Source organism: Sorex araneus, chromosome 5 (assembly GCF_027595985.1).
Source record: "Sorex araneus isolate mSorAra2 chromosome 5, mSorAra2.pri, whole genome shotgun sequence".
Classification (NCBI taxonomy): Eukaryota; Metazoa; Chordata; class Mammalia; order Eulipotyphla; family Soricidae; genus Sorex; species Sorex araneus.
In genome coordinates this window covers 114,980,198-115,050,349 of record NC_073306.1, presented here as the reverse complement: position 1 = coordinate 115,050,349, position 70,152 = coordinate 114,980,198, and the positions used below count along the sequence as shown (strand labels likewise).

Here is a 70,152-nt window from a genome sequence, read left to right as displayed (position 1 = left end):
CCCATGGGACAGGCCGGTGAACAGCATTCCCGGAGGGCCGTTTCTCGCCGCCGGTGTCCCTGGAAGTAGAGGCTACCTGCTTAGGTCAAAGGGTGCACGTCCGTTATTCCTGAGGCCTTGTTGGCAACTGCAAACTGTGGGGCGGTAGCCAAGAGCCTCTTTCGAGATTGTGCGCGTGATCTTTCCAGATCCTGCCCGCCACAGGCAGGGCCTGGAGAACTCTGGTCGGCCCTAACAGATCTGAATAAAACCCTGCCGGGGGTGGGGGGGATGTAGGAGGAGGAAGAATAGTTCTCGGGGCTTGCAGAGGACCAGTTTATCCTTAAAGGACTCACAGGAACGGTGGGGCTGGGAGGTTTGGGATGCCTCAGTGTAACTTTAAAAAAAATTGAGGGGGGGGCAGGCAGACTCAGCTGTGCGTTCAGGGGACACCCCCCAGCAGTGCTCCAGGGACCCTGTGGTACCTGGGCTCCAGCCCTCGGAGCACCTCCTGATCCTCAACATAGGTCTTTGGAAATAGTTTGGATTTACCAAACACACACACACACACACACACACACACACACACACACACACACACACACACACACACACAAATGTCACAGGCCAGAGCGATAGGACAGTAGGTAGCGTGCTCGAACGCAGCCAACCCGGGTTTGATCCTCGGCATCCCATATGGCTCCCCTAAGCACCGCCAGAATTGATTCCTGAGTGCCCAACCAGGTATAACCCCTACGTATCTCCTGGTGTGCCCCCCCACCCCAAAAAGGAAAAGTTACAAAAGGGCTACGGAGGGGCCTGAGAGAGAGTATGGCAAGTAGAGTGCTTGCCTTGCTATGATAGCTGACCTGGGTTCGATCCCTGGAACCCTGTAGGGTCCCCAGGGTGCCGCCAGGACTAAGCCCTGAGCACCCAGATCTGGCCCAGAAACTAAAAGGGTGCGTGCGATGGGGGCAGTGTGGTGTGGGAAACGGAGACAGAACAGCAGGGAGGGACCTGGCTGGCATGGGGAGGGGGCTCAGTTTGATCCCTTGTACCACACGACCCCAAGAACCCCCAGATACAGCCCTGCAGGTCCCGACACTACAGGGTTTGAGCATCTCTGACCCCTTTGGCCCAGCGGCCAGTGCCCGGCTCAGACGGCCAAGAATCACCAGGGGGAGCCCTGGGCCCCTGAACAGCACTTGGAGGCCTTCCCCAAACTTAGAAAACGAGGGTTACTTGAAATAAAATTCCTAAACTTCCAGAACTCCCCAGGCGGACAGTCCCTTGGCTATCCCCCACCCCCAATCCCCCCTGGCTCCCCTTAACTCTCGCTCTGGGAACCATTCTGCCTTCTGCTTGTCCCCTTCTCCATCACCGCAGCACCCACCTGTGCATTTGTGGACTCCGCCACCACCCCTTCCAACAAAGCAATGCAGGAGCGACTGGGAGTTCAGATTCTCGAGCTGCTTGGGCTTGAACCAAGCTCTGCCCAAACCCGTGGGGTGGCACTGGCCACGACATAGGCCTGCTATACCTCGTTTCCTCATCTGTACACAGAGGACAGTCCTGGTGTCCTGCAGCCAAGATGCAAAGACGCGCATGAGCAGGCCTCGTCTCACGCCCAGGCCCGTCCAAAGCCAGCATCCATGACTGGTATCACTGGTGTGAAGTGCCAGGCTTGGGGACAGGCATTCTTTGCTGATTCATCCAAACAAGACAGGCACAGCGGGTAGGGCCTTTGCCTTGCATGCAGCCGACCCGGGTTCGAGTCCCAGCATTCCATATGGTCCCCTGAGCACTGCCAGGGATAATTCCTGAGTGCATGAGCCAGGAGTAAGCCCTGTGCATTGCAGGATGTGACACAAAAAGCAAAAAAAAAAAAAAAATTAAAAAGACAGGGACCACTAACGCTCGTAAAGGGTGAGAGCCCAAAAGGTAGGGGTGAGGGCAATGCATCTGGCTGGGGTTGCATCATAGAGCCACACGTTTCCAGAGCATCACTGGGTGTTGCCCAGGAGGCCCTTAGCACCACTAGGGTGCCCTGGGGGTCCCTGGCACTGAGCCACCCACCCAGTTGGCTGAGTATTGTTGGGAACAAGCCCTGATTCCCCTGAGCACTTCGTGGGAGGGTCCCTCCTCCCCCCCCCCGAAGGAAAAAGAAAGAGGGGCTGGAGTGATAGCACACTGGGTAGGGCATTTGCCTTACACGCGACCAACCTGGGTTCGATTCCCAGCATCCCATATGGTTCCCTGAGCACCTCCAGGAGTAATTCCTGAGTGCAGAGCCAGGAGTAACCCTGTGCAACAAGGGGTGTGACCCAAAAAGAGAAAAAAAAAGAAAGAGAAAGGATAAAGGGCTGGAGCCATAGTATAGCGGGGAGGGCACTTGCCTTCCATGCAGCCAACCCAGGTTTGACTCCCAGTATATCCCATAGGGTCCCCTGAGCATTGCCAGGAGTGATTCCTGAGTGCAGAGTCAGAAGTAATCTCTGAGCATTGCGGGTGTGGCCCACAAATGAAACAAGACAAAAGAAAATTAAATAAAAACGGAGAAAGGGATGAAACGCTTCCCTCGAGGTCTCACCTGCACCTCCTGTGCTATCTCCACTTGAGAGATGCGTTGGCCAGGCCAGTCTCCTCCCTTTTCCCAAATGGGAAATGGGGGTTGCTCTGCAGAGGTTAGGGGGGTGGCACTTGGAGGGACCCCCTGCACCCTGCCCCATCACCAGAGGGGTTCACAGGGCACGCATCAACTCCCGTCTCTCCTGGAGCGCTCACAGAGCGTCCCTGTCACTCCGGACCTCCCCGCTGGCTCCTCTCCAGCCCCACCCCCTCCCCACACCCTGATCTGATGCTCCGGGCCCAGCTCACTTCCTCCTTCCCCCACTGGGAAACTGGATCCTTAGCGGCTGCCACCTTGGCGCCCTTGCCGAGGCCTGGGGCACAGAATGCAGTCTGACCTGCTCCTGGCGCTGTGCCGCCACCGCAGTCACCACCTCCGTCCACCTCCCTGACTTACCAGCCCGGGATGTGCCAGGGGACCGCAGGGAGGGGCCCCTCCCTGGCCGTAGCCGTCTCGGTGCTGAGCTGGCCTCGCCTGTGCCGGGTGGCCAGCCAGGAGGCCGACCCTCTGCCCCCGCGTGCGCCCCGCCTTCCTGCAGGGCCCCATCTCTGACAGCTCAGCTCCTCTCCGCATCCTCCTTGGAGTCCCCTCCTTGGAGTCCCCGTCAACATTTTCTTGGCGCAGAGACACTTCTCGGGGAGACAGAGGCCCATCCAGGGCCCAGGGCTGCTTTATTTATTTTTTTAAAAAAGTTTTTAAAATTTTTTTGGCTTTGGGGTTCATGCCGGCTTTGCTCAGGGGTTATTCCTGGCTCTGCACTCAGGAATCACTCCTGGCGGTATGCAGGGGACCCAGTAGGATGCTTGGAATTGGGCCCAGGTCGGTCGTGTGCAAGGCAAGCGCCCTCCCTTCTGTACTAACGCCCCAGCCCCCGCCCCCCTGCACCTCCCAGGGCCGCTTTAAACGCGGCATTTGGTGGGAAGGGGTTGGGTGACCCTGGTAGTGCTCAAAAGTCACTCCTAGTGGTGCTTGTGGGTACGGGGGTCCTATCGGGTGTGAGCAACTGGACTGGGGTTGGCAGGATGCAAGGCCAGGGCACTCAGAACCTTCGGAAACTGGCATCCTGAGGCTGTTCTGAGTCTTTTAAGACTGACCTGGCTCAGGATTTGCAACTTGCCGACACTGGTGCCAGCCAGCCGCAGTGGTTCTGGGTTGCAGCTCACTGAGGTCCACACCCCAGGAGGGAGCGGGCGGAATGCGGGACCCAAACCGCTCACAGGCCTGACCGTGGGGGCCCCGTGTGTCCTGCAACGGCCTTTGAGTCGGTCTCCGCCAGGTCCTGCTGGGCCTGAGGAGTGAGTGAGAGGCCGGCTGAGCTCGCCCTTACTCCTGAGGGGACATGCAGACTGCCCGGGGGGCCCCACGCTGGCAGTGCCGCTCTCAGCCAGGGCCCGGGCCTTGGCTCCACCTCCCTAACTGCTCTTTCTTACGGCAGCTTCTGGAGTCAGGGTTCAAAACCTCTTTGCTCAGAATTTACCTCTAAGCAAACAACTTTTTTTTTTAGTATCTTAATTAATTAATTAATTATTTTAATGGACTCACTGTGAGATGCACAGTTACAAAGTTGTTCATGATGGGGTTTCAGTCATACCATGTTCCAGCACTCACCCCTTTCCCAGTGCACATTTCCCACCACTAATGCCCCCTGCTACCCTCCTAACCCTGTCCATCCCCCTGCCTGCCTCTATGGTCGGCACTTTAATTTCTCTCTCTCTCTCTCTCTCTCTCTCCCTCTCTGTCTCCCCACCCTCCCCTTTTTTCTGAGCAAACAGCTTGATGTTTATCTGCTTTCCCTCCTAAAAATGGGGAAGAGGGGCACCCAGCCCCACCATCAGAGCTGTTGTGGTTTTTAGGGTCACACCCGGCGATGCACAGGGGTCACTCCTGGCTCATGCACTCAGGAATTACTCCTGATGGTGCTCTTGGGATCATATGGGATGCTGGGAATCAAACCCGGGTCGGCCACGTGCAAGGCAAACGCGCTACCCGCTGTGCTATCGCTCCAGCCCCATCAGGGCTGTTGTGACCATAACCTTGCAGACCAGAACCATAGAATGGCACCTGGCACACAGCAAGGGCTCAGCAAACATGGGCTCTGATGGTCACTATATCCTCAAGAATTTCCAGTGCATTCAGAAATGATGCCAGTGCCCGGACGAGCTAACACCTCGAAAATCATTCCTGGTGATTTTCGAATCACCAGATGACAAAGAAAAACTTTGTCATCACTTCCTCCTCGATCAGCCAGGATTAACTAGGCTGTGAGGGTTTTATTTGTTTGTTTGTTTGTTTGTTTGTTTTGGGGCCACAGCCAGAAACACTCAGGGGTTACTCCTGGCTCTGCACTTAGGAATCACTCCCGGCGGTGCTCAGGGGGGCAGATGGGATTAACTCAGGCTGGCCGTCTGCCAGGCAAGTGCCCGCCCCTCTCGCTGTCCTATGGCTCTGGCCCTGGTGAGGGATGCCACTGGACAGGAGCAGCCACAGGGGATGGCCCCAGAGAAGCATGAGGAAGAGAGCTGGCAGCCAGAGCAGGTGGAACCACTGGCCGTAGAAGAGGCAGAACTGGGCAGAACTGGGCGGAGAGGGGCAGCAAGGGGGGCTGGGATGGGGAAGGCAGGATTCCTGCTCTCTCACAGCCAGCGTGGGAAACCCAAGGCTGCAGAGCATGGCAGCCTCCCCGGAGCACGGGTGGAGCAGAGAAGAGAGGACCTTTGTCAAAGGCCGGGGACAGGACCTTGTCCAGACAAACTTCTCGACTTACCACGGTACAACTAGGCTACCCACCCTCACTGGCTCGCCCAGCAGGCAGCTAAATTCCATTTTGAAAAGTTTCCCTGGGCTGGGGGAGAGTAGAGACTCTCACCTTCTCTTCTGTTAACTCTGGTTCAAATCCCGAGCACCCTCTCTGGTCCCCTGAGCACCGCCAGGGATCACTCCGCCCACCCAGGACAGCAACCCTGTATCTACCTGGCTGAGTTCTGTCTGTTCCTGGGGAAGCAGTATAGAAGGGGCTAGAAGGCAGAGCATTGCACGATTTTACCATGAATTAGCCATACTTCCTTTCATCCTTACTTGTTACAGAGACCTGATCTTTGGGGGGGTGGGGGGGGTGGGAGTGGGAGGGGACCGGGGCCACTTCTCCTGGTGTTCAGATTTTATGCCTGGCTGTGCACTTAGGGACTACTCTTGGTGGCTTGTGGGGGGTGCATATGGGGTAATCTGGGGATAAAACCCAGATTGGCCGCAGGCAGGGCAAGGGTCCTACCTGTTCACTATTTCTCTGAGTTCTGCCTCTACTCCTCCCCGAGACCAGACTTTTGCTGGTAGTAGTAGTTGAGACACTCTTTAAGGAGACACCAAAAGTTTAGGAGTAAACTTGAGGATAGAGATCTTTCAGAGAAATTCAGAAAGGAAGGAAAGAAGCAAGGAGGGCAGGAAGGAAACCAGGGGAGGAACAATGAACTAGCAATACGGAGTTTGAGGTCAAAAATAGAAGCTGAGGCCCGGGTCTGTTTCATATTGATAAAGACTATCATTCAGCAATTGTGGATAACTGTTCTGAATAACATTCCCCTTCGGACTCAGGTTGGCCGGGAGAAATGGGTAGAGCACAGTAAGATGTGGGGAATTAACTCGATGCTCGAGGCCTTGACAAAGGAAAGTGACACAAAATAAATAAGTATTGGAGGAGATCAACGCTGTGTCTAATAGGGAGGAACGAGTAAACAGGGCGGAGGCCATTACCGGGTTATGATGCCTCTATCACCAGAGGGGCTGTTAGACTAATGAGCTCTCGTAAGACAGTTACTCATTGACTACGAGGCGGTTCTCCTCCATAAACCAGCTTGAAAATAAAACTTGCTATGGGGCAGTCACTGGGAAAAGCAAATTAAACTGGAACTTTTCCTTATCTCGGATCTGTTCCCCATTCCAAATAAAGTTCCGTTAGGTAAAATATTTTAAAACGAAAATAACTCAAACAAGGGTCCAGAAGAGAGTTCAAAGGGCTCGAGCACAGTTTGCACAATGAATGGAGCCGGGGACGGGATTCCTAGCACTGTTGGGTCTGAACACCCAGCGCCACGAGGAGTCACCCCCCAGCGACCAGAGTAACCCCAACCAGCATTGGGGGTGGCCCTAAATCCAAAAGAAAAATCAAATAAGATTAAAGCAAAAAAGAATAAGATGTTTCCAAAGAAGACAGATACAGAGGGAAGAGCTTATGCAAATGTCCTAGGGCAGAAATGAGCCTGGGCCTGCATTGCTGGGGAGATGGGGACAGACGGGGCAGAAAAATCTAAGGGTCACTACAGTGCAATGAGTCCCAGGAGTTAAAAGCCCAACTGCCCCAGCCCCATCATACCGGCTTCTGATTTGGCTTTTTGAGTCTGTACCTTTTGTTATGAAAAAGACTTGATCTTTGTTTTTGTTTGGGGGTCACATCCGTGGTGCTCAGGGGTTTCTCCTGGCTCTGCACTCCTCGGATCTCTCCTGGTGATGCTCAGAGGACTATAGGGCGTGCTCAGGGGACCCTCTGGGGGGCTCAGGGGTTTCTCCAGGCTCTGCACTCAGGAATCACTCCTGGTGCTGCTCAGGGGACCATACTGGATGCTGGGGATCGAACCCGAGCTGGCCGCATGTAAGGCAAGTGCCCTGTGCTATGGCCCCCGCCCCCACATGACCTGACCTTTTCTGGGTCCCTGCTCTGGCCCACCCCGGCCAGTCCCTGAGGGTGCCATGTGCCCCTGACTCGGATGAGGACACGAGGCGGGTGTTCCGGCACAGCCTAGATGCTTCCCACATTCCTCGGTTTGCTGCCTTTGGTTTGGGGTTAGCTACTCCAGGCTCCGTGCTCGGGGCTTGTTCCTGCCGCCTGCAGAGCAAGCATGCCCTCCGCCTGGCGAGCTATCGCTCGCGCCCTGAATGTGCTATTTTTGCTGCGGTGATCTTCCTGTTCCTGCTCATTTATCAAACTAATATTTATCAGGCACTTGTTGTGCATTGAACAATGAGGGCTGCTGTTTGAAAAGTGTGGGAACCAGTCCCTAAGCGATGTGGAAAATGAGAAAGAAAGAGAGTCAGAGAGAATGAGAGTGTGCTGTGCTCAGGGCTGCAGGGAAGCGGAGCTGGTAGAAGCAGGCGCTCAGGGGGCTGCTTCATCCTCCAGGGCATCATATCAGAGGGCGCCTGAAGCATGTGTGGGAACGAGCTTTGTCTGGGGAAAAAAGGGGTCCAGGAGACCAGCAAGTGCAAAGGCCCTGGGGTGGGGCCTCAGCCGTCAAGTGTTGGCCAAATGCAGGGACCATGCATTGGAAGAACACCAGGAGGCCGTGGGGCTGTGGTAGGAAAGAAAGGTTGCTTAGGGTCCCGCTCAGTTTGGTAACAGCTTGCTCTGAGCCCTGATCCCCACTTCTGGGCAGGGCAGGGACTGACTTTGCTTATTTATTTATTTATTTATTTTTGCTTTTTGGGTCACACCCGGCGATGCACAGGGTTTACTCCTGGCTCTGCACTCAGGAATTACCCCTGGTGGTGCTCAGAGGACCATATGGGATGCTGGGATTCGAACCCGGGTTGCCGCGTGCAAGGCAAATGCCCTACCCACTGTGCTATCACTCCAGCCCCTGACTTTGCTTATTTTTAACCAAATCCTGCCGGCTATTGCAGGAACAACACGGGAAGCTGGAGAAAACCCACTAGGGTTCAATGACCCAAAAGACAGTGCTAACGGCAATAGCTGCTGCTGATTGGCCGATTGGCTGTTCACCTTGTCAGGCCCTGTGCTAAGCTCATGATCTCTCAGATCCTCTCAGCATCCCTGAGGTATATTGAGAGGCTAAGAGAGGGAAAGTAATTTGCTGGATGCCACACAGCAGGTCCAGCAGGTCATGTGGTAGCTGGACCCCCCAGGCATGTTCTATTCTCTCTCTCTCTCTCTCTCTCTCTCTCTCTCTCTCTCTCTCTCTCTCTCTCTCTCTCTCCCTCCCTCCCTCCCTCTCTCTCCCCCTCTCTCCCTCTCACTCTTTCTCTCTCCCCTCTCTCACTCACTCTCTCTCACCCCCCCTCCTCCCCTAATTTTTAAATTTTTGTCTGTTTCTAGGACATACCCAGCAGTTCTGGGAGGTCACTCCTGGACATGCTTGTGTGTGTGTGTGTGTGTGTGTGTGTGTGTGTGTGTGTGTGTGGAATGTTTGGTTCCAGGATTGAACCTGGGGCCTCCCATATACAGAGTTTGTGCTCAGGCCCTGGACCCAGCCCTCACCTCTGGGAGAAGCTGGGGATACAGGTAGTGGGGGGACACAGGGGCCTTAAGAAGCGGCTGCGCTGAGTTGGTTTCCATGGATCTCTCCCCCTTCCTGCCTGCCTCTCTAGGACTTGGGATGGGAGGGAGAGAAATGAGGTAAGGCCCAGGAGAACCTGAGTGAGGGTCCAAGACAGGGACCCGTTTCCTGGGGGGCCCCTTCTTAGACTGGGGGACACAGGGAACCTAAGACTTTGTAGTTTTTGTTTTGTCTTGAGCCATGCCTGGATGTGCTCAGGGGTCACTCCTGGCTCTGGGGTCAGGGATCACTCCTGGTGGGGTCGGGGGATCATGTGGGATGCCAGAGATTGAACCTGGCTGGGTCGGCCACTTGCCAGGCATGTGCCCTGGCTGCGGTACGACCGCTTAAGCCCCGGGGACCTAGGGCTTTGTGGAAGACGCTTGAAAATGGGAGCAGGGAGCCTGGCGGTTGGGAGAGGGGTGCCCGCTGGGCATGAGGGGTTTGTCGCTCTGATCACCAGGGGCCTCTAGCCTCAGCCCTGCTCGAGCTCTTCCCGATCAAATGCCGCGTCCCAGGCCCCAGAGAAGGGGTGCTGGATGGTGGCCGGCAGGGAGGCCCCGTGTCTGACCTTGGTTTGCAGAGCCTGGCATTAGTCCGGCTTGACTCCGCCCCCCATCCCTTGGTACCGCCCTTTCTCACTTGGGCCCCATCTCCCTGGGGGTGGGCCCACCCCCTCGCCTGCACTGACCTCAGCTGTTCAGGTTGAGTGGCCAGGTGGCCCCCGGGGTAGAGCAGCTGGCAGCCTGGCCGGGGCCACACCCCAGTCCTGGATCCGAGCGCACCGTGTCCCAGCTTCCAGCCCCTGGAGACCTTGACCCAGAGTCCGGGAGGGGGGTGGCCTGCAGGCCTGGTGGCTGGGGAGACCTGGGGGGTTGGAACCAGAGGGACAGAGGTGCCAGAGAGACGGGGAGAGAGAAGGACGGACGCCCGGAAAGAAAGAAGCGAGACCCAGGCACAGACACTGGCGAGAAGGGAGACGGAGGGGCAGGGGCAGGGCCCGAGGGGCAGCGGCGGGCAACGGAGGAGGCAGCCTGGAGGGGTTGGAGGTCAGGACTGTGGGGGCGCCAGAAGCTGGCCAGGCCCGGCCCTGCCACCTCCCGTCATCCATGGACGTTGCGAGCCTCCACCTCGGGCTTCCCAAGGGCCTCATCCCAACTCCGCCATCCCCCGGCGGGGACCCCAGCCCCGTGTCCTCACACTAGTCATCTCAGGCCCGTGCTCACTGGCTGTGCATCCTTGGGTCAGCTGCTCACCTTCTCTGAGCCTCAGTTTCTCCTTGTGGGCTTAGGTGCTGGCAGGGAGCAAGGAGATAACAGAGCCCAGGGGTGTTGCAGGGAGGGAGCGTTGAGTTCTCTTGCTCCTCCCTCCTCTTCTCTCCCAGGGCTGCCACAGGGCCGCTGGGCAGCGGGCATCCTGTGCCCAGGTCTTGGCCGAGCCTCTCCCCACGCCCTGCCTGCCACCCCCCACCCCCAACGGGGAAAGGCTTTCTCTCAGAGGGGAAGAGAGAGACAGCGGGCGAGCTCGGGGCCCATCCTGGGCCTGGAGAAGGGCCTGGAGTGCACCCAATTGGCCCAGGGTGACCCAACTCCAGCAGAGGAGAAAGGGAGGAGGAGGAGGAGGTGAAGGAGGAGGAGGAGGAGGGGGGAGGCCTTTCTCTCCTCCCTGCACACCCCCTGCCCATCCTTCCTCTTGGAACTATAGCCCAAAGTAGGCCCCAAGTCGGCGGCTGTCCCCAGGAAGAGCCTCTCCCCGCGCCCTTCTCCCCACCCAGCCCCTGCTCCCAGCTCGCCGCTGCCCTGCTCGGTTCTGCAGCCGCGCCTCCCGCCCTCCCAGGCAGGAGACAAGCGCTTACCTGCTGGTCCAGTTCCCGGGGAAGCTCTGCAGGGAGGGCCGGGCGGCCGCTCTGAGGGCGAGAACGTCCCGCCCCTGGGAGGGGGAGTGAGGGCTGGGAGGGCGGGCGGGGCCGCGCGCCTCGCTGAGGGCCCACTGTGCGCCCCGTCCCACTGTGCGCCCGGATGGGGAGCCACCAGCGCGAGGCACAGCACCCGCCGGGCAGGGTCCTCCGCCGGGAGGCCCGCCGGGGACCCTGGGGCGGCACCGTGGGGCCACCGCGATTGGTTTTGTTGGTTTGATGTTGGAGCCTGGACCCCGGGGGTGCTCAAGGGAGCTTCTCCCTGCGCGGGACCAAGAGGGGGCCCGTGGGACCCAAAGTCCGAGTCAACGCCCCAGTCCCACCTCATCATCCTTCTCACTCAGAAACGGGGTCCCTCGGGGCAGAAGCTTTGGACTCGGGACACAGAAAGGCAGGGATAATAAAAGGCCCTTCCTCAGCGCGTGGGACTCAACACCCGCAGGGTGCTGATTGCTGGGTACCGAGTTGGGATCTCCCCGACACTCTGAGTCTTCCCAGCAGCCTTTGCGGGAGCTCCTGCGCCCACTTCGCTGACAGATAGTGATGTTTGATGAAGTCTCTGGGGGGACGAGCAGTGCTCAGGAGACCCACAGCCATGCTCCGAGTGACACTTGGTCAGTGGGGCCCAGTGGTCCAAGGCCGGGGACCGGCAGGGCTTCACCGCCAGGGAGGATGTCCTGCTGGCTGAAGAGGTCTAGGGGGTTTCCTTAGATCCAGACTCCAAAGGTCACTAGGGGTGGGGTGAGACGTCCAGGCAAGAGCCAAGTCAGGGTGTATGGGAGAGGACTCTGATCAGCAGGGGCCCCTAGCCTCAGCCCCCTCCTAGGGCTGCCTGATCAAATGCTGAGCCCCAGGCCCCAGAGAGCGCAGAGGGCTGTCTGCCTGGCCATTTGCGGGCATTTTTAGCTGTCCTAGCACCCCACAGGGCACCGTTTGGGCTGGTTAGCACGCTATTGTTCTTCCTTACCCTGGGAACAGGGGGAGAGCTTGGCGGGGGAGTGGCAGGGAGTCTGATGGAGGAGACTGCATGCTGCAGAAAGTACAGGGTATTTGGGGGCTGGTACAACGGATTGACCCCAGCACAAATCAGGCCACTTCTCTGAGGGGGTCAGACCTGGGTCCGGCACGTGCAAAGCTACTCTCTGCCCCTATCCCTGGGCAAGACCTTGGGGTCTAGATTCCATCTTCTAAAAACCCTTGTAGCGCATATGCTGCCTGAGCCCATGTGCTGCTTGTGCCATGTGGCCGAGCACATGTGTCGCCCGCATCTCCCCCCTTGAGATGTGTACTTTCATGCTTTCGTGTCCAGTGCTAGGATGTGTGTAGAGCTTCCTCCACCCTTGGAGAAGCCCGCGTTCTCCCTTGAGCGCGTTACTCCTACTGGTTTTTTCTTCTCCACTTATCCTTTCCCCCTTCCCTAAGACCTTCTAAATAAAATCTATTTACTAAAAAAATAAATAAATAAAAAAAAAATAAAAACCCTTGTAGAAGGTAGAATCTGGGGTTCCAAGAGGAGGCTAGAAGAATCACCCAAGATGTTGAAGCTGAAAGTGTGGGGTTAGATTCCAAAATCCAGCCTCAAATCAACACACACACACACACACACACACACACACACACACACACACACACACACACACCGAGTATAGGCTTCTGGCCACCTATGTGTTATTCTAGGAAACATTTGTTTGCTCTGCCAATAGTCCAATGCTGGCCGGAGGGGTGAGAGTGGGTGGGGTGGGGGAGCCCAGAACCCCAGGTGGAGGCTCAGAGAATGGTGGTGTCAAAGCTTCTGGGTTTCAGGGACTCAGGGATTTAATCCCTGGGGAAGCCCGAAAGGTGTGTCACCTCTCTCAACTGACTCAAGTACTGAGAGTGGACATGTAAACTGGTTCTCTTAGTTCTATGAATACATACAGTCATTTGGAGAGAACAGAGATTTTTAAAACAGCTCTTAATTCTTGTTCCATCCTGGATTAATACCCTATTTAGAGAATATTTCCTCTAAGCCAGAACACTCCACAACCCCTAGACTAATGCAGTGAAATATTAGTGAAAATAATGAACAGGACAGTAAGAAGGAAGTAAGTCAGAAAGGTGCTTCCTTATGCCATTGATAATTTCTTCTTGAACCCTGAGCATTTGTCACTTGTTTTTCTACCTCCCAGGTCTGGTCATTTCAAAGTAGCATTCCTTAGCCTAACTGATTTGATCTTTCAATTTCATGCCTGGGATTCATTAAAAACTAAGGTAGCTTGAGATTTCACCCTTCGTACAGACAGGGTCAGTGTCCCTGTATCAGCAGGATGCAGCTCCAGAAGATGGAACTTCAACCATTTTCCCTTTAAAGATTTAAGGTGGTGCATATGTTCATTGCAGCACTGTTTACAATAGCCAGAATCTGGAAAAAAACCCGAGTGTCCAAGAATAGATGACTGGTTAAAGAAACTTTTTCTACACAATGGAATACTATACAGCTGTTAGAAAAGAAGAAGTCATGAAATTTGCATATAGGTGGATCAACATGGAAAGTATCTTGTTAAGTGAAATGAGTCAGAAAGAGAGAGACAGACATAGAAATACTGCACTCATCTGTGGAATATAAAGTAACAGAATGGGAGTCTAACACCCAAGAATAGTAGAGATAAGTACCAGAAGGATCTCTCCACAGCTTAGAAGCCGGCCTCACATGCTGGGGGGAAAAGGCAACTCAGATAGAGAAGGGACCACCAAGTAAAGGGTGCTAGGAGGACCCACTCTGGATGGGAGATTCGGGCTGAAAGTAGATCATAGACAAAAGATGATGGCCACTTAATACCTCTATTGCAAATCACAACACCCAAAAAGAGAGAGAGAGCCAAAGCGAATGCCGTGCCACAGAGGCAGGGTGGAGGGGACAGAATGGGGAGAAGTGGGAAGGATGCTGGGACCATTGGTGGTGGAGAATGGGCACTGGTGGAGGGATGGGTACTCGAACATTGTATAACTAAAAAGCAAGCACAAAAGTTTGTAAGCCTATAAATGTACCTCACGGTGATTCACTAATAAAATAATAATAATAATAATAATAATAATAAAGGAAAAAAAGATTTAAGGTGGTGAAATCTCTAGGGGAATGTGATAGGTTAAGGAAATCTGCCCTCCCCAAAAATCCCTTCCAATTGTCCTTTTGTGAGTGTAAACCCCCTTTACAAAGGAACTCTGTTTCCTTTGAAATTATTTTGGGTCAATTGCCACTACTCCAACTTAGCCTCGAAAACGGAAGTGTAGGCCAGAATGTATGATCTCTCTCTTCTCCAGTCTTTACTGGCCCTGCAGGTACCAAGGCCCAGCTCCAAGCAGAACTTGGGGCCTACCACGAGAGTGAAGGGGAACCAGTATTCTCATTCGTATGCACTGGGAGATCCGGTCTGAATCAGGTCACATATGACTGCCACCCTTAGCCCTCGGTGGAGAGGTTCTTCCACTGTGATCCTGGCCACACCAACTGCTCTGAAGGAGGACGGAATCAAAAGCTGCCTCCCTATTGGAGACAGACACCGACCAGTGACGTGACCAGACAATGGGAGACGACCCCCTCCAGATAAAACTGAAGAAAGTAACTTCAGGGAACCATGGGAAGGGCACGGGTTACTCTCTGTTTCTTTATGCTCCTAGCGACAGCTGCAGAGCAAGATCCTTACATTGGCACTGGGTACTTTCTGAGATGGACACAGGTAGAATTAACTTTGGTCTGTGCTGGTTACAGCCCACGCTGGGACATGTGTTTGCTCAAGGACCAACCGAGCCTATTATAGCCAACTATAGGGTGGCCTCCCAGTGATTATACCACAGGTCAGCTACAAGAACTCCCTCTATGGGGCGCCCAACAATATTTGGCTTGCTTGTACATAACACCTTGCTCATCTTCTTCCTACTTTGCTGAGTCCAGTCCTCTTGAATTATGTTAAATGGTAAAAATTGTGCTACGGGTATATTGTTATGGAGGGGAGCTGGGAAAGTCAATTTGTCACCCTGATCCCATCCTACTTGGGACACCTGGTGCTCCTGCTTTTGGAAATCGAACCCAGGTTGGCCGTGTGCAAGGCAAACGCCCTACCTACTGTGCCCCTGGATCCTGAACGAGTTAGTGGTTTTGATTAAGGGCAGAACAAATACAGTACAGCTTGAGGTCTTAAAGCAGCAACACCCTGGACCGGCCAGAAACCCATAGTCCACAGAACAGTCAAGCATGCAAGAGTATAATTCCTCTTGGAGGCAAAAGAAAAAGGGGGGAATGTCAGGGCGAAACTGACGCCATGACAGGCGCCAGAAATGAGAAAAATCAGGTAGGCTTCAGGTTCAGTTCCTGGAACTGAAAGAGATTCAGCTTCCCAGCAATGGAACAATGAAACTAGCCAACCTGAACCCACCTGGGAAAGCTCCTGGGCTCAGCAAGGGGGCTTGATTAATCAATTCTCACAATGCCCCAGAAGTTGCCTTTTGTTAACCCTGAAAGAACGAGAAGTCTATGTAATCATAAAATTGGTACCGATATGGGGCTGGAGTGATAGCACAGTGGGTAGGGCATTTGCCTTGCACACGGCCAACCCGGGTTCGATTCCCAGCATCCCATATGGTCCCCCGAGCACCGCCAGGAGTAATTCCTGAGTGCATGAGCCAGGAGTGACCCCTGTGCATTGCCGGGTGTGACCCAAAAAGAAAAAAAAATTGGTGCTGATACTCGAAATTATAGTTTAATTGTTGCCTAACCACCTTTACCCTAAACACTTGCCAAAACACCTTAGTTTGGTAACTAAGAATCTTACTTAGTTACTTGGTAACTAAGTAAGATTCTTCTCTGGAACAATAAGGCATGTACTGCTTATGTAATCAAGAGCGATAGCACAGCGGGTAGGGTGTTTGCCTTGCATGTAGCTGACCTGGGTTTGATTCCTCAATCCCTCTCAGAGGGCTCGGCAAGCTACCGAGAATATTCCACCCGTATGGCCTGGCAAGCTTCCCGTGGCATATTTGATATGCCAAAAACAGTAACAAGTCTCACAATGGAGACATTACTGGTGCCCACTCGAGCAAATCGATGAACAACAGGACGACAATGCTACAGTGCTATATAGCTGCTTACTACCTGAAGTCGAGGTCGCTATCAAGAGACCACTCTGTGGGTGAGGTAGTTGACCCCAGTATACTGGAATAAAACTCCTACTGCTTTTGCATTATCGTGTTCGTATCTCTGTCCGTCTTGCCACTTGGGAACCTAGAATCCCAGGCTTAACACAGGGAGGCCGCCCCGACCCTGACCCCTCCCTCCCAGGGACACTGCCCTTCCCACGCCAGCCGGAAGTAGTAACTTCTGCAAGATCACATACCTGCTGGCCAAAGCTCACCAAGGTGCTGCTTCCGTCATTTCTCTCCTCAGTCTTAGAAACATGTCCTTCCTATCAAACTTTCAGAGTGTCCAGTTGCTCATCAAATTATGATAAAAGCTTGAACTCCCATTTGTGTCCTTTCTCACTGGGAGAGATAAACCCTGACACCTTTATCACTGGCTCTTTCTCATCTGTGGCCTTTGCTGCCGACACCACAACAGTTCTCGACGCGTTTATAGCATCTGAGCGACCAACATTCCCCCCCACCCCTCCCAGGACAAGACCTCTACCTGGCACGTATGATCCATATTTCAAAGCCAATCTTAAATGCCATCTCCTCTCAGGGAACCTTCCCTTATTACACCCATTTCTGAGACAACCTGCCAGTAGTAGGAGCTTAATCAACACTTGACGGATACACAAACGCATGAACCGTAGTCAAATTATTGTCCCCTTCCTTGTCATCTCCGGCTCCTTTGCAGGCTTGTTGCTGTTTAATGAGCATACCCGTGTGTATGGGTCTGGATGGGTCCATGGTGCCGTGCTGGGTTATAGGAAGATACCTTTCACACATATTTCTCTCTCTTCAGTTGTTCTGCCCTGCTATGGATGTTGCTATGGTGGTGATGGACAAAGGGTGCCCACACCTAGTTGTGGTGCTCCCGCATTCAGTTGTGGGGCTCAGTGGGGGGTCCCACATCAGTTGGGTGGCTGGGGGAGCACACTGGGCATTCTGAGCCATGCTGTTGGCACATAGGCTGGTCGGTGGCTGTTTGTTAGTTGGGGTTCATGTGTTCTGGTCGGAGACTTCCCCAGGAAGCCCTGTGGGGCTCACGCATGTGTTTTCCAGGGGTCACTTTCTAGCCAAGGCACCTGCTGGGGTTGCACCCCTTTGTGATGCTCACACACACCTGGATGCAGCGTGACCAGATATCTGTTGCAGGCCCAGGATATAGCTTGGTGGCAGAGCCCTTGTCTTGTACATGTGAGGCCCTGGGTTTGATCCCAGGGCACTGCCTGACACCAAAACCAAAACCTGGCCAACCAAACCCAATAAACCGACATCCAGGGGGGTGGGGTGTTGGAGAGATGGTAAAGCCGATAAGGCCGGCATATGGCTTACCCTGATCTCCCTGACATGGCCTGTGATGCTCAGAATGTTGCCAGGAGTGATCCCTGAGCACAGAGCCAGGAATAACCCCCGAGCACTGCAGGGTGTGGTTGCTAAACCCAAACCCACAAATACAAACAAAGCACCAGGAAGCCACTTGCAGTGCAGAGAATCACAGACACTGTGAGAGGCACTCATGATGCAAAATTAAACAATGACTGATAAACAATAAAAGAGAATACAATAAAGAAAGAAATGAGTTAGTGGGGTGGAGCGATGGAACAGCTGGGAGGACATTTGCCTTGAATGCGGCCGACCCAGGTTCTATCCCTGGCATCCTATATGGTATCCTGAGCACCACAGCAGTAATTTCTGAGTGCTGAGCCCTCATGGGAGAGCCTCGCAAACTCCCCATGGTATATTCATATGCCAAAACCAGTAACAATGCTGGATCTCATTCCCCTGACCCTGACAGAGCCTCCAATGCGGCACCATTGGGAAGGACGAGTAAAGAGAGGCTTCTAAAATCTCAGGGCTAGGACAAATGGAGACTGCACGAGAAATTCGATGATCAACGGGATCATGATGATGATGATGATGATGATGAGGAGGAGGAGGAGGAGGAGGAGGAGCCAGGAGTAACCCCTGAACATTGCTGGGTGTGACCCCCAATAAAAACAAACAAACAAACAAACAGAAATGAGTTTGCATGCTAGCCAATATGCAGGGTGGACTTTTCAAAGCGAGCAGGGAGGGGTCCTGATATGGGGAATGAGGGTGGGGGACAGGATGCAGCTGGGGGCAGGGGAGCCCCTCAGAGCTGGGAGACCTGCAGGAACTAGAAGTGTTTCATGATCCAAATGCTCCAAATGGACTGAGCTGACCCCGAGGCCAGGCACGTATCGTCCCTCTCAAGAACCACGTTGCTGCAAGCTCTTGGTGGTCGTGTTGTGACCTCCTGTGGAATCCCCGGGATGTGGCCCCAGCAGTGAGCGATGATATCGCAGCTGCCGCCCAAAGGTGCTGCGCGAGGGCCCCCGAAGAGTGCTGCCCTGGAGCTCCCGAGGGTGTAGAACCTTCTGCAGCCCCACAAGCCTGAACCTCCACCAGGAGAGTCCTGGGTGCAGAGCAGAGCCTGGGGCCTGGGTCCTCAGCGCCTGCTGGGGGGTGCCCACCGAGGTGAGCAGTGCTTATGGAAGGGGTTGAGGGAGGTGAGCGGGGAAGTAAATGGATCCGCATCCTTCACCCCCAGAGACTCCACTGCAGAGAAACTGCCAGAGGTGCAGGGGGCCCTAAACTCTGGAGGAATTTTTTTTTTTTCTGTTTGGGGGCCGTACCTACAGTGCTCAGGGCTTCCTCCTGGCTTTGCGCTTAGGGATCACTCGTGGCAGGGTTCAAGCAACCCTATAGGATGTCAGGAATTGAACCCAGGTCGGCTTGGTTTGGACAAGTGCCCTACCCACTGCTCTATCTCTCTGGTCCCAGGAGGAAAACTTTTTTTTTTTATTTATTAGTGAGTCACAGTGAGGATACAGTTACAGATTTATACATTTTTGTGCTCATGTTTCCCTCATACAAAGTTCGAGAACCCATCCCTTCACCAGTGCCCATTCTCCACCACAAATAAACCCAGCATCCCTTCCACCCCCCTAATCCCATCTCCCCCACCCCACCCTGCCACTGTGGCAGGGTATTCCCTTTTGTTCTCTCTCTCTAATTAGGTGTTGTGGTTTGCAATAAAGGTGCTGAGTGGCCATTGTGTTCAGTCTCTAGTCTACATTCAGCAGGCATCACCCTTCCCCCACGCGACTTCCAACTACATTTTACTTGGTGTTCCCTTCTCTATCTGAATTGACCTCTCCCCAGAATGTGAGGCCAGGTTCCAAGCCATGGAGTCAACCTCCTGGTACTTATTTCTACTATTCTTGGGTGTTAGTCTCCTACTCTGTTATTCTATATTCCACAGATGAGTGCAATCTTTCTATGTCTGTCTCTCTCTCTCTCTCTGACTCATTTCACTTAATATGATGCTTTGGAGGAAAACTTTTTAAAGGGCCCCTGACAGTTTAAGACTTTTTCCTGAGGAGGCCATAGATCCGAAGTGCCAGGATGAGAAAAAGGGGGCTGAGGGGGTGGAGATCCTGAGCAGGAGATAATAGAAGAAGAGGGTTAGAGAGGGGGGCTCTGAGGGCACCCCCAGATCCGTTTGTTCCTCCTCAAGGCCAGGAGCATCAGGCGGCCCCCACTCCCACAGGAGCTCGAGCTCGTATCCATGACTGAACTCAGGAGCCAGAGCAGAGTGGAGGGAAGAGCCTGGGGAATGTCACAGAAGGCGCCGCACAGACAAAGCCACGTCCTCCTCAGGGCTGTGGGAGAGCATGTGTCCATTTACCATCATCTGCTGAAAGGACAGAATGTTTATTCAGGATCAAAGAATCGTAACTGGGGACACCCACGCCTAAAACGGGCTCAGAGCGGTGTCAGTGGGCCCCACGGAGAGGAGAAAGACGGTCACTTTCTCCTGACTCTCCTCTGCCACCCGTAATCCAGGGTTACTGGGTTCTTGTCTCGCCTTGCAGAAAAGAATTTCAGGAGTCGACAAGCAGATTTTATTTGGAAGTTTTGAAGGAGAGGAGGGAGAGAAAGCAAGAGAGAGAGAGAGAGAGAATAACGGAGAGAGAGAGTAACTCATCCAAGAGACAGAGCGGGTTTTTTCTTTTCTTTTTTAAAATTTTTACTTTTTATTTTTATTTTTTTATTTTATAAGGTGGCTCACAAGTTTTGATTGCAGTTAATAATCAAACACCAAGCCCACCACCGTCACAATTTCCCACCGCCAAATTTGGGATGTTTCCATCCCAAGCCCCAATCCATGTCCCAAAGCACAACCAAAATGATATATCTTGTATTGTCTGTTATGGAAAATCACTGCAAGTGCTACAAAAAGTATCCATAGCTACAAAAAGTATCCATAGCAGAGACAGTGTGAAGATTGTTCTATTTTGGCAGGGGCCATTAAGACATTCTTTAGAATATCACTAACATGTTAAAGGTTGAGTGATGTCTGCTTTCGTGTGTGTGTATGTGTGTGTGTCTGTGTGTGTCTGTGTGTATATGAAACTATGTATATATGCATATATGTATATTTCCCTCTATGATTTGTTGCCTAGTACTTGAACCCCATCAAATGTGGTGTGGTGCTTATGGAGAATGGGTAGGGAGTGTCCTATTCACGGTCGCTCGATCGGGAATACGTTCACGCATACGTGCAGGTCAGCCCGAGGTGGGGGAATGGCCTTGAGCCTGGCAGCGGTTGGGTTCTGGAGGTTCTTGGCTGCCAGGGCTGGGTCGCTTGGGGCGGGATGGGCTCTCACCTGCCCCCCTCTGGGGCGCCCAGAGTGGGCTCTACCAAGAACGGCGAGAGCCCCTACACACATCCCAGCATGAGACATGAAAGCATGGAAGTACACATCTCAAGAGGGGAGATGGCGTCGACACATGTGCTTGGCCATGTGGGCGCAAGCAGCAGGCGGGCTCAGGCAGCATATGCGCTCCCTTCCTTCGTTCAAGGTGACCTTTATAGGGCATCTTCCCAGGGATCTCACTGCAAATGCTGGTGGCTTTCTTTCCTAGAAGTTTCATCACCATGGGGCCCTTCCCTGTCTTTGCCTGCCTACATCAAGAGGAGGGACAAAGTTGAAACTTTCGTGGGAGAAAAAGAAGAGGAGGGAAGTGTTGAAGAAATGAGTTAAGGGCTGGGCTGAAGCGGTAGTACAGCCAGTTGGGCTGTGCATGAGACCAGTCTGGGTTTGATTCCTGGCACCCCATATGGTTCCCAGAACCCTGCCAGGAGACATCCCTGAGCCCCGAGCCAGGAGTCAGCCCTGAGCATTGTCGGGTGTGGCCCCAAGCCCAAAACCAATCAATCAATCAGTCAATCAAACAAACAAACAAACAGAAAAAGGAGTTGAGGGCTCGAGCTTGCTTCCCTGTTCTCCCTGCAACAGTATCTCCCTTGCTTGTCTGTTTCGTTGTTTATTTCCACTATGCAGAAGCCCGTGTTCCCTCTCAAACATGAACTTCTCTTTTGTTCTCCCCTCCCATCTTTCTAAATAAATTTCAACAAAAACTATCTTGTTTCAGAACAAGAGAAAACAAAACGAAACAAATGAGTGAGGCAGAGAGAGAGAAAGATAGCACAGGGACAGGGCGCTTGCTTGCTCTTGGCTGGTCCCTGAGCCCCACCACGGGGGATTCCTGGGTGCAGAGCCAGGAGTAAGCCCAGAGCACTGCCCTGCCCGGTATGGGCCGGAAAACAAGCAAACAAACAAATGAACAAAGAAATGAGTTGATTAACGATCTTAAACTAAAAAAAAAAAATTTCCCTTTCTCTTCAGGTCTCCTAGTTTTGATTATTGTTTTGATTTTGGGTGGGGGTGGGGATGGGGATGGGGGTGGGAGAGGTGGTGGGGGGGTGGGAGGGCTGGTGGGGGGGCACACACTTAATTGTGGTGTGTGTGCCAAGAAGGCTGTAGATCCAGGAGTCTTAAATGGCAGTGTCGTGGGGATTGCACTCAGCGCGAGTGTGTGTGTGCACGCGTGTGTGTGTGTGTGTGTGTGTGTGTGCATGCGTGCGTGTGTTTGTGTGTGCGCGTGCGTGCGTGTGTGTGTGCGCGTGCGTGCGTGTGTGTGTGTGTGCGCGCGTGCGTGCGTGTGTGTGTGTGTGTGTGCGTGTGTGTGTGTGCGCGCGCGCGCGTGTGTGTGTGTGTGTGTGCGTGTGTGTGTGTGTGTGTGTGTGTGTGTGTGTGTGTGTGTGTTCTGGGGAATGAACGCTTGGTCTCACACTCCTCAAGCAGGTGTTCTGCCACGGAGGCCCCAAGCTGAAGCTATTCTTGCCTAGACATAATTGTGACTGATTCTAACCTCCAGCGAAAAGCCCACAATCAGCACTTCTCCCAGGCCTCGTGCAGCCTCAGACAATTGTCTGCTTTCCTCCCCCTTCCTCCCTCCATTGAAGTTGTTTTGAGAACCCAGGGTCACACACCTGCCCGGTTATCGTGCTTCCTGGGGTGACACAGCAGGGCTGGAATTCACACACTCAGCCTTTGCTGCCGAGAGGCACCCTCTCAGCCAGAGTCCTCTGTGACTCGGGGTAGGGGCGGCATCAGCTCTGCACAGCACGGATGGAAACGGCAAGGCGGGCCCCGAGTCCACAGTCCGTCCCAGGCCCCGCGTGATGGTATCTTCGAACAGTCACGCTCAGGCCTCGTCGTGAGGTCTTTGCTGCAGATCAAACAAAGTAGGTAACACAGCTTCACGGGTAGCCCTCACCCGTGAGAAACCGGCGTCACAGATGTAGCTTTTCACATTTCCCCCTTTTTAAATTGATATCTTTCTTGGAAAGCTCTGCCAACAAAGCACTTTAAAAAAAATTTTTTTTAAGCTTATCTTTGCTCCTGTGGTGTCAGAAAGGCTTATTCCTGGGGCTGGAGCGATAGCACAGCAGGTAGGGAGTTTGCCTTGCACGCGGCTGACCCAGGTTCGATTCCCAGTGTCCCATATGGTCCCCTGAGCACCGCCAGAAGTAATTCCTGAGTGCAGAGCCAGGAGTAACCCCTGAGCATCGCTGGGTGTGACACAAGAAGCAAAAAACGAAAGAAAGAAAGAAAGAAAGAAAGAAAGAAAGAAAGAAAGAAAGAAAGAAAGAAAGAAAGAAAGAAAGAAAGAAAGAAAGAAAGAAAGAAAGAAAGAAAGAAAGAAAGAAAGAAAGAAAGAAAGAAAGAAAGAAAGAAAGACTCATTCCTGGTACATCGTGTAGCTTCTGTCGAGGTTTTCGTTTTAGGGTGGGGAGCACACCTAGCTCTCTGCTCGGGGGTCAGACCTGGCCATGCTCTGGGGACCATATACAGTGCCAGGATTCGATCATCACGATGATGGGAGCCATGTGCCTTGACTCTGGAAGACCTCTCCGGCCCTCCTTGGGAGCTTTTAGGCCACACTTAAGTAACAAGAAGAATTGAGTATAGAAGGGCTGTCCCATCAGATTTTCTATATGGGCAAGCATTCTTAGTGATGACTTGCAGGTTCCCCTATGGCACCCGATAAACCCCAGCAGTCATACCAAGACTTTGAGTTTTGTAGAGGAGACGAGGTTTTACAACAAAAATTCCCATAATTGCAATTGAATTGCCGAGTCCAGAGTGGGGCATTTCCAAGTCCTGAACTGGGAAGTAACATCTGACGACAATCAACTAAAAACCAAAGTGGAGTATCACTGGGCCCTGGAATAAAATATTTGGCTCCTGCTTAAATCTCGTCTAGTTCTGTCTTCATTTTACCAGAGGGGTTTACCAGACATCAGTAGGAGGTATTTATTAGAGAAAAAAAAAACAAAAACAGCCCAGCCTAGCTAGGATCTATCTTTCTCTAGTACTTCTGTTGTTTGGGTCAAGACAGAGGAAGCCAAAGTTTTCACTGATGGTGAGTATTGTATTAGCAGCTGAGCTTGGACCCACCTCTGGTTTTAGATAACTTTCTCATCATGGACTGATTTGGGAGGTGTTATCCAACTCTGGAAGTGAAAATTGGAAAAAAAAATCCTAGCCCTGTACAATCAGAAACACCCACTGGGAATTTTCACTGTGATGTACATCTAAGGTGACGGCCAATGCTGAATCATTGAATCGTATCATGAAATACACGTATCCCATCATCCATTTGTACAATAATCTTCAGGCTTATAAGGGTTTAAACATTGTGTCCAGCATAAATTATCCTGTCAGGCTCAAGTGAAAATATGTCCTAACATAGAGCTCAGATCGTGGAGTTATTGTTATAAATATGACTCTTTAAGCCCTGCAGTACTCAGGGCTTACTCTGGGTCTGTGCTCAGGGGTCACTCCTGACCATACTTGAGGGATCGTTGGGGATGTGTTGAGGACTAAACCTGGTTCCCTGTGTGCAAAGCAAATGCCCTACCCACCCTACTATGGCTCCGGCCCCTAGAAGGAATTTTTATAATGAGAAACACGAGCTTCAAACTTGGCAGTGTATAGAATAGTTCTGAATATCTGATATGACCCTTCCCATGGCAGTTGTAAAGAGTTCTTTTGATGTGTCTTTTCCAATATATATAATTGCCTGGTTGCCAGACGTAGTATTTAATTTATTCCTCTCACGGGAGTGTGCTGTAAAACAAATTGTCCTACCAGGCTATGATTCTTATCAATTGTTTTAATTATGCCTTTACAATAGAGAGCATGTCTCTTTTAATAAGTCAAGTATCAAAGGCAGATAAAGCTAGAAACAAAAATGCATCGGTCAGCCTGTGGTTATTTCAAAAGACAAGAGCTTATGTTTACCAAGGAGAGACCTTAAATCTGAGAGGGGGTTGCCTTTAAGGCTTCCATAAAATTTTCCCAGGGTGCTTTAATTATATGGTTTGTTCTTTCTGCGATGTGGAGGGTCGGGGGGCGGGGGGAAGCCAGCATTGGCCAACATTCTTTCGTAGATCATATTTAACATCCTTGCTTCGCTGTATAGTTAAGGAGAGATGCGCCAAGTAAGTGGAATCTTGAGAGTATCTTAGCAACGGCTGTGGTATTGACCTCTGCTCTGTGGTAAAATTATCCAGAGGAAATATTTGTAACTGGGAGAGGGAGGCAGCCAGATAAATCTGCTCATTGGACCTCAAAGGGGCCCCTGGGCAGGTTACAGTGAGCTGGTTGCCTGATGGGTTTTCCTGGGTTGAGCTGTAGCCATGCAGGACGGCCTAGGTGGGCTTGCCTAGCAGCTCCGGGCTCATTTCTCCACCAATATTCCTTAGTGAAACCTATCAGCTTGCCAGTTGTCCAGTGAGTCACCCGCTGACTCATTTTGAGTAAGCACTTTTCTCACGGACTCTGGAACGACTGGTCTGTCATTTGAGCCTTGCAAATATCAGTGAGCTGAAAATCCAACTCTTACTGTCAGTAAAAGAGTTTTCTTGGCGGGGTGCTCTGATGGAGCGTCCCTGCCATTCTGTTTGAGATCTTAGGAAAACACTCAAGGTTTGCGATATTTTTAGTTCTTCTTTTATTTTATTTTTTAAACTGCACCTGGCAGTGCTCCTGGCTCTGCATCGTGTATTCAAGAATGACTCCTGGTGGTGCACGGGCGGGGGTGGGGGTGGGTGGGAGGGGTGCTAGGGGTCAAACCTGGGCTGGCCTCGTGCAAGGCAAATGCCCTACCCTCTATATTCTTGCTCTGGACCCTAATATTTTTAGTTCTGACAAAAAGCTTAAGGTGACTGTCTTTTGCTGCCTGCTCAGCCAAACGCACTTCTTAATCCTCACCCCCTCTCCCCATCAAGCACACAAATAGCTTTGTCTGAATTCAGTGGAATGCCCAGAAATCCTGATAATCACCAGGGGAGACGGGAGTTGAACTGAATTTAGTTATTTATTAACAAAGTTCCTATTTTTTATTTTATTTTAGTTTTTTTGCGCTTTGGGTCACACACGGGAATGCTCAGGGGTTTACTCCTGGCTCTGCACTCAGGAATTACCCCTGGCGGTGCTCAGGGGACCATATGGGATCCTGGGAATCGAACCCTGGTTGGCCGCGTGCAAGGCAAACGCCCTTCCCGCTGTGCTATCGCTCCAGTCCCCCAAAAGTTCCTATTTTTTAAAGTGGAATCCTCTGGATATTAGACTCCTCTTCATTTCCCGCACATGCCAAATCCTGAGGCATGGCTGCAGGCTGTGGAAACAACCGCAGTCTTGCCCTGGGCTAACGCGAGGGCTTGTTGGGCACATACTCTCCAGTGCGTGAGCCCAGAGGATGGGTCTGCAGCGCGTCTGCTCTGACCACAGAAAAAGGAGTTGCAGGGGCCGGAGACAGCACCCTGGGTCGGGTGTGTGTGTGCCTGGCACGCAGCCAACTGCCTTCGATTCCCCGCCCCCCCCTCTCACAGAGCCCCCCAGGCCTGGCCAGGAATGATCCCCAAGTGAGGAGCTGGGATAAAGTCCTGAGCACTGCTTGGTGTGGCTCAAAATCAAACAAAAACCAAAGGAAACGAAAGGAGTTATGGGGGTATATCCAGCCAATATTTTCTTTTCTCATTGCTCAAACCATGACAGTTCTGGGTTTATTCTAGGAGTTTCCTGTAAATCAGTCACAGGGTCAAAAGCTGATCCAAGTTAAAGAGCTCTTTGGGAATTGACTGACATCTTGAGGAGGGAGGTCTTTTGCTTTTTAATTTATTCTTTATTTTTCTTTTTTTGGGAGGGGCACATTGGGGACTCAGGGCTTAGTCCTGGCTCTGTGCTTAGAGATCACTCCTGGTGGGCTCAGCGGACCATATGGGGTGGTGGGGATTAAACCCAGGTCAGCCGAGGGCAAGGCAAGTGCCCTACCCACTCTACAGTTACTCTGGCCCCTCCCCTCCCCTCCCCTCCCCTCCCCTCCCCTCCCCTCCCCTCCCCTCCCCTCCCCTCCCCTCCCCTCCACTTCCCTTCCCTTCCCTTCCCTTCCCTTCTCTTCCCTTCTCTTCTCTTCTTCTCTTCTTCCTTCCTTCTTTTTTTTTTGGGGGGGGGTCACACCCGACGATGCTCAGGGGTTACTCTTGGCTCTGCACTGAGGAATTACTCCTGGTGGTGCTCAGGGGACCATATGGGATGCTGGGAATCGAACCTGGGCAAGGCAAATGCTCTACCTACTGTACTATCGCTCCAGCCCCCCTTCCTTCCTTCCTTCTTTCCTTCCTTCCTTCCTTCCTTCCTTCCTTCCTTCCTTCCTTCCTTCCTTCCTTCCTTCCTTCCTTCCTTCCTTCCTTCCTTCCTCCCTTCCTCCCTTTCTCCCTCCCTCCCTTCCTCCCTCTCTCTTCCTTCCTTCTTTTTTTTTTCTTTGAACATGGATCCTACTTGCTTATCTCTTTCTTTGCTTGCCTACTTCCACTCTGGAGAAGTCTGTGTTCTCTCTCTGTTTCTCTCCTGTCACATCTTCACCCAGGTATTGTCTGTAGCACTGTAACACTATCGTCCCATTGTTCATCAGTTTGCTTAAGTGGGCACCAGTAACGTCTCCATTGTGAGACTTGTTACTGTTTTTGGCATATCGAATACACCACGGGTAGCTTGCCAGGCTCTGCCATGTGGGTGGGATACTCTCCGTAGCATGCCGGGCTCTCCAAGAGGGATGGAGGAATCGAATCCAGGTCGACTGCACGCAAAGCAAAAGCCCTACCCACTGTGCTATCGCTCAAGTCCCACTCAGGTACTAGAAACTTAGTATTTCTTCAGAAACAGGAAGGTGAAGCCTCTTGAAGTACAGATGCAGAACTATTAAAATTAAAGCAAAGAAAGTTTTGTGTTTTTTTTTTTTTAATTAGGGTGGGGGGACTTCCCAAGTGGTGTTCAGGAGATCTCGAGGCCCGTCCTGGTCATTCTCTGTCAACTGCCAGAGGCCCAAGGAGAGAGTATGAGGTGCGGGTGTTGTTGGGCCCTTCCGTGCCAGGGTCACCCCCTCCTAGAGGAGCGTGGGGAGTCCACGGCCAACTCCTGTATGTGCACAGGACTTTGTGGCGCTGGGGATTGACACAGGGCCATCCCTTAAGGGCTTGTGCCTGACCCCAGACTGTTTCTCTGGGCCCTTGAGAAACAGCGTTTCTCTTGTTTTCATAAACATGGGAAGTTCGTATATTTTCTTTTTATAGATATCTGACTTTCTTTTTGGTTTGCTTTTGCTTTTGGGCCACACCTGACAGTGTTCAGGGATTACTCCTGGATCTGTGCTCAGGGATCACTCCAGATGGGGCTTGGGGAACCTTATGGGATGCTGGGGGTCAAAGCTGGGTCATCCACCTGCGAAAGAAGTGCCCTATGTGTCATTCTATTGCTCCTGCCTGATATCGGACACTTTAATGAAAAGTAGGAGATTTCTCTCTCCTTTCGTGTTTCAATGTTTATATGTCTCTCAAACTTTCATTTTACTTCTGGATGTAACTGTTAGAATATTTGACCCAGAATGCATATGGTCTGAGATAATTTGAGTGAGAGAAAACTGGTTTGAAATGTAGTGGTTTAGTCTGAAACATATAACTTCCCGAAGTCATAAATTGATAACAAATTTTACTGTTTGTTGTTTTTGATCACACCTGAGGTCAGTGATCGCTCCTGGAAGTTCTTGGGGACCGGATGTGGTGCGCCAGGGATTAAACCTGGGTATGTCACATGCAAGGCAAATGCCCCACCTGCTGTATTGTCTCTCTACCCCCACCCCCACCATGGGTATGGCGTTTGCCTTGCATGCAGCTGACCCAGGTTCGATTCCTCCGTCCCTCTCGGAGAGTCCAGCAAGCTACCCATGGCTTATTTGATATGCCAAAAACAGTAACAAGTCTCACAATGGAGACGTTACTGGTGCCTGCTCTGGCAAATCGATGAACAACAGGACTACAGTGCTACAGTGCCCTCCCCCATACAAACATTTTATCCTGCCTGTGTTTATTGATCAAAATTAACTCTTATTATCAGAATACGACTGACTTGGTTTTATAAAATTTTTAATTTTGTTTTGGGCCCACACCCAGTGATGCTCAGGCATGATTCCTGATTCTGTGAACAGGAATTGTTCCTGGAAGTGATCAGAGAAGCCAGGGATCGAACCTGGGTCGGCCCTGTGCAAGGCAGAGCCCTAGCCGCTGTACTACTGCTCTGACCCCTATCTTATAAGATATTTTGACTGATATGAGAACTAATGAAGTTCTTGTACTCCTGCCAACCAAATTTTCAGGACAGGTAAACTTGCTTGAGAGGTAAGAGATGAAACCAACAGAAATATCTCTCAAGAGGTGGTTTCTGAGATTGGGGAAAATTAAAATTTTTAGAGCTACTCAATGGGAGAGTAAAGAAAGGATTATTGCTGGAGAGATAGTACAGGGATTAAGAGAGTAGTCTTGCACGCAAATGAACCGGGTTTGATCCCCAGCTAATATATGATCCCCTGAGCATGCCTTCCGGAGTGATCCCTAAGCCAACTCTCACACAAGCCCTCACCCTCACCCCACCCTAACCCCAATAACAACCTTACCCCTATTCCAACCTTTCCTAGCCTTGGCCGGATGTTACTAATAAGCCTTAATTTTAAAACCGCCCTATAATGAACTTTCATTTTCAGCTTTGACAATAGCCGAACCTGAATGGTAATCCTCACACGACTGTAACCCTAACCCTAGTCCTCGCCCCCGCACTGACCTTCCCTGAGCTTGCCCTGAGCCTGGGTACGTCAAGGCAAGGCAAGTGGCACTGGCCTTTATCGGACAATCGCTGTATAATTACCTTTCAGAGGGCAGGACCCGTAGGAGAGTAGAGATGATTTCAGGCTGAGCCACTTCTCCCGGGGGAAGGCCAGGGTCCTCCCCTGCCCGCCCTGGGTTATGCCGACAGGGAAACAAGAGACAGTACAGCTGGTAGGGTGATTGCCCTGCCTGCAGCTGACCCGGCTTCTGTTCCCGGATCCTGAATCACCAGGAGTGACCTCTAGGCTCAGAACCAGGATAGTGAATTCCATCCGTTATGATCCCAAATCCCAAACCCTCCCTCTCCTTCCCCAACAACACAAAGAGGGGGGAAAAAAACCCACCTTGGGAAGAGGCTCCAACTGGCCTTGGTTGAGTTTTTCACCACAGGAACTCAGGAAAGCCCCAGCCAGTCTCCAGGAAAAGCCCGATGGCTCTGGAAGCCGGGAGGTGAGGTGCTGGAGCCACGCGCGATGGAGATCACGTCTTACCCTCTACGCTGCGGGGGCCCTGGAGCCGGTCTCTGGGTGATTGATGTCCCACCCAGAGGCAGATCCCCGTGCAAGGCAAGGCAAGTGGCACTGGCCTTCATCGGACACGTATAATTACCTCCCACGACCTGATGATCCGCAATTCCAAACTTTTGCCACTAGAGGTCGCCTTCTGACAGATTTGAAGGAAACAAACATTAAACACAACCCCACGCCCACCCCCCACCCCCCTGCCTGCCAGAGCCTGGGCGGGAGCCCAGAGGACAGGAGGGGATACTTTGCACCAAGGAGGGTGGGAGTTTGATCCAAGCCTGCCCCCGGGGGGTCCTTCAAGCGCTTACAGGACTGAACCCAGAGCACTGAGTTGGCAAGAGACCTGGTCATGCCAGGTGTGATCAATCCAGTTTGACCCCAAGGGGGTTGGGGAGAATCAGAGGCTGAAATTCTTTTTTTCTTCTTTTTTTTTCTTTTTGGGTCACAGTCGGCGATGCACAGGGGACACTCCTGGCTCTGCACTCAGGAATTACCCCTGGCAGTGCTCAGGGGACCGTATGGGATGCTGGGAATCGAACCTGGGTCGGCCGCGTGCAAGGCAAACACCCTACCCATTGTGATTTCACTCCAGCCCCCCAGAGGCTGAAATTCTGTCCTTCTTGAAGCAAGTATTGATGGAATCACCTCTGACTCCTGCTCGGGGATGAGGCTGTTAGCTCAGTACCCAGCAGGGCTGTTCCTACACCCGCCCACCTGACCTCACGCTAGTTTGACTCTCTGTCCTCCTCCAAGCACCCCCCCACCAGCCCCAGTCAGCCTCCTCCTCCTATTCGGCATGTACGATGGCAGCAGGGTCCTCCTGGCCATCTTCCTTCTGCCCTTCTCTCCTCTATCCCTTCCTCAACTAAGTGAAAAGCCGTTGAGGTCCAGTCAGAGTCGTTCTGAATGCTCAGGACCCCTCCCCGCAACCCTGCCCACTCCGCTCTCCCCCCACCCCCCAGAACCTACCAGGATCTGCTGTGTGTGGCTGGCCCAGCCTGATCCCTGACCATGAGGCCTTCTCTCTCTGCAGCCCCCCTGGCCACCTCCTGAGGCAGCAAATTCAACCCCACCTGCTGCCCCAGGGCCTTTGCACCTGCCAGCGTCCTCTGTTGGGGTGCTCATTCCCCATGTAGCCTGGCAGCTTCTCTGTCATGGCACTCAGTTCTCAGGGTAGTCTCTCCCCTCAGGGAAGGCTTCCTCACTGTCACTCCAGCTCCTCATGCCGCTCTGGGCTTCCTCACTGTGCCCACGTGTTCTCGTGCTCCCCTCATCCTTGGCCCTCCCAGTCTCAGCTCATCCAGCTGAAATATGTTCTGTTTACAGCTGAGGCCCTTGTGCCTGTCTGTGTTTGGCACAAGGAAGGAGCTCGGGGTATCTTCCCTTCTCCCCTCCCCCCTCTCTCCCCTCCTTTCCCCTCCCCTCCCTTTCCCTCTTTTTCTTTTTGTTTTTGGGCCACATCTGGCGACACTCAGGGGTTACTCCTGGCTCTGCGCTCAAGAATTACTCTTGGCCGTGCTTGGGGGACAAGGAATGCATGTCAGACCCAGGTCAGCCACAGGCAAGGTGAGCACCCCACCCACGTTACTATCTCTCCAGTCCTTGGGACATGCTTCTTGGCTGGATGCATGAAAGCAGAGACCTTGGGGATCATGGCTCCTTCTCTCCCACATCCCTGCTCAAACTCGATGTTTCTAACTTTTTTTTATGTGTCAATATCACTGATGGGCGCTGAGACTTCATTGTTTCGTTTTACATTTCGCTGATGAAAAGTGATGATTCTCATATGCCCCTCAGCCGTCTCTATGTCTCCCATACGAAGTTCAGTGAAGGAGCGTATCTGAAGACAAGGAGAAACCGAGTAACATTACAAACTGCGGACCCAGCTCCCAGACTTCACACGCGTCCCTCCATACGTTTCATCCATTTCCTCCTGGAGCGTTTTTTAGGTGAATCATAGCTGTCACAGGTTTGAGTTTGCATCTCTCAAAGCCAAACCCCCTCCCTCACATCACTCCAGACCATCGTCCCGCCCCACAGTCTTAGGGTCAGTATCTCGGTCCTAATACTCGGCCTCTGGTGGCAGGCGCAGGCACGGGGCGGGCGGTACAAGAGAGTGGCCCCCCTTTTTTTTTTTGCTTTTTTTAGGACACACCCAGCAATGCTCAGGGGTTACTCCTGGTTCTGCACTCAGGAATTACTCCTGGTGGTGCTTGGGGGGGCCATATGGGATGCCGGGGATTGAACCCGGGTCAACTGTGTGCAAGGCAAATACCCTACCCGCTGTGCTATCACTCCGGGTCCGAAGAGTGGGCCTTTCCCAAGGCTTTAGAAGGTTCTGGGGAGGGACGTGGTAGTCCTGGACAATCGCACTGATGCCGAGGGAGAGCTCTGGATGGGGACTGGGAGCAGGCGGGTCTGACCCTGCTCTGGGGTTGGTCACTGTGACTCTGTTTGTAAGATGGGGAGTAATAGTGATCTCAAGACAAGAGCCCCTTGCAACACTCCTCAAGCCCCTCCTGACAGCAAGATTCGAGTGACCTGGTTTCCCACTTGCCCCAGTCCTCAACTTCTTTCTATTCCCCTCCCTTCTTCTGCCTGGCTCCCTCTTGTTTATTCTTTGAGTCTCAGCTCAAATGTCACCTCCTCCTGGAAGCCAACCCTGACCACTGGAGTGAAGTGGAAGCAGCCCATGAAGGATTAGTTGAACTAAATCCCTGCGGCTCCTCTGCCTGCTGTGAGCTTGAAGAACGGAGTTTCCGCCACTGGTTTCCCGCTGAGTCCCCAGGACCTCCTGCCAGGCCTGCTATCTAGTAAATAAGGATTCATAGGATTTGGGTATTCCTCTGCCCTGACCCCCACTCCAAGCAGTTGCCTCTGGAGGGGTCTCAGGACCAACATTTGGTCCTTGCTTCACTCGCAAATATTTATTTCATCCCTACTATGTGTTGGGCTGGAGTAATAGCACAGTGGGTAGGGCGTTTGTTTGCCTTGCATGCGGCCAACCTGGGTTCAGTTCCTTTGTTCCTCTCGGAGAGCCCGGCAAGCTACCGTGAGTATCCTGCCTGCACGGCAGAGCCTGGCAAAGCTACCCGTGGCGTATTTGATATGCCAAAAACAGTAACAACAAGTCTCACAATGGAGACGTTACTGGTGCCCGCTCGAGCAAATCGATGAGCAATGGATGACAGTGACACAGTGATACAGTGATACAGTGACACGAGGTGTTAGGCATGGGAGATGCAGGCAAGACTGCAGTAGAACTAGGACTGATGGAAAAGTTAAAATAAAACAAGAAAATGGAGACATGGAATTACCCCAGATGCTTATGTTGGTGGGAGGGACAGAGGGGAGCTACGGAAGAGCGTGTAGGAAGTCCGGCTGACAGGGTGACGTATATCTGAGCTGGGAACTGCGGGCAAAGGAGCCGGCATGGCAAGGAGCTAGGAGAGGCATTCCTGGCAGAGAGAACAGCATGTGCAAAGGCTCAGCGCTGGAAACAGCCACTGTGCTGAGGGCAGTAAGACAGCCCCAGAGCCTGGCTGCCGGGACGAGGTCTTGGAGGAGGTGTGCAGGGGCCAGGTCAGGCCAGGAAGCCTGTCTGGGGCAAGCCAGAGCCCGTGAGAGGGTTGCATGAGATGAGGCTGGGATCTGACTGAAGGTTCACCCACCCTCACTCCTCATTTTACTGAGATACAAATACATCTAGAGGCATATGTATATATAACTAACATACTGCATAAGTGTTAAGTAACACTTAGGTAAGTAACAATTTGACATTTTTGTCACTGTCACTGTCATCCCATTGTTCATCGATTTGCTCGAGCAGGCACCAGTAACGGCTCCATTGTGAGACTTGCTGTGACTGTTTTGGCATATTGAATATGCCACGGGGAGCTTGCCAGGCTCTGCCGAGCGGGCGAGATACTCTCGGTAGCTTGCCGGGCTCTTCGAGAGGGGCGGAGGAATCGAACCTGGGTTGGCTGCATGCAAGTCAAACGCCCTACCCACTGTGCTATTGCTCCAGCCCAAAAACAAACCAAAAAATAAATAAGTAAATAAATAAATAAAAGAAGAAGGACAAGGAGGAGAAGAACAATAAGAACTAAACTGTTTCCAATCCTTTATCTCACATACTAACCCTTTTCTTGTCATTATGGTGAAAACATAAAAACTTGGAGGTTTCGTGGCAACCTCCAAGGACACCCCACAGGCCCCTTCTTCGGGCTCCTGGTGCATCTGTCTCACAGCGACAACATCTCACTGGGTGGCCAGTGACCAACCCCTTGTCCTGGGCCCATCTCTGCAGCCATCATTCTCTCTCTCTTCCTAGGAGTGTGATGTCTTCGGTTCCCACCGGTAGGAACACACAGTGCTCACCCATGTGGTAACAAGGGGCAGTTTTCCTATAACTGAAGCAGAGTCTGCTGCTATTTGTGGATATGCTATTATAGTGTTGGTAATAGGCACACACACACAATCACACACACACACTCACACACATACTATTATCTTTGTCCAGTCATCCACACATTGACATGTGGCTTGTTTCCATGTCTTAACTATTATAAATAATGCTGAATGACAGGATTCAGAATAGAATGTTGGATCATTTGGCAATTCAATTGTGTGTGTGTGTGGGGGGGAGGCAGGGGCACTCCTGGTTGTGGTCAGCAGCCACTCCTGAACTTGGCCCTCCCTGACTCTGCCGGAGCCACTCCTGGCGCTGTAGGGGCCACTTCTAGCTCTGTGTTCGGGGACCACTCTTGGACCTGTGCTTAGGTACTGCTCCTTGCTTTGTGCTCCCATATACTGTGCCGGAATTTAAACCTTTGTTGAGGTTGTGGCTGCAATGCAAGACGAGTGCCTTCGCCTCTGACCTATCTCTCCTGCCCACAGTGTCTCAGAGTTTTGGAAGTTTTGGAGGCACGTTCCTACCGGCCCCGCCCCGCTTCCTTACCTCCACATCCTCACCCCCACCTCGTCCCCTTGCTCACGGCTGTCTCAGTGACATGAGGATCGAGCTCACTTCCTGGGTGATTATGAGCGATGTGCATCTTTTCATGTACTTGTCCACACATGTCTTCTCTGGGCAAGCGTCTACTCAAGTCCTCTCCCCATCTGAACGTTGGATTGCTTGCTTCTTTGTAATTGAGCTGTATGGATTTCTGACATATTTAACCTATTAACCACTTATCAGGTAGATAGCTTGGATATTTTTTTTCTCTCATTTTGTAGGTTCTTTTTCTTTTCACGTTTCATCCATTGTGAATAAATTTGGGGGGGGAGGCTGGGGTGGGGGCTGCACCACACCCGGCAATACTGCAAGACCGCTCCTTGGAGCAGGGGAACCATGAGGCGCTGGGGATCAAACCAGCGTGCAAGGCTAAACCTTACCCCTTATGCTGTCTCTCTGCCCCTTTCGGTCCGACAGAACCCTACTTGGCTGACATCTGGCTTTGTTATTTGTTTGATTGTTGGGGGGGCCACACCTGGCTGTGCTCAGGGATCACTCCTGGGAATCCCTTTGGAGGCTGGGAGATCAAACCTGGCTTGGTCACGTGCCAGGCAGGCGCCTTCTCTGCTGAATTAGCTCTCCGGGCCCTGACTTTTTAACTAGTGCCTATGTTTCCATACCTAAAAATCCACCGGGGACATTTAGTTCATGCCTGTCAGTAGTGAGAACTCAGAGAAGAAACTTCATTTCTTTGTTTTTTGGTTTGGGGCCATGTCCAGCGATGTTCAGGGGTCACTCCTGGCTCTGCCCTCAGAAATCACTCCTGGCGGTGCTTGAGGGACCATAGGAGATACCAGGATCAAACTCAGGTTGGCCATGTGCAAAGCAAGCGCCCTACCTGCTGTACTATCGCCCTACCCCACCCTCACTATCATTTATTAAAGACACTCTAATCCCCTTGAGTGTCACATGCACACAGGCGTATGTCCCAGCTCTTTCTGTCCTACGGTGCTCTGTGTCTGTCTTTATGCAGCTCCCATGTTATTTGGTTTTGGTGGGTTTGTACTATGATCTGTGTCTCAAAATATTTCTGATGATGGGAGGAGGGCAGACCTGGTGGTGCTCAAGGACCCAAGTGTCCAAGGATTGAACGGGGGGTTCCCACCTGCAAAACGTGTGCTTCAACCCATTGAACTGGTTTCTCCAGGGGCTGGAGCAATAGCACAGCGGGTAGGGCATTTGCCTTGCAGGCGGCCAACCCGGGTTCGATTCCCAGGATCCCATATGGTCCCCTGAGCACCGCCGGGGTGATTCCTGAGTGCAGAGCCAGGAGTGACCCCTGTGCATCGCCAGGTGTGACGCAAAAAGCAAAACAAAACAAAACAAAAAACTGGTTTCTCCGGAGCCTTTAATTTTTTTTTAATTAAAAGCATTTTTGATTTATATATATTGGGGGAGGGGCACTCCTGCTGGTGCTTGGGGTCTTCTCTCTGGTGCTCAGGGGTTGCTTGGAGACCATACGGTGGTCTCCTGCCTGCAAAGCCTGTGCTCAGCCCGCCAAGCTCCCTCCAGGCCCTGCTGTCTGATCCAGAGGATCCAAAAATGCGCTGGGTGGAGAAAGGATGTAGGGGAGGGCAGGGGTGCCTGCGGGTCTGATAAAGGCATCCAGGCAGCCCATTCCATGCCACATCCTTAGTTCCGGGAGGCTTCTGGTGCCAGGGGGTGTGTGGATCTTTGGGATGGGCCCCAGAAAGAGGGAACTGGAAAGAGCCAAGGCTTCGGAGGGGCTGCCAAGAGGCAGTCTAATTTGCATTTACTTTGCATATGGACGGAAGGGTCAAGTGGAAATCTGGAAAGGCCTGAGCCAGACCCTGGGTTGGAGGGGCTGAGATGTCACATTTCCATAAAGGTTCTTTATTTTATTATTATCTTTGTTTGTTTGGGGGGGCCACACCTGGCTTCGTCCTGGCTCTTTGCTCAAAGGTCACTCTTCCACCTGGCAGGGCTGGGGTGGGGGACTGTATGCAGTTCTGGGAATCAAATCCACGGTGGCCCTTTGCAAGACAAGTGCCTGATTCGCAAAACTATTTCTCCAGTCCCAAATGCTGCCTGTGTTTCTATTTCTGTTTTTTAATTAATTTATTAATTAATTTTGATTTTTGGAGCCTGGGCACACCTGGCAGTGCTCAGGGCTTACTCCTGGCTCTGTGCTCAGAGATCACTCCAGGTGGTGCTCAGGGGACTCTATGGGATGCTGGGGATGGAACCAGGACTGACCACTTAAAAGGCGAGTGCCTCCACCCCTGTCCTCTCTCCCCACCCCTTGACAAGTATTCTTCCTCCAGGCAGTGACCTCCCTCACCAGGCCCCCCACGCCACTCCCACAGCCTCACCTGACCCTGACATCTGGGGCGAGGCAGAAGGAGAACAAAGGGGCCCCCCTCGCAGGAGCGTCTTCTCCGGGTCACCCCATCTGTCAGGTCCAGCTTCTGCCCTGGGGCCACCCGGTCAGTACAAACTGCAGGAGGCCGTGAAGTCCAAGGTCCCCCCCCATCCTCTCCCCCTCACCCCTGCCATCTGTTCCCAGTGACAGGATCCTCCTGGACCCCAGCCAGGCCCCTCCCCCTCCCCATCCCTGGGTTTCCCCATGTGTCATGTGCAGAGGTGGGGTTGGTGACTTTGCAAGGATGAACTCATAGCCCCTGTTTTCCTTTGTTGCCACATCCACGCTCCTCCTGTTCTTTTCATGACTTAATGTTTTTATTTGACAGTTGGGGGCACCTCGCAGGCAGTGGTCTGGGGCTCAGGGGTCACTCCCGAGACACTTGGTTTTGGTTTTTTTTTTTGCTTTTTGGGTCACACCCGGTGATGCACAGGGGTCACTCCTGGCTCTGCACTCAGGAATTACTCCTGGCGGTGCTCAGGGGACCATATGGGATGCTGGGATTCGAACCCGGGTCGGCAGCGTGCAAGGCAAACACCTTACCCGCTGTGCTATCGCTCTAGCCCCCAGTTTCATACTTTTAAAGTGAACTGATGTTCCTCGTCTGAAACAGATTTCATTCGAGAACAAATGTGCTGTTTCCTCCCGCTGGGTAGCAACCCGATGTCATTTGCATCAGTCAGAGAAATGCTGGGGGCAGGGGGAGAATGGAAGTTGAACAGTGCTCTGACTTTCGGGGCTGGAAGCCAGTGAAAGGAGCTGGGATAGTCTCAGGAAGGCGAAACTGCAGACGGATGGGTCGTCGCTGGTGGGCGCGCAGGGGACGGAAGGGACACGGGGAGCTTTCCCAGGGGAGGGGCGGAAACGGCTTCTCGGTTGCAAGAGGAGGGCCGGACTGTGCCCATTTGTCAAAAATCACCGAAGCTTCCACTTGAAGTTTTTGACGTTGGGTTTCAAAGGACTTTCGCCGGACACATTCTACAGAGGCAACAAATAAAAATTCCAGTGGAGCCCCAAGTCTGCACATTAGCTAAGAACACAGAGCGGCTGAGCGGGAGGCACCAAAGCAAGCCCTCCTCTGTTTGGGAGCCAGGAATGAGAGCGGGTGGGTGGGAGGAAGGAACTCGGGCCCTGGAGCTTTCCCTTGAACGTGTTAGTGATTAGCCAGGCGCAGCTGCATTGATTTGAATGAGTTAAAGCACAACAACACTTTTAAAAAAAATCGGTTCTTCAGTAGAAATATTTCAAGGTTGTCCACAGCCACCCGGGGTGAGAGGCAAGTGGACCTGGCAAATGCAGAGCATGTACCCCCTGCGGAAAGTTCTCTGCCAACTTAGAGGATTTCCTTGGTGCTTACAATGGGAGGGAGCAACCCCTTCTCGCTCCTCTCCTGGGAAACGCCTTGTGCCTGTGAAGCATCGCTTCTCTCCCCTCGGACCCGCCCGGGGCCTGGTGAACCCCTTGGTGTGCACACTCAGAGACAAAGGTGGCAGCTGGCTGGGTCTGGAGAGCCTCGGGACTCGGGATTTGGAGACTTCAGGATTAAAAAGTCCTGGGGTTGACTGATCCCGAGCTTGTCCCTGGCACTGGGGAAGGAGCTCAGAGGTAGAGCCCGAGCGCCACACACAAAGCAAAGCAAAATAAAACCAATAGTAGGGGGCCAGAGTGATAATACAGTGGATAGTGTTTGCCTTGCATACAGCTGACCTGGGTTTGATCCCAAAGGATCTCCCGGCACTGCCAGGAGTAATTCTTGAGTGCAGAGCCAGGAGTAACCCCTGAACAACACTGGGTGTGGTCGCCAAACCAAAAAAGAACACCCCTTTTCCCCTCCAAAAAAAAAAAAAAACAAACAATTTGTTTTGGTTCCAGAGTAGAGAGGTGAGGGAATCTCAGTGAGGCCAAAGACATCCTGATCCCAGGTTCCTGGTGCTACTAGCAACCCCATTTTCCGGATAGGAGCCCCGACCTACCAGGTCGAGAACCTTGGCCAGGGTGAGAAACATGGAGTGGTAGAAAAAGGGCGACTCCAGGTGACCTACAGGTGGGGTCACTTTCCCGGGCATGGACACGCATATGGACTAGAGAGCTAGGTCTGGGGTTTTGTTTGTTTTGTTTTATGGCCACACCCAGCAATGCTCAGGATTTACTTCTTCTTGTTCTGTGCTCAGGGATCACTCCTACCGAGGCTCAGAGGACCCTATGGGATGCCGGGGATGGAACCGGGGTGGGCCGCGGGCAAGGCAAGCGCTCTCCCCGCTGTGCTATCTCTCCGGCCCCTGAGATGGCTAGTTCTGGACCAAGCAGCCACCTTGCCAAGCACAGGCTCAAGCAGTCCTTTGAGAAGGCCACCACCCCCTGCATGCCCACTCACAGCCCTGCCGAAGTGCCCCTCAGCAACCCCAGGAGAGAAGTGCCAAGCCGTTATGAGTTCTCAGCCAAGACAGAGCACGAGAGAAACAAGTGACCACTGTGGCCACATGCCACTTAGTTTGTTATTCACCAATAGCTGATGCTCTGGGACTTTCCTGCAGGGGCGCCAAGCACCAGGCCTCAGTCCCAAAGTCCCGAGATGGGGGACCACTGCAGAAGCCGAGACTCGGCTCCAGATCCCGCTGCTTCGGGGTCTCTCCTGGGCCAGTCCGGGCAGGTCCAGCCTGCCACATCTAATGGGTGTGCAGTGTCTCTGCCTGCTGCCGAGCGTCAGTGCCCTGGAAGCCGGGGCTGTCGTTCACCGCTGAAGCCCCAGCAGCAGCTCAGAGCATGCTTGTCCCACAGCAGGTGTTCCGAGGACAGCTCTGGGCCAAAGACGTGATGAGAGATCCGCCTAGAGATTCCTTCTGGGGCGGGAGAGACAGTACAGCTGATAGGACAGACGCCTTGCATGTGGCCGACCTGGGTTCCGTCCCCGACCCCCTGAGCACCGCCAGGAGTGAAGCCAGGACTAAGCTCTGAGCAGGGTGTGGCCACAAAACAACAACAACAACAACAACAACAACGACAACGACAACAAAATTCTTTCCAAAAAATAAATAAATTGATTTTTCATAGCACTATTAAGAGAAGCAGGATAGAATTCTATTGCAGTGCCATTTACCGTCTCCATTGCTTGTGGCCTGGATACCTGGAAGTTTCTTCTCCTCCCTCTGCCCAGCTCCCTTCAGCAGCAATGTTATCACAAATATCCTCGTTAACTATTTCTGGCTCTCCTTCATTATTTGCTTAGGGTCGATTTCTAAAATGTACAGTTGCTGGCTCAGAGCACAAGCCCACTGACACAGCACTTTTTTTTTCTTCATGCAAAACAAGTGACTTAACTCCTGTACTATCTTTCCAACTCTGTTCACCTCTCCCTTACTTTTTGCTTTTTCCTTCCTTCCTTCCTTCCTTCCTTCCTTCCTTCCTTCCTTCCTTCCTTCCTTCCTTCCTTCCTTCCTTCCTTCCTTCCTTCCTTCCTTCCTTCCTTCCTCCCTCCCTTCCTTTCTTTTTTATTTTTTTTGGAGAAATGTCACTCCCTCTGAGTCACATGAAGCCTCACGCATGAAAGAACTGGCAGAGGAACCCGGGTGTGTGGGACCCGGGGCCGAGATCTCCAAGCCTGCTCGGATTGGGACTGGGCCTCTTCCACCCAGATTCCCCATTTTCCAGTAGCTAGGCAGTCACCCCCAGAAACTGCCCCCGGCGCTGTGTAATCCCATCAATGGCTAACATCCAGAGACTATAAAACCAAGCTCCCAGAAGAGAGCGATGCAGAGTCTCTTGCCCCACACTGGCTGTCTTCACAGGGGCTCCTTGGAGGGGGTGGGTTGAGTTTCCCTCCCCGCCCTGAGCAGAGCCTTGGCAGTTGAAGACCTCCGGAACCATGCTCAAGGCCACACATGATGCGGCTGTGCGACATCTGATAATCTAGTTCTTCCTCTTAGATAACCTGGCAAGCTACCAAGAGTTTACTGCCCGCATGGGGGAGAGCCTAGCAAGCTCCCCGTGGCGTATTCATATGCCAAATACAGTAACAATGATGGGTCTCATTCCCCCTGACCCTGAAGAGCCTCTAATGCAGCACCATTGGGAAGGATGAGTAAAGAGACGCTGCTAAAATTTCAGGGCTAGGATGAATGGAGACGTTACTGGGCCCGCTGGAAGAAATCGATGATGAATGGGAAGACAGTGATGATAGTGATACAGTGACTCCCTTGCCCCCCAGAAAGCACATCTCAGTTTTTGGGGAGACAGTTTTCTCATCTGTAGTGTTCGGAGGAACAGAGTGGGGCTAAGTTTTCCTTGAATTCACTGCCTTGTTTTACTTTTTCATAGAATATCCCTTAAAGTGTTAGTTATTAAAAAAATTAGTATGATAGGAAGCCCCAAGGTACAAAAATATTTTTTAGAGATTTTTTTCTCCTAAATATTTTTCTCCTTTCTCTATCCTGCCGTCAGTCTGGGCGTCAGCACATGTGGATTCTTCCCGAGCAGTTCAGAGCAAGTGCGACCAAAAACATCCTTGAAATGAAAGGCAGCAAAACCAGCCAGAGAAGGGCAGATGCAAGCAAGAAAGGAGAGAGATCACCTTTTAAAACCAAACCAAAACAAAGCAAAATAAAGCCACCCGGTGTGTGGGAGATAAGGTTCAGGCCTTGGAGACTGATTTCTTCCGTTGTGAGCCGAGTGGAGACAAGGCAGGGACGTTGGGGGCCTGGAGGAGACCAGACCTTTTCCCAAAGCAGACGCAGCCCAGTGTGCAGGCGGGTGCGACCCTGCTCAGTGCTGGGGCCAGATAGAGCCTCGAGGATGGGCTGGCTCCCGGCCGTCATTGGTCACCTTCTTCTTTCTAAGGGTTCCGTCCTCTTGGTGAGGGCAGGGAAGAACGTGGATGCTCTCAATCACTCTGAACTGGCACTGGGCACAGACACTTGAGAACAGGGGACATTTGCCCACACACTGTTGGCACCAGAAATACTTCGTGTGCTAGAATCTGGGTGTGCCCACATGAGTTCTTGTGGCATCCTGGTTCAGATCTGTGGAAAGTTCCTTCTGCCCTGTTTGCTTCCCTTTCTCATCTAGGAATGAAGCTTCGTGTGTGTGTGTGTGTGTGTGTGTGTGTGTGTGTGTGTGTGTGTGTGTGTGTGTGTGTGTGTGTGGCAGGTAGGGGGTGGGTGTGTTGCATTGTTTGTTTTGTACTCCAGGGCACCAGGGTAGAGGCAAGCTTTGAAGGTGCGAGGGTCAGTAGGGCTCTATCCAGCTCTATATGTGTCTCAAATATCTCCCAGCTCTTAACTAAAGGTGTGTTTGACACGCCCCTGTCCCCTCCCACCCCCCTGCCTGCCCCGTGGAAAATGGGAGAGCTAAGATCTGGGAGGTACAATACAACGCATCCCTGTGCTCATCTGCTCTTGTCCAACTTGCCAGAGCGAGGTATTTTTCACTCACTCTATTCAAGCCCCCATTTCCTTCCACTTCAACTTCCCCTATTCATGGATGATGTTGGTGTAAAGTGAAAACATTTGGATTGGACCTTGATATTGGTGTGTGTGTGGCGGGGAGGGGAGGTTTTGGGAAAGGTTCCCAATCAGTGTTCTAGAGTACCTGAGGGTTTCAGGGCCCATTCTTGGCCCATCTGTCTGACCAGTCACTCAATGCAAGTTCTGGGAATGACTTGGGACCCACCTGCAGTACTGGGGGGCTCTGGGATTGCATCTGACAGTGCTCAGGGGGCTCTAGGCCTGTACCCAGCCATGCTCTGGGGATCCTGAGGTGCTGGTGATCAAATCTGCTGCACTATATCCCAGCCTCTGGTTTAGTGGTTCTATATTGTTTCCAGTCAGTTTTATGAACAAACTATTACACATTGACTCTGAAGAGTTTCCAGAAATCCCCCCACCTTGCTGTCCACTGAGCTGACTTAACTGGCACTGTGACAGGAAAGTGTGGGGTCAGAGGCCACCTCCAGATCTTGGACTGGTCAAAGGGTCAGAGAGGAGAGGTTTCGGGAAACAGCCGCTAGAAGCATCTCCGTGGGAAGTCTCATGGGGGTATGTTAAATAGTTAATGGTATTTTTCTGGATTTCTGATGTTCCTGGGATTTGTCAATTCTGTGCATGTGGTTCCATTTATCTTATGAAACAATCACTTTGTTACTTAATTTTATATGGATGATTTGCAATTCTTGTCTTTAAAAAGTTCCCTCAATTGTTTAAACTTCATAAATACAAAGTCCATGTAGTTTTCTCTTCGACTTTTGATTTGTGTGTGTGTGTATGTGTGTATGCACGTGGTGGGGGGGGCACACCCTACAGTGCTCAGACTTACGTCTGGTTCTGTGCTCAGGGGTCAGTCCTGGTGAGTTCAGAGTGCCATATAGGCTTTTGGATAAACCTGGGTTGGCCGCGTGCAACCAAGTGTTTTACCCACCCTGCTAGCACCCCGGCTCCTCTGTGCCTTTGAAGATCACAGACTCCTCTTTGTCTTTGCCCACCGCTCCTGCCAAACCAACTGAACTTGAACATGTAGTCCCCCAAAAAGAGAATGAATCTCAGAGCTCCTACTGCATCCAAACCTCAGTTTTCTCACATAGACAATGAGACTAAGAATAGAATCTTGGGGGCTGGAGCAATAGCACAGCGGGTAGGGCCTTGCACGCGGCCGACCTGGGTTCTATTCCCAGCATCCCGTATGGTCCCCCAAGCATCACCAGGAGTAATTCCTGAGTGCAGAGCCAGGAGTAACCCCTGTGCATCACCAGATGTGACCCAAAAAGTAAAAAAAAAAAAAATAGACTCTTGGGACTGGAGCAATAGTACAGCAGGTAGGGTGTTTGCCTTGCACCTGCCCATGACCGGGGTTCAATCCTGGCACCATCTATAGTCCCATCCTCTGAGCCCTGACAGGAGTGATCATTGAATGCAGAGGTAGGAGCAAGTCCTGAACACTGCTGGGTGTGGCCCCAAAAAGAAAAAAGAGGGGGAAAAAAGAATGTCTATCTTCAGGTAGTAAGAAAGTCAAATAAGATAGTATGTGTAACCCCTGAGATGTTCCAACAGAACAGAACTCTGAGGCTGCCTGGGGGTGGGTGCAAGGACTGTGGGGGATGATGTGGTGAGTAGCATTGTAAACACACAACAGCACTGGCACAGTTGTAGACCACCACACCTCTCCACAGGCAACTGTCTGAAAAGAAAAGGACAGGAAAGTGTAAAGGAAAGTGTGTCTAAGGTGAGTGCAGCAGGGCAGAAGGCACAGCCAGGCCCGGGTTTGACGGTTGGCTGTCTTGCACTGATCCCGCCAGCCCATTGATCTATGACTGTACCTGCTCTGAATTGTTTGTGCCCGTGCCAGAGGGCGTGCCATTGTAGCTGCTGATAAATTGTGATTTCCTCTTCCCTGCTTGGCATGTGCAAAACTATGTGCACAGTGAGTGCTCTGCCGTCCAGGCACAGGATGAAAGACACCACCAGTTCCCAACTGAGAAGCTATGAAGTTTCGTCACCTGGAAGGACCCTTGGAGGTGATTTGTTTTAAAGCAAAAGAAGCAAAGAAGAAGCAAAAGTTTGCTTGGATATGTTAAGGATTAAAAAAAGAAAAGTACAAGATTCACAAAAAATATACATGTGACATTATGATTATGTGTTTATCATATTTTATGTTCACATAGTGTTTTGAAAACTGCCTTAAGAATATGTTCATAGCCACCTGATAACCTTACAGTACCTGTATTGCAAACCATAATGCCCCAAATAGAAAGAGAGAGGGGAGGAGAGGAGAGAGATAGAGTGAGAGAGCAAGGGAGAGGAAGAGAGAGAGAGAGAGAGAGAGAGAGGAGAGAGAGAGAGAGAGAGAGAGAGAGAGAGAGAGAGAGAGAGAGAGAGAGAGAGAGAGAGAGAGAGAGAGAGACTGCCTGGCATAGAGGCAGACTAGGGTGGGGGAGGTGGAAGGAGGGAAAATGGGGGCATTGGTGGTGGGAAATGTACACTGGTGAAGGGACTGAAATCCAATCATGAACAACTTTGTAACTATGCATCTCATGGTGATTTAGTTTTTAAAAAAATTTAAAAAGATTATGCACGTAGATTTTCTCAGTTTAGTTTTTAAAACACTATTTTAAACGACTGCATAATATTCCTATCCAGAAAGTGGGAAGCATTAAAGCTGTTTCTCTCAAGGCTTGTTTCAGGAACACAGACAAAAGCCCTGTCATGTAAAACTAAGAGTGTGTGGAAAATTCAGTAAACTCAGTGTTGCCTGAGTTTAGTAAACTCAAGATGGGTTCATATAACCAGTCTCCTTTTCATTGAGTATCAACGTTATTTCCGTTATTTTGATATGGTAAACCGCGCTCTACCCTGTTCACAATTGCTTATCATTTGGGTCATTTCCTTCGTTAATTTTTGGCACAGCTGGGTTTGCACATTTTGAACCGAATGTGCACCCATCATTGTGCACTTAGGGGAACAGTTAGGAGAAAAGGAAAGGGGGTGGCCGGGGGCTCACACAGCAAACCGAGGCCAAGACTGGTAAGTAGCAGTCCACGTATTCGAAGTGGCACCTCCTCCAACCCGGTTCCGGGCACCCGGAGAAAAAGTCCCTGCAGCTGCAGCCAAAGAAGTTGGCTGGGGCGGGGAGGGTGGGGGCGGGGCTGGCCGGAGGAGCAGAGGGGCGGGCCTGCGGGGGCGGGGCGAGTCGAGTAGCCGCGAGCTCACTGGCCCGGCCCACGGGCCGTTGCCTGGTAACTGAGGCGGCGCGACGTTCGAACGGAAGCGAGGAACCAATCAGGAAGTCCGGGGCAAACCATCCCGGCGACGGGGCGGGGGGCGCGTCCTTCTCACTTCCCTTTCCTCGGCGCCCGGGCACGCGCGCTCCCGCGGGGCGGCTCGGCTGCAGCGAGCTCCGTCTGTGCGGCGGAGACTCGGACGAGGCTCAGCGGGGTCCACCGCGGCCTTTCCTGCTCCGGGGTGAGCTGTCAGCCTCTCGGCCACCCGCGCGGGACACGGCGGGACTCCCGAGCAGGACGTGAGTGGCCCGCGGGCGCCCGCAGGGGTGTGTGCGTGTCTGTGTGTGCGTGTGTGCGTGCGTGTCTGCGTGTGTGTGTGTGTATGTGCGTGAGTATCTGTGTGTGTGCTTGTGTGTGTGTGTTTGTGTATGTGTATGTGCGTGCGTGTGTGTTTGTGTGTTTGTGCATGCACGTGTGTGTGCGTGCATGTGTGTGTGCGTGCGTGGTTCTCTGCTCGCGTGTCTTTGTGTGTGTGCGTGCGTGTGTGTTTGTGTGTGCGTGCACGTGCATGTACGTGCGTATCTGTGTGTGTGCGCGTGTGTGTGCTCGGGTGGCAGCGGGAGGGTGTGGGTCCCCCCTGCGGGGAGGTGGTAGTACCCCCATCGCAAGGGTGACAATGTGGAGCTCAGAGCGGCACGTGTCCTCGCCCTGCCAGGAGGGACAGAGTATCCAGGTCAGGGCTCTCTGCCCCTCCTCGCAGCCCGGCCCGCAGGAGCGCTGACTTCGCTGCAAGAAGCCCGGATGGACAACTGCTGGTCCGCTGCCCGCCTCTTACGGTGAGGGGCTCGGGCTGTGCAGCCCCCCTCTCCCTCCCACTCCATGTCCGCCCTCTTTGCCTCTCCCCTGCACCGTCCTCCAGGGGCCCAGTCGTCGGGGCATCTCGGTTCCCTTTGGTAGAGCTCCAGGGATTGGCCCTAGAGTTCACTGTCGGGGCCGTCTGTCCACCAGGGTTCTTGATGACAGGTCTGACCTCTCTTTCTCTCAGGGGTCGCGTCTAAGTCTGGGAAGGTTGAAGGTCTTGCCGAACTGACATTTCAGGCCCTGGCTCTTGGAGCTGCACTTTTTGCGACTCCCAGGAAACCTGCTGCAGGTTGTGGGGAAATGGAGAGAGGGAAAGTCCCCAACCGAAAGTAGCAGTCACCGAGACTCTGCGGCTGGGAGTGGGGCCAGGGCCCTCCTGCTGGAGCAGCCCCACCCGACCAGCCCCTGCGCCTTAGACTTGGGCAAACCCACCCACCTCTTGCTGTAGTTGGTTTCATTTCTCTAAGGGGGGAAACTGGGGCTCAAGGTCACACAAAGGCAGACTTGGCAAGGTGGCTCCCAGCCCATCTGGCTTTAATCTTTAGATCCTGAACTCAGAGAAGCAACGGAAGATAACTTATCTCTTGGAACCCTCCTCCGCACTCAGGAGCCCAGGAAGCAAACAAATCTTTCATTCATTCTTTCAACAAACATTTATTGACTTCATATGCCCGTACCACAGCCCCTTCCTGTTTTGTTTTTCTCGGTAGCATCCTTGGCCTCATCCGCTGTCCCATTATTTCACTTAATAGAGAGGAGTTCATTATCTTCCCCTCCTGGAATGTGAGGGAAGGAGGAGCAGGGGTGAGGCAAGGGACTCGATGGGGTGGCTGCCAGCACAAAGCTGAGAGGTGCCCCACGCCGCGGTCATCAGGATAAGGAGGGCTGGTACTCACCGGCCATCTGCTGTGTGTTCTGCGGGTGGGAGATCAATTGGCATGGTCTATGTGGCATGCAGACACCACCATTTCTGTCACCATTCCAAATGCATCCCCCTCACTCCCCCACTGCCCTGCTGTGGGACTTTCCAGCTAAAAGCGGTGTAGGTGGGGCTGGAGTGATAGCACAGCGGGTAGGGTGTTTGCCTTGCACACAGCCGACCCGGGTTCGATTCCCACCATCCCATATGGTCCCCTGAGCACTGCCAGGGGTGATTCCTGAGTGCAGAGCCAGGAGCAACCCCTGTGCATCGCCAGGTGTGACCCAAAAAGCAAAAAAATAAAATAAAAGCGATGTAGGTGGAGTGAGGTAGAGAGTAATTGTGCCAATGGGTTGGGACCTAGGTGTGTTGGGGTGTGTGTGTGGTGGGACTGGGCATGCCATTGGCCATCCGTTGGGGCGGGTGGGCTCTTTTCCTGCTGATATTCTATAATAATTAATAATTCGGCTGTTAACCGAAAGGTTGGTGGTTCGTGCCCACCCAGGGACGCCAGTTGTATAAAAATAAAAAGAAAAGGCGCGGGCGAGGGAGGGACGCCTCACCGCACCGAGCCAGGCACAGGGCCTAGGGCAGCAGCTGTCTCTCCCGCCACCCGAGTTCGGTAGCCTCCGGCCACTTCCCCCACCCCGGGGAGGTTGATGGCGAAGATGTGGCAGGCCAAGGAAGGAACAGAGCCATGATGGTTGGTCTCACTTGCAGTTTATTCCAGTCTTCCCTCTATACACTCTCCGTCCTCTCTACACCTTTCCGCCCCTCTTTACACTTTCCACCCCCCTCACCTTCTCTCCGAACCCCTTTTATTCAACATGGCCCTTCCAAAGGGCGCAATACATTGACAGTCACCAAAAGCACCAAAAGATCTTACAGGAAGAACATTGAGGCAACATAATTCTCTTGTATCTGCAGGCCCTTAATCTAGGCCCCCGGAAAGAAGATACAAAAACAAAACGGAAGCCTTCTTTGGGCTGAAAGCACTCGGATTTACATCCCAAAGACCAGGCTGGGCTGCAGCCTGGAATCTACAATGTCAAATCAAACCTGGCTAGCACCTTAGATCTGCGGGGTCAAAGATCAGCTAGGTTTCTGTGACAAAAGGTTTCTGTGACAAAACTCCAGAAGGCAGCTGGAAAAGGGGAAATATTCCAACAATGAACACCGAGGGCTTCATATATTATTGAGTAAAGGCGCACGTTGGAAACAGTGCACACAGCTTCCTGCCATGTGCGTGAAAAATAGGGCTGAAGTCTGTTAATGTGTGTCTGTGCTTCAATGTGGGTCCTCCCTGGAAGGACCCGCCTGGACCCTGTGGTACCTGAAGGAGGGGAGCTGGCTGGAGAAAAGAGGAGGGAGGCTTTAAAAAAAAAAAAGATTCCTTCGATAGTTTTTGAATTTTAATTCCCCTCTTACGATAGGTTGCAAAGCTCTCTATAAATGCTGTGTTCCGTCAGGAGCCCTTGCTTTGGGGTCTGTCCCTGACTTGCTGTGTGCCGTGGGTCGAGTTTCTTCCCTTCTCCGGGCAGACCTAAGAAGCCATGAGGATGAGTTCAGGCCTGAACGGAGGGGACCCCAAGGCAGGAAGTGGCCTGGCCTGTGGGTCTCCCCAGCTCCTGCCTTAGGCCTTCCCAGAGGCTCTGCGCATGGCCCTTCTCTTACCCCGTCTGCGCTGCCAGCCTCTTCGCCCCCGTTTGGCAAGCCGAGTGTCAGATGAGTTGGTGGAGGCGGGGCCGTGGGTGGCCCAGCCGGGAGCATCGTGTCTTAGGTGTCTGCGTGGGGTGTCAGCAGCCTACTCACCTCTCCCTTCCTGAGGCTTCTGCAAGGCTGGCTCTGGGCAGGCCGTGGCACGAGCGACTGGGAGAATTCCAGAATTAGTGTGAGACCTGGTTGGCCTGGAGGTGGCCCCTCGGGGTGTCTCTGACCCGGACGGACAGCTGGGCTGAAATGGAGCTGGCGTGGTCCCACTGTCTGGAGCCTTCTCAGTCCTTTGTCCCGGGAGGCCAGGCTCCCCTCGCCCCCACCCCTACCCCGGCCCCCGCGGTTTCCACCCCAAGTCTGTGCTCCAAAGAGAGAAGCAGGTGGAAGGAAGGGGTGGGGTGCAGAATGCCAAGGAAAAGGATAAACATCTGAAATGCCCCTCACGGTCTCAGCAGAGAATAAGAATCAGACACCCCTCGCCGGCTTCACTGTGTGCACAGAGCTCGGCAGGGCTGAACTTCTTCATTCCCACGATGGTGATGGGAGGAAGTTGCGGGGGCAAACCCTGTGAGAGAGGACATTGACTTGCAGAGAGATAGCACAGCGGGTAGGGCATTTGCCTTGCATGCAGCTGACCTGGGTTCCGTTGCTCTGTCCCTCTTGGAGAGCCTGGCAAGCTACCGAGTGTATCCGGCCTGCACGGCAGAGCCTGGCAAGCTACCTGTGGTGTATTTGATATGCCAAAAACAGTAACAACAAGTCTCACAATGGAGATGTTACTGGTGCCCGATGGAGCAAATCGATGAGAGGACAACAGTGCTACAGTGCTACAGCAATGCCCAGTGCCAGAATTTAAATCCAGGCTCCACTCTCTCTGTCTCCCCACCCCTCACTCAACAAAATGCAGAGAAAATAAAGGTTGTCATGTTGACCATTGTTAGGCTGATAGTTTGGTGGCATTAAGTGCATTAAGAATGCACTCGACACTGTTGTGAGACCATCACCACCATTCCTGGCTGGAATTTCTTTTACCCTCCCAGAGGGGGTTAAACTCTAACTTCCTCTTTCTTCTTTCTCCAGGGCCAGGTGACCTCTTTCTGCCTCTCTGAATGTGACTACTGTGGGTACCACAGATGAGAGGGATCGTCCACTATTTCTCCTCCGAGTCTGCTGTGTTTCACATAATCTTTCTTCAAGGTTCATCCCAGTCTTAGCATGTATCAGAGTCTTCTTCCTTTTTCAAGTGAATCTTCCGCTGGGTATATATGCTGCAGTTTGCCTATTCACCAGCCAGTGGATGTCTGGGTGGCTTTCGTCTTTTGGTCTGTTGCAAATAATACTGCAAGGAGCACTGGTGTGTGAGTGACTGTTCCAGCCTTGCTTTCAGTTTTTGTTTTTGTTTTTGTTTTTCTTGCTTTTTGGGTCACACCCGGCGATGCACAGGGGTTACTCCTGACTCTGCACTCAGGAATCACCCCCGGTAGTGCTCAGGGGACCATATGGGATGCTGGGAATCAAACCCGGGTCGGCCGCGTGCAAGGCAAACACCCTACCTTCTGTGCTATTGCTCCAGCCCCTGCTTACAGTATTTTTGGTAGATAAATTCAGAGGTGAAATTGCCCAGGCTCCTGGTAATTCTCTTTACAATCTTTTTTCTTTTTCAATTGAGTCACGATGAGATACACAGTTACAAAGCTGTTCATGATCGGGTTTCAGTCTTAAGATGATCCTATCTTTACGGTCTTTTACCTCATCACCCTGTTGTTTTAGTAGCCAGCAACTGTTCTGCCTTTCTCTCCACCCTCTCAACACTTGTTTTTCTCTCTTTTTTTTTTAAAAAAAAGTTATTAATTTTTTTATCATAAAGTTGCTCACAATAATTGATTACATTCAGTATTTTATTTTATTTTATTTTATTTTATTTTTTTTTGCTTTTTGGGTCACACCCAGCGATGCTCAGGGGTTACTCCTGGTTCTGCACTCAGGAATTACCCCTGGCAGTGCTTGGGGGACCATATGGGATGCCGGGGATCGAACCCGGGTCGGCCGCGTGCAAGGCAAACGCCCTACCCGCTGTGCTATCGCTCCAGCCCCTACATTCAGTATTTTAATACCAATCCCACCACCACTCAAATCTGCCCCACTGGCAGATGCTAGATAATTTATTTTGTATTGCTTGCTATGGATAGTATAAGATGTCTATAAGGGTCTATCTTACAGTGATTCAACAACAACAACAAAATAGTATGAGCTATCCTGTGGCTGCAAAAGCCCCTGTGTGCTCCTGGGATTCTAAAAATTTAAATAATTAGTGTCCGGAACCATCTCTGCAGTGAGCTTCTTGGCTCTGAGATTCATTTGAGTCTCTGGATCATGGCTATGAATGCACTTGAATGGCCCCCGGAGGCAGTTCGTGGGTGTGGCAGCCAGAACCCCGGAAGGGTGGCCCCTTTTTCATTTGTTCATTTGATAGTAGTATTTCAATGGAGGGGACACTGTATCGTTGTAGTTTGGATTTGCATTTCCCGAATGATTAGTGACGCTCAGCATCTTTCTATACCTAATTAGCCCTTTGGAGAAATGTCTATTCAAGTAACTGTATACTTTTTTTTTTTTTTTTGGTACTTGTTTTGGGAACCACCTGTGGTGTTGTTCAGGGCTTAATTCTGGCACTGTGCTCAGGGATCAGTCCTGGTGATGCTCAGCAGAGCAGATTTGGTGCCAGGGACCAGCCCCAGGTCAGTTCTGTGCCAGGCAAGTGCCTTACCCACTACACTATCTCTCTGGCCCCTCAAATGACTGTATTCTGAACTGTCCCCAGGCTACTCTCAGATAGGTAGCCTCTCACAGAGTTTGAGGGACTGACCCAGGCTTGGGGCACTGGAGGACCTCTGGTTGGAATAATTAAGCACATCTTCACAGTTTGGTGGCATCTGTCTCGCACTGGCACCTGCTGAAACAGAGACACGGTTAAGAGTTCTGCTTTTTGGGGCTGGAGCGATAGCACAGCAGGTCGGGCGTTTGCCTTGCACGCGGCCAACCAGGGTTCGATTTCCAGCATCCCATATGGTTCCCTGAGCACTGCCAGGAGTAATTCCTGAGTGCAGAGCCAGGAGTAACCCCTGTGCATTGCTGGGTGTGACCCAAAAAGCAAAAAAAAAAAAAAAAATTCTGCTTTATAGTTAGTGCAACCAAGACCCAGAGAAGGTGAGTCTCTGACTCTGATCCCACAGCGTCACTGGTGGGGCTGAGGTTTGGACACCCGCAGGCGGGCTGGTCCCAGACTGGCTCCAGGCTAGAGTGGGGAATGTCCTGGAGGAACGAGTGTGTGCTGTGATGTGGAGAAGGTGGTCTTTCAACTTACCTTTTATTGCTTTGTTGTGTTTTTGGCCCACACCTGGCAGCGCTCCTGGCTTTGCACTCAGGAATCGCTCCTGGCGGGTGCCCTCTGGGGTGCCAGGGATTGAACTCCAGTGGCCTGGGTCAGCCTTGTGGAAGGCAAGTGACCTACCTGCCATACTTCTGCTCTGGTCCCAGAGAGGAGGGTCTTTAGAAGTGTCTGCAGCCCGGCTTGATTGGGGGGGAGGCTGCTTGAGGCGGGGTGCGAACAGAGGCTGAGGGCTGGGGTTTCGGCCTTTGAGGTAAAGTGGTTCCAGTCTTGCCACTGGACAATCGCATCTCTCTTGCCCTTGGTCCCTGGGCGAAGAAAATAGTCGAGGGTCCTGGGGTTCCTGGCCTGGTGGCAGGCTGGAAGGCAGGGGCAGGTGAAGATCTTGGCAACATCAGCTGTAAGGGATGTTCTGAAGGAAGCACACCGCTGAAGAACTGGCTGGAGCTTGCCACAGGTCAGGAAGGTGTCTTGGCAGAGGTGACATTTGAAGTGGGACCCTAGGGAGGTGAGGGATCAGGTTCCCAGCAGAAAAAAGAGGAGCAAAGGTCCTGAGGGAAGAAAGGTCTTGGTGAGGTCAGGACAGCGCGGGGCCTGGGCAGGCAGTAGAAACACAGGAGGTTAGCAGTGGGGTGGGCGAGGCCGGGGTGGGCAAGGAGGAGGGCATATATGGAGCTGTGGGGGTGTTTTAAGCAGAGCTGAGATGGGATCTGCTCTCTGCTGGGAAGATACTGTGATTATCGTTCCCATTTTATAGCTGAGTAAACTGAGGCCCAGGACCACGACTTCGTGGACTTACTTTTCCCTTTGGGGTCCAGAGGGAGGTTCCTTCAGAGTCCCCTCGTGAGTGAAGACTGAAGACTCTGTCCTCTTAACGGCACCTAATCCTAGCCCCACCCCAGATGCCTGGGTTCAAATCTGCCACTTACTAGCTGTATGACCTCAGGCAAGTCACCTCCCCTCTCTGCCTTAGCTTTCTCCACTCAGGGATGTAATTATAGTGCTTACCTCATGGGGTGGGCGGGAGGATGAAGTGAGTCCACATATGTAGATACAAATATAGATGTATGTGTACACACCACACGCACACACACCACACACACACACACACACATAGTGTGCCAGGTACAAAGAAAGTACTTGCGAAAGCTCTTACCCTAATTTATTATGAAAAGTTGTAATTGTTGTTTTGCTCTACTACTATTTTTTACCACACACACACACACACACACACACACACACACACACACACACACACACACACTTCTCTCATTGGTGGGTTCACAGCAGACCACTGTAGGGCTGACGGACTTGTTGCCCCCCTCATCCCTTAAAATCAAGGTCTGGAGAAGGCCTGGGCTGACTCACGCCTGTGGGGAGGCAAAGGCAAGCTGTTCCCTGAGTCACTTCCTGTGCTCTCACCCCCTCGCCCCTCCCATCCCACCCCTGTCAGACTGGTGCAGCCCCACCAGGCGCAGGCGTGCAGTGGGTCCCTTTTAGCACCAGCACCCCCATCTCAGGAGCTCAGGATCCATCTCGGGAAACTGGCTCCATCAGGTGTGTGAAGTACAGGCTGGGACTCCGAGGGCATGGCCACCTCCCTCCCCAGGGTACCTTCCTGCAGAGCCGTGTCCCTTCATCTTTAAAGTGGGGATCAAATCCTTCCCTCTCAGGGGGTGCAGAGGACTTAAGTGCAGCACCCTGTATTCACAGTGGCATCCCAAACCTCAGGGTACTGCCCTTGTTGTGATTGCTAATCTTGACAGCTTGCACCTAGCAGGTGTTTTGTGTGTGCGTGCGTGCGTGTGTGCATGCATGCGTGTGTGTGTGTGTGTGTGTGTGTGTGTAGGGATGCACTGCATTGATCTGGCCTGCAAGGTGGGACTCTCATCACTCCACAGAGTCGGAGACCAGAGAGGTCTAGAAACCAGCTCAGGGCACGCAGGTGAAGAGGGGTGGCACGAAGATGTGGCCTGCAGCCACACTGGGCAAAGTGCTTGGACTGCTGTCGAAGCCCTTTCCCCCTAACCCAACCGGAGAGCATCATAGCGTTGCCCTGTCTGTGGGCGCCTTTGGGAAGATTAAGATGGCCCAATCAATACCAAGAAAACCAGCTGTCACGCTGGGCACGGCAGCCGCTCTGGCCCTTTCTGACCGGGGGACTCAAGCCATCCCGTCTCTAAGAGGCGCCGCTGGCCAGCTGCCCCTGCCACATGTGCGGGAGTGAGGGGTCCAGCTGTGCAGTGGGCGGTTCCGGCTCCGGGAGAGGCCGCCTGGGCTAGACCCGGGCCTCCCCCGACGGGTCGCGGCGCCCGGCCGACCCTCACTGCGCCTGGGCTGGGGTTCCCACGCCCGCCGGAAGTTGCGCAAGCGGCAGCGCGCGTTACCTGAGCCCCAGGTGGGCCGGGCGGGAGGAGTCCGCCGCGGCGGCGCGGGCGCAGCCAGGTACGTGCCGGCCGGGGCTCGGGGGCGTCTCGCCCTTGGCGGGGCCTTTGGGGACAGGGTCGCAGCCGGATCTCCTCGCCCATCCTGGGAAAGCGGGGGTGGACAGGGGTCCTCCCGTTCCTCCGCCGCCAGCCCGGGCCTCGCGGGGGCCGGGGCCCGCGGCCTCCTGCGTGTCTGCGGGCGGGCCGGGGTCCCCTAAAGCGCCCCGCAGAGGGCACGGGGCGTTTCAGAAAGCCAGGCCAAGAGGAGCCGAGTGCTTGCCAAGGTCCCCCTGCAGCCTGTTGAGCTGACACGGGGGTGGGGCGTGTGTGCGTGCGTGTCTGTGTTTGTGTGTGTGTGTCGGGGGGGAGGGTGGCAGTCTGCGGGATGCCAACGGAGCCCGCCGGGCAGTCGGGGGCAGGTGTGGGCAGCGTTTGAAGTCGTAGGTGGGTGGCTGGGCGGCGAGCCCCGCCCGGGACTGGAGCTCGGGAGCCGCGCGCCTCCCTTGGCCCGGCTGTGAAATGGGCTTGTCCGGCTCAGCCCGCGAGGAGCGACGGTCGGTCCTCCTTGTGTCTGTGGCTGGAGCGGGCTGGAACTGACCCTTCCGGGGTTGGAGACCCCCGCGGGGGGGCTGGGGGCAGGGCTGCGGAGTCCACGTCAAAGCAGCAAGCGAAGGGCCCCTGGTTCTTGGCCGTTTTCTGATCGCGCGCACATCTCTTTTTTCCTTTTCTGCGCGACCTGTTTTATCTCTCCATCCTCGCCGCCCCGAGGCCCGGGAAGGCCTATTTTTAACCTCGCGTCCCCGATAAGGAAATCGAGTCTGTTCGGGGAGCAGCTGCTTGCGCAAGGCTCGGCGCGGGCGGCGGGTGGGCGAGCCGGGGCGAGCGCGGGGCTGCAAGCCCCAGGCAGGCTGCTCGCCATCTGTTCGCGCCCCGCGCCCCGCCCGTTCCCCCCAGCCCCAGTGCCCCCGGTCCGGGTCACGGGTGCGGCGGGCGGGGTGTCCTGCCCATCTGACCTCCTTCCTCTCTCTACCCCGACGGTGCCCGGGAGGGAACCGGCACCGCCACCGCCGCCACCACCGCCAACGGGTTGAACTGGTTTGGGAGGTGGCGGCCCCGGGTGGGGTAAAGTCTAGCCAGGCTCAGCGAGGCCGCGGGTCAGGTCAGAGTCTCTCGTGGGGACTGGGTGGTCAGTCCTGGGTGGGCTGGGGGAGGGATTTCTTTTGCACCCCACAACCCCTTCTACCCCCGGATCAGCTCTGGCTCTGCACCCCGCCCTGCCTGCCCTCAACCTTCTCAACACTGCTGCAGAGAACTAAAGCCTGGGGGTTGGGGGGTGGAGGGTGGTCAGACTGGGGAGGGAGGGGGCGAGCATGTCTGTGTCAGGGCTACTGTCGTAGCATTTACTTGTATGGGCTGTGTTCGGATGCAGAGTCTAGAATTTTCACACATTTCTGGATTTTCAGCTTCTGGGAGCCATCTGCCCCGCCACCTGCGCCTGCAGTAGGCTGGGTGCTCCCCTCTAGTTTATCCCCCTGACTTCCCACCAGCATCTCAATTCAGTCCACAGCGATGGAAATCTTCCTAGGTGTTGAGAGTGGGTGCTAGAGATGGAGATAGAAGGAACAAGAGAAACAAAGCCCTAGCTCCCCGTGGCGTATTGGATATGCCAAAAACACTAACAATAGGTCTCACAATGAGAGACGTTACTGGTGCCCGCTCAAACAAATCATGAGCAACAGGATGACAGTGACAGTAACCGTTACCAAAATGGTATCATGGGGAGCCAAGACCAAACCAGCCAGGAGTACAATAGGTGGCGAATTAGGCCTCCTGGAAACATGTGGCCTTTGTAGCAGCTCTGGGAAGAAGCCTGGCACTTCTTGGAGTCTTGGTTTCTCCAGCTGTGAGAATGAGCTGACCTCTTTTTAAGATGGGATGGGAGTGATTGGATGGGAGTGATTGGATTGGAGGGAGGTGGCAGGCTGATCAGAGGCAGGGTTGCAGAAGGTGGTGTCAAATGTCCAGCAGATGGTAGAGATCTCTGCCACCTCGCTCCAGACCCTCCAATTATGCTTTTTTTTGGGGGGAAGGGGGAATCACACCTGGTGAAGCTCAGGGGTTGCTCCTAGCTCTGCACTCTCAGGAATTACTCCTGGTAGTGCCGGGGGACCGTATGGGGTGCTGGGATTGAACCTGGGTTGGCTGCGTGCGAGGTGAACACCCTATGCTCTGGCCTCAGACACCACCACCCCCAATTCTGGAGGCCAAGGTGAGCTGGCCAGTTATTTAGTTCTCTGCTTAAGGGTGGAGAGGCTCTCATCTGTGCTGTCTGGAATAGTGGCCATGAAGACATGGGACTCTGGAATACTTGAAATATGGCAAGTGTGACCCTGGGCCTGAGCGGGGCATGTCTATTTAGTTTGAATTTGAAGTGTAGGTTGAGTAGGCCTAAGTGGATGGTGGTGGCTGTCAACTTAGACTACACAGACGTAAATGGCCAGAACTGCAGAGTGGTGCCTCTTGGGAATCAAAGTTGTGACACCCCCCCCCCCCCGCCTCCCATTTTACAGATGAGAAGGAACAGGACTTGGTTTATGGGTTTTCTTCTGGCCAGTGCAGAAAATGGGGGTGGGGTGGGGGATGTTGTGGGTCTTTCCTTGCAAAGAGCAGTATGCTGGTTTGAGATTTGGCATGTCAGACCCCGAAACACAACGCTGGCACACACAGGAATACAGGCTCCCGCCTATGGGTGCCCATCCTATGGCCCCTTGCGGATCAAGAGTCCAGTGCGTGCTGCTAAGCCAGGGCTGTGGGATCTTGGCTATTTCCGGTCCTCCTAAGCAGTATAACTCAAGGCTGATGTTCCCGGCTGACGGGCATCCATGGGTCACTGTGGGCCTGGCCTCAGAGTTTGTTCTGGGAGTTGATGGGCGTCTGGACTCCGCTGGGGCTGGGGCGGGGGCGGGAATTTTCTACCTTCCTTTTCCACGAACTTGGCTGCTTTACCTGGAGCCTAGCATGTCCAGGCGGGTGCATGGCACCGGGACGCTTCCTGCCCCAGTGCATGAGGGGCGGAGGTGGTAGGAGACTCTTCCTGGGCAGTCCCGGTGGGAAGGGTGGGAGTTCTGTCTCTTGGTCACCCAACTCCAAGACCCCTGCTCCAGGTCCTCCCTACTTGGTGGCAAGACACCCAACCGCCACCTTGCTGTATCAAACTGATAGCCCCTCTCTGGGCTTCAGTTTCCTTCTCTGCAGAATAAAGTTCATGAGACGGTCCAGTGAGCTTTGAGTCGCCCGGTGCCCCGCAGCCCAGAGCCCACATTGTTTCTTTTTAAAGACATGCCTTGCCCGTTTTTTTCTCTGCTCCAGCTGCCACTGTTTTTGGAACCCTTTTTTCTCGCTCTGCTTTTTTTTTTTTCTTTTGCAGTGCCTGCCCGTCCCGAGAAAAAGGGTGGAGGTGTGGGCGGGGCCACCGTCCTTCAGTGATAGCTTCTGCCTGCTGATTGGCTCCCTCTGAGTCAGGGGCGTGGCCCTTACCTTTTAATAGGAAGGCTTCTGGCTCTTTGAGCGTTTGCTGAGCCTTTGTCTGAGCGTGCTCAGCTCTTCTCTTTCTTTTCTGCCCTGCAGCCGTTGCCTGTGTCCAGCTGCTGACATTCCGCCCGGATCCTGGCCTTCCGGTCGCTCGGGGCTCTCCGACCACAGCGCGCAGGGTATGTAACAGCCATGCCGGTGGACACGCTGACTCCTGCCTCCCGGGACCCTCCCGCCCCCCATTTCCGCCTTCGGACCAAGGTCCCAGGTTACCTGCTGCGGAGGCCCACGGATGGAGGCGCCCGGAAGCCCAGCGCCGTGGAGCGCCTGGAGGCCGACAAGGCCAAGTACGTCAAGAGCTTGCATGTGGCCAACACCCGCCAGCAGCCCGTGCAGCCGCTGCTGTCCAAGCAGCCCCTCTTCAGCCCGGGGACTCGGCGCACGGTGCTGACTCCCAGCCGGCGAGCTCTGCCCGGGCCCGGCCGCCGGCCCCAGCTGGACCTGGGCATCCTTAGCAACCTCATTGACTTGTGTGATAGTCCCGTTTCTCCCGTCGATGCCAGCCGTACCCCTGGAAGGGCAGAGGGAGGCTGCCAGGTGCCCCCAGCCACCCCTCCACGTCCGCCGCCCAGCACCGCCGCAGTCCGCCGAGTGGACGTCCGCCCCCTGCCTGCCTCCCCTGCCCGGCCCTGCCCATCCCCAGGCCCTTCGCCGGCCGCCAGCCCAGCCAAGACCCCTGGTTTGCAGCGCTCCAAGTCGGACCTGAGCGAGCGCTTCTCCAGGGCGGCCGCGGACCTGGAGCGCTTCTTTAACTTCTGCGGCCTGGACCCCGAGGAGGCGCGGGGGCTGGGTGTGGCCCACCTGGCCCGGGCCAGCTCCGACATTGTGTCGCTGGCAGGGCCCAGTGCTGGGCCGGGCAGCTCAGAGGGCGGCTGCTCCCACCGCAGCTCGGCTACGGTCGAGGGGGCCCGGGAGCGCGTCCCCTACGGGGTGTCGGTGGTGGAACGCAACGCCCGCGTCATCAAGTGGCTCTACGGGCTGCGGCAAGCGAGGGAGACCCCTGCGGCCGAGGGCTAGGCTCCGTGGCACCCCCGCTAAGCCACGGGAAGAGCCCGCAGCTCGCGGGGGGCCGAGCAGAGCACGCAGCCCTGCAGAATTTGGAACGGAGGCAAAGGCTCCAAGGCAAGCCCGCTTCCGTCTGGGCAAGGACCATCCCTGGAGAGAGTTGCCTGTTGCCCTTGGGCCACCCCAGCCTCTCCCGTGGAGGGGTTTGGACACGACTGTACCCCTGCTTGGTTGCTCTCTGGGTTGAGCTTCAGGTCACTTGGATTCAGAGCAGAAGCCCTAGCCCTGGCGACCCATCAGCTCTGCTCCCTGCTTCCTTTTCTGTGTCTGCCCTGGGCCGACTTCCCCTGGGGGCGCTGGCTCCCGGGGCCGTGGGGGAAGGGAGGAGTGGTCCAGCCAGTCCTGGCAGTGCAGCCTGGCCTGGACTGGAAGGGAGCTAACCGGAGGGACCGGAAGGAGGCTGCATCTGGAGCAGGCTCAGCTCTGCCTTCCCTTCTCTAGGTTAATAAACACAAATGCTTGTTTTTCAAGGGCTGGCCGGTTGGATTCTTTTGTGTTCACAAGGCGACATGGTGGGAGATGGTGTTTTGTTGTTGTTGTTGTTGCTGTTTTTTATTCTGGGGGCAGGCTTCGTAATTCAGAGGTGACCATTGAAGAACCTGGTGGGCATGAGGGCAGAGGCTTGTGTGACCTCAGTTTTGCCTCCCAGTAGGTCCTTATAACTCCTCTGGAAGGCTGATGAGCCTCCAAGGAGGAGGAAAGTGGGTGCAGCCACAGGGGCAGAGGCGCAGAGCTGGGGCAAAGAGTGGGGTCTCCCACAACAGGGAGGACCTGCAGGGAAAGGCTGACGGTACATGCACCCTCCTAACTTTGGATGTTCTGTCCCCTGGACGGCCACCCTCCCTGGCCCTCCTAACCCCTACCCCACCCAGTTCTTCACACACAAAAGGCAGCCACCGCCCCCTCTTGCAGGGTGTGGGCGTAGAGGGAAGGAAGCTCAGAGAGGCCAGCCCCAAACTTCAGGTCAGAGAGGCCAAAAATCAGGGCTCATTAGTGGGAGTCGGAGGAGGAAGAGGGACTTGGGGAACACAGTGCACAGTGAGTGGCTCTTGCCTTGCCCGTGTGGGACTTGGAACAATCCCGGTCCCCTCTCTTAGCCTGGGGGTGGGGGTGGGGGAGATTTCAGTGTGAACAGTCTTGCTGCGGTTGGGGCCAGAGGCAGGGGGCAACTCTGAGGTTCCCCCTCCAGGTCGGTGACCCGCGAGGAGTAGCCTGGCTGGGCCGGGTGCACAAAGGGTGAAAGCTTCGTGGTCTCTGCCTGCCCGTGGCCAGGGGGAGCAGGAGGGGCTGGGTGGCGCTTCCTCTCCCATGCATGGCCTGGCCCAGACGCAGAAACAGGAAGCTCTCATGGGGGCCCCGTGACAGGTTGGATGTGGATTTTATTCTAAGCCTAGAGAGGAGATTTCCGTTGGTTTGTTGACAAGCATCCAGGTCAGCCCAGCTGGCTGTCTGTGTGTCTGTCTGACAAGCCACAAGCAGCCCCCCAGGGGCTGGGCGGGGGCCGGGCAGTAGGGTGAAACCAGTGATATCGGTTGTCTCGAGGGTGATGTTCTGCTTAGGAGAACCGATCTCACGACACAGATGAGGGGACAAGGACACCCCAGAGTATGACAGTGAGCCTCCTGGTCACAAGGTTAAGGGGCTCTGGGGCCATCGAGGTGGTGTCAGACCAGAGCTCTGCTAAGCGTTACCCCCTGTGGTGACCTGCCAGCGGCCCGGAGACCCAGGCAGGTGTGTTGGCTGCATCTGGCGTGGGAGACGCTGAGGGCCAGCATGCTGGGCTCCCCACCACCGTCACTGACCCCTCAGTGTGACTCTTCAGTGGGCACCTTACAGGATCTCTGCTGGGCCTGGAGGCTGGCTCCCGGGGCTAGGTGCGTGCTGTGCATGCAGAAGATCCAGTTCCACACCAGCACTGTGTGTTCCCCTGAGCACCTTCCAGGGAGCCAAAAGAAAAAAAAAGTAGGTCACATCTCCTTGGAGCAGGGAGGGTCTGGCCCGTGGGCTGCACCGAGCTGGTCTATACTGCAGCCTGGGGCCACACTCCAGCGCAGTTTCCCTTTGCCTGGACATGTGCTCTCCGTGCCCTCATCCTAGCGGCCTTTACTCCGGGGTGTCCAGCAGGGGCCAGGGCACACACAGGCCCTGTCCCGTCTTGGGGGCGGGAACGAGCAACTCAACGGTGAGCACCCCAGTGTTCAGGAAAGGTGCAACCTCTCTGATGTCAGCGCTGGGCCCAGGGGTTCGAGAAAGGCTCTGGGAGGCTCTGCTGGGAGCACGGGAGGGATTTCAGCAGGTGCGGGAGCTGCCAGCCTGGGCCAAGCTTGCTCATTTCTGCTGGGGTGGTCTGGTTCTTCGGAAGTCGACCCTCAGCCAGATTCTGGAATCTTGCAGCACCCCAAGAAGGAAGGTAGGGGTGTGTGTGTGTGTGTGTGTGTGTGTGTGTGTGTGTGTGTGTGTGTGTGTGTGTGATGAAGGGGTGTGTGTGTTTGTGTGTGTGTGCGCGTGCGCAAGCTAGGGCTTCCTTCCACACCCCCACCCCCACCCCGTTCTGCAGTTCTGCCGAACAGCCCTCTCTTTTGTTCTGTCTCCCTTGGAGGGGTGAGGGGCTGTGAGCCTTGCTGAGGGCTGGCAGCTGCTGCCCTGTCCCCCAGGGCAGCCTGGCGTCCGGAGTAGCTCCTCAGGCCAGACTGGCCCCAGCTGCCGAGGCCCTAATTAGGCGAAGATGAGATCCCTTCCCCGATCTATTTCCCACCAGCTAATTATATACACGTGGGCCTGGGAGACTGGCAAGCCCCTGGCAGGGCACTTCTGTTGTGGGGTGTCATGGGCCCCTGGGAAAGGGTCGGTCTGCCATGCCTGCAGGACCTCAGTTTACCCCTTTCAGTGGAGGATGGGGAGTCACTGAAAGGAGCTATATACTGGGGTGCGGGGGTTGGGAGCCGCAGTGGGCGTGCTCAGGGTTTATTCCCGACTCTGTTCTCAGGGATCACTCCTGGCAGAGCTCTGGGTACCATAGAAGGTCCAGGGATCAAATCCTGATTGTCCACGTGCCAGGCAAGCGCCTTAGCTGTTGTACTCTCTCTCTGGTCCCCGGAACGCCCTACTTCTATCTCTGTTGAGCTGGTTCTGCTCAAGGGGACTGCGTTGGGGGCCCCTTTTTCTATGTGCCATTCTGTGTCTAAGAGAAACTTAGACTCCAGGTCCCAGGTTCTCAGGTCCCCGGGAAGGAGGTGACACAGACTTGAGAATGATGACAGCAACTGCCTCCCAAATAGAGGGACCCACGGGACGGTTTAACCCCCTTTCAGAGCCTCTAGCCGAGACCAATCAACCCATCGAGACTTTAATATTTGTCATATTAATTTTCAGTTATAAGATTCATATATTTATATAAAATGGTATGAAAAAAGTTCCAGACATCAAGATAAAAGAATTTTGCAGCAAACACTTTTGTAACTATTAGATACACAATTCTTGATATTGTGCTAGATTTGCTTCCCTGGGCATTGATCATTCCTCTATCCATCTATTAAGCTTCTTGTCTTGGAAGCTTTTCTAACTGAACTGCAAACCCGAGAACCTTTCCCCACTTGAGCACGCAATCATTAACTTGATTTTATGTTTACTTAGAGTTCTCTTCTCTCTCCTTCCTTCCTCTTTCCTTCTTTCCTTCCTTCCTTGCTTTATCCTTCTCTTTCTTATTCTCTCTTTATCTTTCTCTTTTAAAAATTTATTCAAATTTACTTATTTATTATCATTTTGCTTTTTTGGGGTCACACCGGTGATGCTCAGGGGTTACTCTGCACTCAGGAACTACTCCTGCCAGTGCTCAGGGGACCATATAGGATTCCAGGGATAAAACCTGGGTTGGCTACTTTCTTTTTTCTTTCTTTCTTTCTTTCTTTCTTTCTTTCTTTCTTTCTTTCTTTCTTTCTTTCTTTCTTTCTTTCTTTCTTTCTTTCTTTCTTTCTTTCTCTTTCTTTTCTTTCTTTCTTTCTTTTTTTCTTTCTTTCTCTTTCTTTTCTTCCTTCCTTTCTCTCTTTCTTTCTCTTTCTTTCCTTCCTTTCTCTCTCTTTCTTTCTTTTTCTCTTTCTTTCTTTCTTTCTTTCTTTCTTTCTTTCTTTCTTTCTTTCTTTCTTTCTTTCTTTCTTTCTTTCTTTCTTTCTTTCTTTCTTTCTTTCTTTCTTTTCCTTCCTTCCTCCCCCCTCCACCTCTCCTTATTTCAGGGAGGTTAGTTAAGGTAAAGTTTGGATATAGGAAAATTCACTTCCCCAGAGTGCAAAGGTGCCACTTACTGAATTTAGGTCAATCTATACTGTGCCCTAAGCTCCAACTGGGATATAGAGAAACACCATCAGCAGAAAGTGCCCTCATTCTCATATATATATATATATATATATATATATATATATATATATATATCCACTGCCCCCATGCATGCACCTATATATAGTACTAATAAAAAGCGGTCACTGATGCTTGCTGTCTGCCGATAACTGTTTCTAAGTAATGTAATTTTTCTGATACTTTCTTGACTAATTTTGGTCAACACTGACCTACTTTCACTCTGGTGCCTTCCCCAATGACTCCTTCCATCTGATTGGGTTTGAATCCCAGCCCTTCTCATTTCTGGCCGTATGACTTTGGACAAGTGAGTTAACTGCCTCATGCCTCAGTTTCTTCATTTGTAAAATGGGAGTAGTAAGAATATCTAAGTTATCGATAAGGCTTTAGCACATCAGGTGCCTAGAATTATGCCTATTACCCGTCAAGTGGTTAAAATGTTTTTCTATAATTAGTACCGTAAAAATAGCAATTGTATCAACAATAAAATTATTGCTGTAATAATTCTGAACTTTTCTCACTCTCAACATATTGCCATCACAGTTTGCCATTAAATGCAGAGTCAGTGGTATTTATTTTGTGACTGCATAAATATTATTTTCTGCTGAGTCAGATTTCCTATTACAATTGCATTTCCTTTCTTATGAAACTCTTTGTTCTTCCCAGAGTTACTGCCTGCTTTGATTTTACTCCCTGTTTCCTCTGAACTCATCCTTCACTCGCTCACATCCTCTATTTCCCCATACTCACACTTAGATAGTAATTTACTGGCTTCAATTTTATTTCTTGAAACCTTTCTGCTCCTTTGAAAAAAAAACTCAAAAAGGGCTGGAGCAATAGTACAGTGGGTACAGCAATTGTTTTGCATGCCGCCAACTTGGGTTCAATCCCCAGCATCCCATATGGTCCCTGAGCACTGCTAGAAGTGATTTCTGAGTACAGAGCCAGGAGTAACCCCTGAGTATAGCTGGGTGTGGCTACAAGACAAAAAAAATATTTTAAAAAAATGAAACAAACAAACAGCATCTCCCCTCCCCAATTAAAATAACTACCACCAACAGTGTATCACTGTATCATTGTCATCCTGTTCATCGATTTGCTCGAGTGGGCGCCGGTAACATCTCCATTTGTCCCTGTCACATGCTAGTGTAGCCCAGTGGCATCTGCTCACTCCAGGAACATGAAGAGCACATTGTACTGTTTTTTGGCGTATCTAATATGTCACGGGTAGCTTGCCAGGCTCTGCCAACAGTGTAAACACTTGAAAAATACTCAGGTACATGTGGCTAGAGTTATATTGCAGCAGCTAGGGTGCTTCCTTTGCACAGGGCTGACCCAAGTTTGATCCCTGGTATCCCAGATGGTCCAGTAAGCCCTGCCAGGAGTGGTCCCTGAGCACAGAGCCAGGAGTAAAGCCCTGAGCACTGCTGGGTGTGGCCTCAAATAAAAAAAAGTGAAAACTTACCCAGTAGAACCTGTAAGATAAGTATTGGTGAGCATCGACTTTATGTTCCTGTCAGGGTTTGCCTCCCAGAAGAGAGATACTGAGCCCGTACTCCCTCAGCCAGACCCTCGGTTATTGCCTGGATTTCTCTAGCCCTGTCTGCTCCCTGGCATCAACCCAGGCCTCACTGGTGCCCTTTGCTCATTCCACAGAAGGGCACTGTGGGTCTTTCTCTAGGCCCAGCTCTGTGCGGGCCAGTGCCAGGGGTGTAGCACTCCCATGCATTTCCAGATTGGCATTTACGGTGAACATGTGAGTCTCCTGTGGTCTCAGTGAAGGTGTGAGGAGTGGGGCGATGGCCGGATGTGAGCTGTAAGGGGCGTGTGTGTGTGTGTGTGTGTGTGTGTGAGGGGGGGACAGGTTTTCTATCGCATCTCAGTTGTGTCCATTATGTGGCCCTGTGTCCAGGGCTGGAGCCATAGCACAGCGGGTAGGGCGTTTGTCTTGCACGTGGCCAACCCAGGTTCGATTCCTCCGTCCCTCTCGGAGAGCCTGGCAAGCTATTGAGAGAATACCACCTGCAAGGCAGAGACTGGCATGCTACCTGTGACGTATTTGATATGCCAAAAATAGTAACAACAAGTCTCACACTGGAGACGTTACTGGTGCCCGCTCGAGCAAATCGATTGACAATGGGATGACAATGCTACAGTGTCGAGGTGCTGCCTGCCCAGTGTGCACCAGCTGGGGGGGGTCTTAGTTTTGGCTGTGTAATGAACCACCGGAAGCCAATGATTTAAAACCAGCTCATTCTAAACTTGGGGGGCCTAGTCTGAGAAAGCACTGGTGACCTTGTGTGACATTGTGTGAACCTCAGTGCATGATAGAGAGGCAGCCCACCACAACCCTCAGGTGACAGGGCATAGCCTATTGGGAGTATCGCTGTGTACATGGGACACTGTCAGCTGCAGTGTCACCGTGTAAGACTAGAGTTGACCTCAGGCAAGTAGCCATTGCCCATGTCTGGGCTAGCCAAGGGGTTCAGACAACTCATCCTGTTGTTCATTCAGGCCTCTCACTGCCCATGTGGCCGGCCTTAGAAAAACACCATCCCCCAATTATTCCTACCCTTTGATAACTCTAGTTCCCTACCTTGATAGAAAAATATGCCCCAGGCCTGGAGAGACAGCATAGCGGGCCAGGTGCTCACCTTGCATGCAGTCAATCCAGTTCAATCCCTGGCATCCCCTCTGGAACCCCCCGAGCACTTCCAGGAGTGACTCGTGAGTGCAGAGCCAGGAGTATCCCCTGAGCATCGCTGACTGCCGCCTCCCTGAAAAAGGGGCAAATTCAAATCTCCCTCTGCCCCCACGACATACAAAATCAGAGACTTAGATAAGGAGGATCTCGTTGTTTGTCCGGCGTCCCTCCCTGGGGACACGGCTCCGGGAAGCAGCAGCCTCACCCTGAGGATCAGCAGATGTTTTCGTGGGCCTCGACGGGATGAAGGGGGTGAGGAAATGAGTGAATGTGAGAGGCAGGGAGGAACTGGCTCCTGGGAACTGCGGGGTGGGGTGGGGGCTGGTTTCAAGCCCCAGCTGCATGAGAGAGAATTGTTCTCCTTCCTGTCTCTCCGCTTCCTCCCTGCTACTGTGTGGATCTGTGCTCTCGACCACGGTGCTTTGGACTCGGCGTCAAGACTCCAGGCTGTGGAGGGGACAGAGCCTTGAGGCCCCCTCGGGATGGAAACTTCCGGTCCCAAGGTCAGCCCCTTCCCTCCCCGTGGCATCTGGCTGGAGCCAGGGGTTCTGTTGAGAGCCTGCCAGCCTGGCATGGGGCTGGGCGTGAGGCCTCCTGACAGCTGGCCGGGCAGCCCCGGGAGGGCTTGAAGGACAGAACAGGTTTGTTGGACACCCCGGCCTCCCTCCCCACCCATCCCTCCTCCGACTATGTCCGCTGGTGGAATAAATCCCTTAATCCTGCACACGGCTGCAGCCGTTGCAGCTCGCAGACCCTTCTTGGTGGGAGTCTCATTCCACTGTGAACAGTGGCGGCTGCTTCTTCCTGCTGGGACACGGTGGCTCCGAGACAACAGCTGCCTCCCGGGGTATCGTGCAGTTTGGAGGTGACACTGAAACCCAGGGTGGGCCAGCCTGCTCGGTCAGGCTGTGTGTATGTGTGTGTGTGTGTGTGTGTGTGTGTGTGTGTGCGCGCGCGCGCGTGCATGTCTGTATATGTGATTGTATGTGTGCACACATGTGTATGTGTGTGCATTTACCCAAGTGCACATGTGCGTTAGTGTGTGCCCATGCTTGTGTGTGTGTACATGTATGCGTGTGTATGTGTGCAGCTACGGAGGGCCATGACTGTGGTTGAGCCTCAGGGGGCCACACTCAATGTTCTCCCCTCACCGCCCCGTCCGGCCCTGACCACACGTACAGCTTCTCTCTCTGACGCGTGTGGCGACTAATAGAAGTGGGAGCCAGGCTGCCTTGATCCAAACCCCACCTTTGCTAGTTCCTAACTGGGGGACAGGTTTTGGCCCCATCATGCCTTACCTCAATAGCTGCCGAGTCCCTTAACCTGGGGTGTTATCAGGGACCTGAACATTACAGGTTAGATCCAGTCGGCAAATAGTACGTTGCTAGTGTTTAGGCTTTTATGTAGCAGGGAAAGTTCTAGTTCGAAGCAGCTCACGAGCATTTCTGAGCCTCGCTTCCCCCAATGCCTGTGGGGCCTGGGACAGGCTGGGGTGCTCCTAGGGGACGCGTCCCTGGGCATGGGGCCCACCTCATCTCCCCCAGCAAATCCTCAGAGGTGAAGCCACAGGGCTGAAGAGGGCAGAGGCAGGCAGGACTGAGGACGGGACTGAGATTCACTTCTCTTGCTTCCTTCAGACCCAGAGGTTCTTATTTCAGAAATAGTGTCTCTCCACCTCTGAATTTTGCTGTTCCTTGGGACAAAGCCAGGGGAGGGGGCAATCAGTGATGAGAGGTGAGGCCCCCCACCCCCTACCATGTTGTACTGTTACCCCCAGGAACGTGCATCCGATGGAGCCAAAGTGTCTGACTTCCTATAAGAAGCAAGGCTTACAAACGGTCTTTGCTTATTGTTCTCTCCTGAATGCGGCCCTGTCATCGGTCAGATGTACCGAGTCATGAACTTCCTGCTCAAACACTCTGTAGGAAGGTGTTGCCAGACGGCACATCCCTGGGAAATAACCATCAGTGAGAAGTGGCTCGTGTCATTCTCCACACACACCGCAAAGAGTTGCATGTCCTGGAATGGGAAGAGTCCCTGGGTGGGTGGCCAGGCACCTGTCGGAGGAACACATATCCTTACATTCTTGTCCTGGCATGGATTCTCCCTGCAGGCTCATCCAGGACCCTACTCTCGTGGCACCCTCCTTACCTGGGACCCTACTCACCTGGGACCCGACTTACAGGGGAACTGGCAACCTGGAGCCGGGGTAGGATGGAGGCTCATTTCTTATGAATGTAACTTTTGAAGTTTGAACCTGAGCATCTGCAGGAACAAAAGCACATTTTAAAGAAAGTGAATGAAGTAGACGACAAACTTATGATGGGCAGATCCAGGACAAGGCCTGGAGGCCCAGCCCTCCCCCACCTTCTGGGACAACCACCGGCCACATTCTGGGCTCTGTCCAGCTTGCTTTTAGGACTCCACCCACTATGGTAATATTTTGGTTTCCACATGCACAGCACCCACGGGAAGTCCCAACCAATGGGCATCAGGTTCCAGCACTGGGCCGCCTGCCAAGGTTGATGGGTGGGCATGACCATGCCCAGGAATGGCGTCGTCTGAATGCCTGAGTGGTGATGCAGTTGTGGATGGAATGACAATGCTTCCCACAGTCCTACAGGTCCTACTGCTCGGCTGTGTGTCTGCACCTCCAGGTGGGTGCATGAACATTTCCAAACAGCTGCCCTCGTAGACTGTCTCAGAGGCGCCAAGGACTAGTTCATCCTCCCACCCATCCACCCATCCATTTGCCCATCAGTGAATTTTTTCATCGCTCATCCATCCACTACTCAGCCATCCATCTGTCAGTATAACTATCCATCCCTCCATCCATCCATCCATCCCTCCATCCATCCATCCATCCATCCATCCATCCATCCATCCATCCACCCATCCATTCGTCAA

General features: G+C 53.1%; 1 protein-coding gene across 5 annotated transcripts; it reads left to right on the top strand.

The window, feature by feature from the left end:
- Window positions 1-46,361: 46,361 nt before the first annotated feature.
- On the top strand, window positions 46,362-60,666 carry FAM110A (family with sequence similarity 110 member A). 5 transcript variants are annotated; one of them, XM_055140161.1, is made up of 3 exons: window positions 46,362-46,530; window positions 46,992-47,067; window positions 59,166-60,666. In XM_055140161.1, exon 3 carries the CDS (start codon window positions 59,262-59,264, stop codon window positions 60,144-60,146), a length of 885 nt encoding a protein of 294 aa, XP_054996136.1. In that variant the 5' UTR covers window positions 46,362-46,530; window positions 46,992-47,067; window positions 59,166-59,261; the 3' UTR covers window positions 60,147-60,666. The 5 variants fall into 5 exon arrangements, with proteins under 5 accessions (XP_054996136.1, XP_054996135.1, XP_004612659.1 ...); XM_055140160.1 differs by having other exon boundaries at window positions 46,947-47,067; XM_004612602.3 differs by lacking the exon at window positions 46,992-47,067.
- The last annotated feature ends 9,486 nt before the right edge of the window (window positions 60,667-70,152 follow it).

Excerpts from the sequence above, each read along its gene's own strand:
- FAM110A (XM_004612602.3), top strand. The coding sequence starts at position 59,262 with ATGCCGGTGGACACGCTGACTCCTGCCTCCCGGGACCCTCCCGCCCCC.